At 40.4% G+C, this 72089-nt stretch overlaps 2 long non-coding RNA genes across 2 annotated transcripts; both read left to right on the top strand.

The window, feature by feature from the left end:
• The first annotated feature begins 1596 nt into the window (after nucleotides 1–1596).
• Nucleotides 1597–39565, top strand: LOC106893031. The gene is made up of 4 exons (XR_001412976.1): nucleotides 1597–1665; nucleotides 24097–24233; nucleotides 25268–25368; nucleotides 39467–39565. It is a non-coding gene; the product is annotated as an uncharacterized LOC106893031 (long non-coding RNA).
• Nucleotides 39566–45696: 6131 nt separating this feature from the next.
• LOC106893041 lies at nucleotides 45697–65884 on the top strand. The gene is made up of 3 exons (XR_001412980.1): nucleotides 45697–45774; nucleotides 62739–62804; nucleotides 65781–65884. It is a non-coding gene; the product is annotated as an uncharacterized LOC106893041 (long non-coding RNA).
• Nucleotides 65885–72089: the final 6205 nt, after the last annotated feature.

Consider the following 72089-nt stretch of genomic DNA (forward strand, 5'->3'; position numbering starts at 1 on the left):
AACCCAAGCTTTTGCCTCCTGAACATATTAATGGGGGCTTTCTTGCGTTTCATCTGCTGGGGAGTCTGTGTGTGGGAAGGGAACAAATAAAGATCAAGTTGGTCTCTTTTCACAGTTTGAACAGTTGCCTGAAGTGTATTTTTATCGCTTGTCTGTAAGTAGTAAATACTTTTTTTTTTTTTTTTTTTTACTCATGGAGCTCCAGTTTCAAAAAGACCTCTTAGGTTTTCAGGGGTAGTTTTGTGGTAGTGGTGGGGGGAACTGCCCGTTTGTGTGGAGGTAGGAAACCAGGATTTGGAAGAGGGAAAATCTGTTTGTGGATTACTGTTTCTTGTCAGATTACTGCAATTAAAACAAAGAGCACATAGTTACAGTTTTAGAACCAAATGAAGGACGAGGTTCCTCTCTACCTGGTTCCTGCCCTTGTCTGAGGGAAGAGTTTTTGCGTTTTGTGCATCCTCTTTTCCTTGTCTAGTAGGCTCAGAAGAGAAGTAAAATACTCTGCCCTCAGTGTAGTCACCAGCCTGGTTGTCACATTGCCACCCTGGAAGGCAGGGGGATGTGGGTGTGCACTCCTTCATGCAGAGGAGGTGAGTGCAGTGACTACTACTAGCCTGTTACTCAAAGTTTGCCATTTCATAAGACAATTTTCATCACCAGAGAGATGACAGTGAAATGCTTCTGCTTATGAAGGAACATCGGCTTTGATAGATGGCTAAATCAATAGTTAATTCACTACAATCAATTTTAGTGAAACATCTGAGTGTAGATTTGAGAAACATTTCTTGGGTTTTTCTTTGTTATTTCAGGATTTTTTTCTTATTATTTCTCGCACCCCCACCCCCCACCCCCGCAGCCAGGGTATGAAAAATGTCAATGCACCTGTGAGAGGGCAAATCTTTGTCACTTAAGCCTCGGGTTCTGTCAGGCACTATTGAGGTGGGGTTTTGTGTTTGACTTGGACTCATGAATGCCAGTCTGTGAGCTGAACGCCTGAAAACTAGATGGGGCAACGCCAAGAGTTGCCTCACTGCAAGAGTATGCCTCTCTTGACTACCATGGATTCAGGCCCTTGCCTTAATTTATATGCGTTGTGATTCAGGTGGTTTTGCACAACAAAAATCTCTTTGTCTGTGGAGAAAATGATAAAGTACTGAGGTTCGGACTATGATGTGTATTTTCTACGGACCTTTGTTTAAATTCTTTAGAAACGGTAGACAACGTGTCACTTAACAGAAGAAGGAAGCAATGTTGACACAAGACAGTGTTGGTTTGTGTGGGTTCAACATAATATCTTATGTACAGCCAGCAATTAATCTAACACATGACTAACCAGTTAAGAACGTGAGAACACACGGGCAGATTCATACTTGGATTTAACAGTACATTTACAGTGACTTCTCAGCAGTTGTGTTTACTCGGGGCAAAATTTGGATCACGTAAAGGAAGGACAGGTCCGCCAACCTATGTGTTTGGTTATTCATCTGCTGAATGCTTTTTCTGCTTTTCCTGGTGTACGTGCCAGGATGCTGCACAGTGTAACTCAGCTTTGTGTGATGCCAGCCTTGTACTGTTTGTGTTATTTCTTTTTCTTCCAACAGCCCCCTGTTGATTTGATCCTCGTCTGTCTTGAGGCTGAATTACCCTTGGCTGGTGCTGCAGGAGGTATGGAAGCTTATGGTAAAAGATATACTACGTACAAAATATTAATCATTGCAAGTGGAGAATTGCATGAGCTTAAAAGCAGTATTAGATTGTCTTGTTCCAGAAAGTTTTCTCGTGGTTGTTTAATTGCTCCTTTATTTAGCTTTCCACACTTCTGTTGCACTATCTTCAAGCCCTTTTGATGTTGGATCAAAAGTAAACTTCAGAACTATGTTGGTAGGGAATAGATGAGTAGCCATGGACTCACAACAGTCCCTCTTCATCTAAGCTAATCTATATGCCTGTTCTATATGTCAGTGTCCATTGCAGACTAAAGATGTGAAATCAGCTCTGGGAAACTTACTGAAATGTCTCAGAATGGTGCTGCTGGGAACCTCTTTGTGGGAAGAGTCAAACGGGATGTCACTAGGGAGCTGCTGCAAGATGGAGGTGAGGGAAATAGAAAAATAGGGTTGATTTAAATAAGAGTAGCCTGAAGCTTAGGAGCATAGCACAACAACAGAATCCCTCAGTTTGTGGCACAGTTCCATTTCTCTCATAAATTTTGTACTGTCCACATGGTTCTCAGCAGCATCATCTTGCCTCTGGAGAACATGAGCACCTGCCCCATCTGTCAGCCTCGTCCTCTCTGTGGCAGGAGATCCTGTGTCATTCAGTCTTAGCTCAGTGTGGGAGTGCATTCATCTGAATCCATAGAGTAATCGGCGTTTATTCCCCTCGTGGTTCTTGACAGGACTTAAAGGTTTGTTTCGCTGCACTGCTCAGGATCCTTCCAAAACATGAGATGAGAACAGGCATGGGTGGAATTATTGCTAGTGATTTAAAGTTTCTGTCTTTAGCCCTCTCTCTTACAAAAGGCTGTCAGTGCCATAAGGTATCGGTGTGTTTCTTAGCTCCAGGCACTGTTGCTGCCTCATACTTTGAGGGTGATGGCTGCGGGGTGGGTGCCAAGGCTGCCTTCCCTTCTCCTCACCACAGTGGGTGTCTGCAGGCCTTGCTGCAGGGTGAGAGCCACCAGCATTATGCATGTTTGCTCGTGTCCTTGGTAGCAAAGGATTACTTACAACGCAAGCAGGATTCTTCCCGCTGCGAGTGGTGGGACTATTAAGCAGAGCTTTGGTGTTCAGCCAGTGAAACGGATTTTGCAAATGGGAGGAGGAAGTAGTGGTGCTTTTTGCTTGTGGTTTGGGGTGTTTTTTTTGTAACAAAACAAAGTTTCTTTTTATATGTCAGTCATTTCATTTTTGCTTGTTATCACATCTGCCTCGCTTTGCTGCTTCTTAGATACATATTAGGTATTCACCAACTTTCAAAATAAATCACTGGCTTTCTTGAGATTTCATAACAACAAACTGTACTAGTGAGAGAGATGCAAAGTTGCTCAGGAATATTTTCAGTAATGCCAGGTGTTTCTGTGAGATGGTAACTATTTTCTTTGCAGACATCAGTCTCCTGCAAACAAGAAAGATGTGTTCAGTCTTCATCCCAAATAGCACTTGCTAGGGGCAAGTGAATGTACACATTAGCTTGTACCACTGCAGAAGCACTGCTACCAAAGCTATGGCTCGTATGAATTGGGATGAGAGGATGTTTTCTGAAGGGTCTGTTTCTTGGAATGACATGTAGAAATTTGGTGAGCCCTGCAAAAGTATTGAGCTTAGCCAGAGTTGGATGCTGAACAGTTGATAGTTTAAAATAAACCAAGAAAAACCATGTTGCAGACAGAATTCACTAAATAACATCAGATTTTCCTGTGTCTGGTACATGAGTACTTTAGTTCCTCAAGCCAGAGCTGAGATCACAGGTCAAAGCAGGACAAAGCACTAACCTGTTTTGTGTTCCTGCCATTAAACAACGTGTTCCAACCCAGACCTCAAAAACGAGAGCACATCAGGAGCTTATCCTGAACCTACATGTTGTACTTGCCTGGAATGCTTGCTGTTTTCCAAGAGTTAGAGAAGGTCCAATAGATACCTTGTTTGGTCAGGTAGTGCAGCTCTTCTAGAGCAGTCTAGTTTTAGTGACACAGTAATAAAAAATTTTTAAAAGCTCATGTTTTTTTGTGTGTGATGTTTTTGTGGGTGACTTTTGTCTGTACTCTAAGAAGCACTTTGATTCCTTGATTTCCCAGTAAAATTCTTTTTCCAAATGTGCAACAGACGATCAGCAACAGTCAACCAATTAACATAGTTGACTTCTTTGTACCCAAACTTTGGACAAGCCTTGCCTACCTGTGAGCCACCAGAGCTGTTGTACTGCCACAAGCTATCCCTCCAGTCCTCTGGCTGTTGGCTATGTCCTGCAGGTCCCGAGTCATACCCACCTACCTGCTATGGATGTCCCTGATATATTAATTCCATCACATATCACATGGCAGAAGACACCTTGCATTTCAGCAGGATTTATAGGTTGTGTAGGAAGACATCTTTGTGGTTTGCTGGTGCAGCCTGCAGGATTTTGGCTGTCCAGCTCTGTTCTGGACAGCAGAAGGGTCTGTCTGCTGAGTATGCTTACTTGTCAGTAAGTATGTACGACTTCAACTTCAGTTTGCTGGAGGTGTCTGAGGACCAGAAGCAGCCTCTTGAAGTATGTGTAGTGTGGAGAAGTGTGTTACGGCCGGCTATATTCTATCTTAATTCTCATTATCAGCTTAAGTTAGCCCTGAGTTTTATACCTAGAGTAGCAACGCAGGAACATATATTGAGCCAGGGACTCAAAGCCTTAGAAACACAGTGCTCACACCACTTCTTTGTGTTTTGAAGTAGTTTGTTAGCCTGTGTTATTGCTTGATACTAGCAAATTTTAAAATATTTATGAATTAAAGCTTACATGCTCGAACAGATGTATGAATTACCTGTCTATTAGCAGGGTCTGAATTACATATTGGCAAAGACAAGCATCCCAGCAGGTATCCATTGCCACAATGGAGCAGCCCCTCTTTTTTTCTTTTTATACTGATTGATCTTTGTATGGAACAACCACAAGTAGAAGGGGACTACCAGAGATGACAAAGAGAAGAGGAGAAATAGCAAATCAGTATTTGGTGGGGAAGATGAGGAAGATATGATGAAACAAGTCCTGTGGATCAGGTAGTGCCGTTATAGCAGGTTATCTGATAAATGACACTACTGGATTTTGGGATTTCTGATCATGTAGCAATGAAATGGCTCAGTTACCCAGGGACTGGAACTCCCTGTTCAGTACACAGGTGCCAAGAGAGTTTCTGTATTGGTGGAGCACTGAGGTAATTCCTTGGTTTAGCTGGTAGGAGAATTGATTCTGATATCACTTGTGGTTATTCTACCTGTATCTTAAATTCATTCATTTATTTTTATTCTCTGTTTATGTTTGTATGGGCTAGAAAAAATTGGACTTACAGCTTAATGCTGAAAGCAGCTTTCAGAAAAACTCCTGTTGTACTGACATGCTAGGGTAAATGAGATTTTTAGGTGTGGTATCTTGCTGTTATTGTGTTATAGTGCTCATTGATTTCAACAGCTGGCAGATGAGACTCTGCAGAGGAAGGCTGGTAAGGAGTTATTTTATCATTTTCAGTATAGAGTACTTACCTGTGCATCAAACGATAGCTGACCTTATTTAGCTAAACATTAGAGGCATGGTATTCATCAGTATTTATTTGCATAATGCCATATGCAAATGTGGTATGTTGGAAGACTTTTTTTGAACCCTTCTTTAGTCAGTGTTGTGGGATACTCTCAATATTTTCTTGTGGTTAATGCTTACCTCTAGTGTTTCCTCCAACAGAGCACAGTGGGAAGTCAGCACCTGACTTCCCTGTGTCTCAGCTCATGCCCTGCTGGTAGCTAAAACAGATTTGCCTTTACTTTGAGTATCGTCATGTCATTTGCATGACAGTGACATGCAGTAGGATGGCAGCTATAATCTTGTAGTGCCAGAGATTGCCATTGTACACAGTTGAAAAGACACCATTTATTCTGCTGGAAGTGTGACTGCACTTTTCTTTCAGAAAGCTAAGTCCTACGGCTTTTCTATTTCCTCCTTTTATGGTATCTCTGAGTATACATTGATATTTGGCATATTAGCTAGCTGAAATCACTTCTGTGTACATTAAGGGAGTTAAGATCTATCCTGGGTTGAAAGACACAGGACTAACTTTTCTTCTAACGCTGGGGAAAATTACACTTCTAGAAGACTCTAGTGTCTGAATTTCTGAAAATATTTACTTTATAGCTAGCCAGGCTCTGTGGGATTCAAGGTCTTAGTGTTTTTGAACCTTGCCAGGTGCAGGGACGAGGAGGAGCAAGGCCTGGGCATTTGACCCAAGCTGGCCAACAGGATTATTTTGTACCATGAACGTCACATTCAATATAAATTAGAAAAGTTTGCTGTGTAGCTCTCTCTCCCTTGATGGTGGTGGGTCCAGACAACTCCTTGCCCCGGTGCTGGGCCCCTGAGGCCTTCCCTTCCTCCTGAAGCCATTGCGCTCACAGTGTCCGACAACTGGAGTACTGTGCCCAGTTCTGGGCTCCCCAGTTCAAGAAGGACAGGGAACTGCTGGAGAGGGTACAGCAAAGGGACACAAAGATGATTAAGGGCCTGGAGCATCTGTCCTACAAGGAGAGGCTGAGGGACTTGGGTCTTTTCAGTCTTGAGAAGAGAAGGCTTAGGGGAGATCTAATTAATGCGTACAAATACTTAAAGGGAGGGTGTCAGGAGGATGAGGATGGTCTTTTCTCAGAGGTGCCCAGTGACAGGACAAGAAGAAATGGGCACAAATTTGAGTATAAGAAGTTCCACCTAAACACAAGGAGGAACTTCTTTACTGTGAGAGTGGTAGAGCACTGGAACAGACTGCCCAGAAAGGTGGTGGAGTCTCCTTCTCTGGAGACATTAAAAACCTGCCTGGACAAGTTCCGTGCAACATGCTCTAGGTTGACCTGCTCTGATGGAGGGGTTGGACTAGATGATCTCCAGAGGTCCCTTCCAACTCTGTATGATTCTGTGATTTGCTGTCCCCTGCTGGGAGTGCACATCTTCCTACTGGGAGAATTGGCTGAGTATAATTCTTGTATATTTTCTATCAGTATCGGGATTAATACTGGTTCTTTAGTATTGTTGTTAAGTATTTAGTCTTAGTCTATTACATCTATTTATATTTCAACCCTGGTGTTTCTTTGTGTTCCCTGATTCCCCTTTTCCGGGTGGGGGGTGTCATAATTGTCTAAAGACCAACAGGTTGTTATGGGTTCTCTCAAAGAATAAGGGTGTCCCAGGCTCCCAGGGGCTGGGGCAGTGCGTGGGGACAGGCTGGCAGCGTTTGTGAGGGTGCGGGGCTGGGGGTGCGGGGTGGGCAGGGTGGGTCAGCCCGGTCCCTGTGCGGCAGCCGGGCCAGCGCTGCCACCTGCCGGGGGTCGCCGGGGTGTGCGGCTGGAAGGAGCCCGGTGGGATGCTCTGCGGGGTCTGCCCTTTGAAGGTGCGCACGTAAGAGAGCGTACAAGCCAGCCCCGGGGAAAAATAAAAAAAAAAAAAAAAAAACCCTCCTGCAGGGGGTTCTTTCTAGTTGAGCTTAGAGAAATTTCTTCCAGAAACCGGGGACGCAAAAGAGCTCGTGGACTTAACCTGCCGGTGCCTTTCCCCAGGAAAAAACCTCACCTTCCAGCAGTTAGTACTGGTCTGTAACTCTTCTATAGGCTTCTCTGTAAAGTATTATGTATGAGGTGTTTTTGTTTGTATTCGCTTGCCCTGTACCCAGAACATCTCGGTTTCCAGTTTGCCCCACCAGTACTTGTTTCAGATGGAAGGGTTGGTATGTTTCTGCTCCTAAGAGCTCCCTAACCCCACGAGGAAAGGAAAGTTATGTTTCATCTTCTTTGTTGCCTTAACTAGCTTCTTTTAATAATATAATGCAGATAAATTTCTCAGGTACATATCAAAGACCAGTCTGTCTCTTCCCTTTTAAAGACACAGCAAAACAAGTATGTGAATGACATTTCAAAGGGCTTTTATAATTTAAACAGTTTCAGCTTGCTAAACAACTCGGTTCCTTCAGCTTTTCCTTTCATTTTCCATCTATCTGAGATACAAACATTCAAAAAAGATGAAAAATTCATGTATTTAACAAAAAATCTGCCAAACATATATTAGTTTGAGAGCACCCTTTTTTCTATCTAGTGCCACCTTAAAATGTGTAAGGATCTTCACAGGCAGAGAAACACTATTTGTGCATGCTACCCAGACTTGCTGAGTAGGGAACTGTCTGATTTTAGGGTCAAATAAAGTCTTGACCAGTAAAAAAAATAATGAAAAAGTGTTGAGGGGCATGAGGATGTTGGGCAGAGGGGGTAACATAACAGGAAGTGTGCAGCTGATATTTATTACTTTTAATAAGACTGTGGGAGGATCAACATGTTTTATATTACTGGAAACTAATACGTTTTTTTTCCAGTTAGGGAACTCTGTTGCAAAGCCACAAGAAACAAAATAGCCAGGGAGACAGAGAAAACCCATTAAGAGAGATAGTTTGAAAGCAGATGTCAAAAACCTGTCCTTGTTGAGTCATTATTAGTTAAGCAGAGCTGGTGTGGTCAGACAGGGTGCTTCCTTGGACAGAAGAGAGAAGTGACACTTGTGCTTATGACAATCTTGATCTGACTCGTATGGCTGGGCATTGCCTTGTGGAAGGATTGCCTAGAAGGGGAGTAGTAGAGCTGTATTGCTTAACAGCTCTGGAAGAGCAACAAAGAAATCAGATATTATTTGTTTTACCTTGTCTACTAATGCCTAAACGTTAGGCCTTAAAGATTCATTTGTATCACTCAGGATTTCCATCTGTACTTACAATATGACTTTGCGCTGAATGAAGAGAAAGGGCAAACCTCTTCCCTACCTCTGCTGCAACACGTGTATGAAATTCTTTGAATTAGGAGAGGAAATTTATTTTCAGAAAGGCTTTACTTATGTTTTCCTCTGAAAGCTTTTTTTTGGTGCAAGAGAGGAGTTTCTATCTCCAGTTCAGCTAAAGTGGACAAATCGGCACCGAGGGCCTGGATTATCAAGGTGTGACTTCAACATAGATGCAGACGTGTTTCAGCAGTTTATGTGTACTAATAAAGACTTAGAAGATTTAAAAGTAGAGAAAATGACTGTGTACAACACTAAGCACAATAAAAGCAAAATAAATCAGGCAAGATAGAAGAAAGGAAGTTTGTAACAGTAACTACAATAGTAAGCAACTATTTTTTCCAGTGATGGATGCAAAGATATGCAAGAGATTAAAACCACTTTTCTAGTCATGCAGTCACTGAAAATATAATCTACTAAGTAAGAAGTGTGATTTGTTTCCTTTTCTTGCTTTAATATGATATACAAAGAACTGCTGAAGTCATGTTTTAAATAAGTTGAGATCTTTTAGTAGCAGACAGAATTAAACTGCTGGGCCTAGAAACTGCAGACAACCCAGCAATCTCCAAGCAGTTTTTATAGCTTGCAATTCACCAAATGCCAATTGTGGAAATCTCCTTCCTGTCTGTCACTCAGGTTGCTGACACTGGCATCCTTTTATGGACTCTTACTCCTTTGCAGTTGCTCCTTTTTTTTCCTCTGAAGAGGAGAAAGCCCCCCAAAATTTTCATGGATGAAGCATGCCATATTTTCAGGAAGCACTGGGGAACAATCCTGCCTTGAGTGAAATAATACATTTAATTTTAAGGTCTGCCAGTCAAATTTTAAATCCCTGTGAACATCAATACCTAAATGTTAGGGGTTTGCATAGAACTTTTGGTGTGGTCTGTCAGCGTGGCTGTACAACAGCTTCGTTACACGGTGAGAATTCTCCCCCTCCTATGCATTAAGATTTTTGCTCCTGATGATATTATTTTGTTTAGCTATGAATTTCTGCAGGCTGTCTTGGACTGTGACTGCTTGGCTTGTGATTCTGTTTTTACAAAACCTTGTGCAACTGGCTCACAGGCAGGAATACGGTCAGAGCAGTGAGCTGGCTAATATTCTGTTCATTTAGCACTAGCCTGCAGGCAGAAACAGCTCTTGTCCTCCTCTCTCTCTCATGTGCTGCTGCTGCTTCTGTCAGATCGTGCCCTCTTTCCCCTCAGCAAAGCTTTCCCTGAGGTATCTTCATTTCTTCACACTAGTTATTCCTCCAGCAGGGTCTGTGAAGAGATGAACGCGTTGGCCTCTGGAATAGATGCCACAAATCAGTTTAGCACTTCTTTCTAATTTTAATGGAGATGAGCTACTAGCTGTAATTTCTTGAATCTCTCGGTTAGGATGTAGGGAGACCATAAATCTTAAAGCAACAAACATCCCCAAATCCTATGCTTTGAAGTGAATAGGAGCTCCTGGGTCATCAGCACTTTTGGGAAAGAGGCTGCTTAACCAGGTGTCTGAAACCATTACACCCATATTGTTTTTAATTTGATTTAAAAAAAAACAACAACAAAAAACCAACCCAAATTAAAATAAAAAAACCCCCAAACTTTGGTCACAACATTTAAGGAAAGCTGTAACAAAGACTTTGACCAGTGCGAGCAGTGGCTTTGCTGAACTGCCTCGCACAAAGCCTATGGATTCTATAATGTTCAAATGCAGCACTCCTGTACCCAGCCAAGCATTTGGTTTTCAGTCTTATTGTATTTATTATTGTTGGTAGTTTTGTTTTGATGGGAGTGATGCTGTGGTTTTCAGCATCATTATGGAAAAAAACAAACAAGAAAACCTAAACGAAATGTCAGGTTTATTTTTTTAAGCTGCTTCTGTCTGGGGTTTTCTTTCCATACCTTGTATCTTCCCCTTTCAAAATGTTCTCTCACTTGGGTATGGGATATGATATTCTAAACTATTGCTATAAATATCTGTTAAAACATGTTTCTTTACAGAGTGTAACATGACTACAAGTATATATTATTATGTTCTTATGCTACCTCATTTTTGTCTTAAAACTAAAAATTCAGTTCATCTCTGTAGTCTCCATAGATGAACAGGGAACCTTTGAGGGGTTCATGGGCACCCAAGCACTGCAAAGAAGTATGTGAGAGCTGAACTCCCCTGGCAGAGGAGGCACTGGGCACTCCTGTGCTGGGCACTACAGAGCTTAGCGATCGTCAATCTGCAGCATTATTTCTCTGTCCAGTTCTTGGCAGGTTGCAACAGAAAGATCTGCAATCTGAGTTCCCTCCTTGTAACCACACAATCCAGACCTTCACTAGGCAGTGGTGTTTTCTATGTTTTGTGGTGGTTCTCCTGTCCTGAGGCCCCCAGAGTTTTCCTTGGGTCGTAGAAAATGGTGCTGAGCTGGCTCCACTGGCAAAAGCCAACATAAGCCTCAGTAAAGCAGAGCCTTCAAGCACTTGTGGCCCGGTGGAGGCAGCAGGTGTACCTGCAAACGGGTATTGGCACATCTCAAAGGTGCCTTTACACCAATACAAAGCCTATGTGGTTTCTGATTCTGCTTTTATGCCTTTGTCAAAACTTTTGTTTAAGATGTTAAGAACTCCATTTCCGTATTCCGCTTCTACCGCAGATGCTGGATCACCACTGTGCAATAAGTATCTTCCTTGTTCCTTTTTCACCTGTCACTTACTTCGCAGGACTTTGTTGTTTACTGTCCTTCTGCCCTTGTTAACATGGTTTTGTGCAGGTGGCTCGTCTGCTGCTCACAGCTTCCCCGGGCTCCTCTTTGATTAACACTTTAGTGAAGCCATCCCGCCTCTCTGTTCGTGCTCCAGCAAAGCCCACCCATGGTGCCTACAGTATTTTTCTGGTACTACCAGTCTAGTCAAACCCCATATCAAAGAATTTGGAGGCTTGCTTCCAAAAACTGAAGCAGAGTTTAAGTGGGTTTTTCTCTCAATGCTACAAGCTGCTTGGGAACATCTCATGCTTATTCTGAAGGCAGTTTGGGTAGAGCCTGTGGGCTTCAGGTTTATTGCAGATTTTTTTTTTTTGGTCTTTTTCTGTGACATTCTAACAGTTCTTTGCAGCGTTGTATGTAACACATAGCATGGTGGAAAATGTGTGGTTTTGGTCTTGCCATATTCTTAGTGATGCAAGCAGTCTATATTTCTGATATAAAATCTATAATGTCAGGCATATAAACCTAGAAATGGAGGCTATTTGTACTGAAGCTGTGAAATTCTGTTTTCAGTGATGTGTTCTTAATAATGTCATGTCTTTCATTTCAAGACTATGAAGACCAGCAAGCTTCTCTCATCTTCCAAGAGAATCAGATGCCTGAAACTCAGGACCTTCGTACACATCTAGTGGGAGGTGTCCCTGCCTATGGCAGTGGGATTGGAAGTAGATGATCTTTAAGGTCCCTTCCAACCCTAACCATTCTATGATTCTATGAAAGCTGGACTTCCAGTGAGAGGAGGGTGAGAGACATCCCTCCAGCACAGTGTTCATGTGAGCAGGTGAGATTTAAAAAAAACCACTTTGTGCTGTGCTGGCTGCGGTCATGGACATCAGGAACATCACCTTCGGGGTAGTGCAGGCTGCTGCATTTCAGAATATGCTTCATTACTTTTAGGAGAGTCATTTGAAGTCAATTGCATGGACACAAGGGCATTCTGAATCATTTGCGACACATCCATAAAACAGCTTTGGGTGACAGTTTGATTCTGCTCTTTTCCTTCTCTTGAGAAGAAGGTTCAAGTGAACAGATGAAACACACCATGAGGGAAGGGGAATCCCATGTTAGCCGACATTCAAATTAATAAACTGTTTTGTAATTTCAGAACTATACTAATTTATTGGCTTTTGCATTAAAAAGAGAAAGGCTGCCAGACTTTCTTCAAGCTGACAAATACGAATAACTGATAACTGACAATTCTCCAGTTTTTTGTTGGCCACTGAAATCAAATGGAGCAAATATTGTCAGTACAGCCTTGAGCTGACAGCAATAAGTGGACCAAAGCTGAGAACCTTCCCAGGATAGGAGAATGTATTTGACAGTTTTACTAGTGTTCGGGCACATACATGCCAGCCAATTGACCAGGCTTGAAATATGAATATATATTAGGGGGGAGGGGGAGAACTGTAAAATGCTTGTCTCGTAGACTATTTTTTAAAACCAACAAAAATCCTTGTCATGATTTTTTTTTTTAAGTTGCATTAAAGCAACAGTTACTACAAGGGAGAATTTTGTGTGTCAACAGACTAAGAACAGTCAGTATTTTCAAATGAAAATCAGTTGTGGTTTGGTTTGGGTTTTTTTTTTTTAATTCCATTTTGTGTGTGATTTTTAAGCAAAAGACCTGTTTTTTAGTGACTGATGATGAAAAAAAGAGTTCTAATCTATTTTTATTGTTTGAGAAGTATGAAAAACAAAGTTGAAAAAGTGAAAAACAGTTGTTTTGGGGCAGGAGACTTATGGAAGACCGGTTTGAATGTGTGGTTAATTTAAGTAATTAAGAAGTTATTAGACGTAGTTTCTGTATTTTTTTTTTTTGTGTGACTCTAAGCTAGGGTATAAACATCATTGAGATTAGTTTACCTGCTCCTTTTTATTTCTCTTTGCATCACTTTTATAAATTTTGCAGGTGACATTAAAAAAAAAAAAACTAAAAAGTTCAACTTTGAAATATCTCTGAAGTTTGCAACTAATTAAGATCTCTCAAAGTTTTCCATGAGATGCAGCAAGTTATTTAAACACATGCTGCCAATTTCTGTGCTCTATGATTTTGATACCAGTATTGTTTTCAGGACCTAGTAATTTAAGCAACTTTACAACTGACTAGCCTTAATTTGCATATAGGATTACCAGTGAAGAGTAAAAGCTGCTCATAGTTACTCTGAAAGGTTTGGCTTCTGTCTTAATCTTTTGAAGGTTACTTTAACTGAGAAACACTCTAACAAAAACAATAGTCTAACTTTGCAAGACATTTTTGTCTGAACTCATAATTAGAAGTAAGTAGTCTGATTCCTTGTGTGAGAAGGAAATAAATCTGCTTAAGGCGGCTGGTATATCTGGTGCCATATATTGGGCTGTCTCTACAGCTCCCTGTTAAAGTGGAGTTGTAGGCTTATTAGCATCCTATTAATATGTGCATAAAATATAGTCTGTGTCTGAGCCCAAATACACAAGCTGGGAAATCAAAGAGAAATCCTTCACACCTTTTGCTGGCTTCATCCTGAACTTTTATTTATCTTAAAAGAACTTCCTTAAGAGAATTTCCTCTTCTAAAGGAAACGCTTTTCTCCATACTTAACAGGGGAATACTGCATTGAATTATTTTTGGAGCAACACAGTCACCGTTGAGAGAATTGCTTTAATCATGACATATGAATCTTAATTTTGAATTGTGTAAAATTTTTATCCCTTTAAAAGTATCAAACCATCTGTTGGGTTTTTTTTTTTTTAATTTATTTGATTTATACGTAAAGGTTAGGGAAATGTGGAGATGAGAGTATGTTCGCTTGTATTTTACCAAGTGATTAGAAAGAAAAGACTGCAAAGGCTGCACTGTTAAAAGTCTTATTTATATGAACAGTAGCAGTATACTTGCTTCTGAGTACTTTAGTGCTTTATATATGCTGCAGAATTACCCCTAAAACTTGTGTTGGCTTAATACTGACTTAGATAATTCAGTGAAAAAATCTTGAATCTAACACTCATTGCAATTTAAAATTCTGTTTAGCTTATATTAGTAAGCAGTTGATTTAGTGACATAAGTCACTATTAAATTGAAATAAGAGTTCCGTACAAGTATAAAATTCAGTGTTTAAGTGTTTAAGCACAGCTTGGTGCTCAGACAGACAGTTCTAGTTGTAAAGTGATGTAGACTGAAGCCTGATGCTACTGAAGCTCTGTCTTTTTCCGGGGTAGATAAACACCCTGTTAATTTTGTCAGGCAGAAAAGAAGAAAAAACAAAATGCTTCCCAAGTACAGTACCTATTCTTTTATATTCACGTTGCATTTTGCAAATGTGGTAAGCAGGCTTCTGTTAGCTTATATACCTCTCTCATAATATTTTCCCCTGTGCTAGTAGTCAGACTACCACTTGAGTCTTGCTCCTGTTTAACCCGTGATGCTATGGGAGTCCAGCAGCAACTGGCTGAGGAAAATGCACTTCTAACTGTTCTTGGTCTGAGCTTGTTTGAAAAGTTAAGCCTGAGAGCCTGGCCTGGGCTCCAAAATTGTTTAAATGAGTTGTATTTGGAATTGTGGCACTCCAGGATGCAGTGCACGAGGTGTAACTGCTGCCAGAAAGGGAATTGTATTCAGGGTGACATTTGTGTAAAGCAAGCTGAGAGTTGCAGGTGGAGGGACAGGATAGATCCTGGCAAACGCTGCTCTCGGTGGTTCATAGCAAAAACTCAAGTTTTGCCTCGTGCACCATGAGGAAATGTTGAAAAAAATCAGGGAATTCTGTTAAAGCTTGAGGGTTGAGAAAAACTTAATTTTGGTGCAAAAGCTCAAGTTTGCCTCGTGCACCATTAGGAACTGCTGAAAAAAATTAGGGAATTCTATTAAAGCTTGAGGGTTGAGAAAAACTTAATTTGTCAATGGAAGCTGAAGTGTGTGCTTTTAAAATCAAACTAGCTCTTTATGTCCTTTAAGTAGTCTAATTTAACATTTCAAAAATAGTTTCTAATAGCCTTATGTTTTTCAAACTGCCAAAAATCAATTTGGGGTATGTTGTTCTTCAAGATTTTTTCTCTTTTTTTTTGTTTTCAAAGGGGAGACATTTCCCCCCTTTATTTTCCTGACCTGTAGCCGCCAGTGAAAGTGTCCCCTGCATTGCCTGCAGCCCGATGGTGGCCGGTAACCGCTGGGCAGCAGCGCCAGCCTGAGCAGCCTCCAGGCAAGCTCTTCCCACACTCGTGTGCCAATGGGTCTGGAAGCCTGTGTGGAAAAGTCCCTGTATCCAATTACGAAGTTGTCAGTCAGATTTGTAAAAGTATGCTAATGCTGCTTTTTACGGGAGTTACTCACACATTATTGCTCAGGGCTCCCACCTCGCTGTTTCCCACTGTATGTTAATGTCAAGTAAATGCATCGGTGACCAGAAAATACAGGTTTTCTCTGCCTGGGCCTGCACACACAAAGTGGTTGAACTTTTGTAGCCTTGTCAACTGTGTCACAGGGGTCTCAAAATCTAAAAAGAAACACCAGCTCAAGTTTTCCCCTCTTCCAGTATCTTGTTTAAAGGGAATAATTTCCCCAGTGAGTTGTATACATGGATATAAAGCCAATCAGATTGATATGGAAATGATATTAAGATACCCCACAATTTTTTTTTTCTGCCTGAGATGTCTCTATGGAGCAGACCACATTTGTTGCAATGAATAGGTCAGCTCACAATTTTTTTTCTGCCCGAGATCTCTCTATGGAGTAGACCACATTTGTTGCAATGAATAGGTCAGCTCAGGTCTCTTGTTGTAAAGGCCTGTACATGTCTAATTGCCCTCATGTTCATTGGCAGCCATGTCTGCATGGACTTGGGGGTCCCAGAGTGTTTTGGCTATAGAGCAGGAAAACAGCAGTGGTGATAAAATAAGTGTGTTTAAATAAGTGACCATTGTTGCTGACAAACTTTAAATCATCTTTATCCCTATCAATTTTAGCTGGAAATACCTGAGATACTTTTGCTACATAAACATAAGTGTTTTAATGTATTTAGAGCTAATTAGTTCAGACCTGCAACGTACTTTGAAATATTTGAGATACTTTTGTAACATAAATACAAGTGTTTTAATGTATTTAGAGCTAATTAGTTCAGACCTGCAACGTACTTTGAAATATTTGAGATACTTTTGTAACATAAATACAAGTGTTTTAATGTATTTAGAGCTAATTAGTTCAGACCTGCAACGTACTTTGAAATATTTGAGATACTTTTGTAACATAAATACAAGTGTTTTAATGTATTTAGAGCTAATTAGTTCAGACCTGCAACGTACTTTGAAATATTTGAGATACTTTTGTAACATAAATACAAGTGTTTTAATGTATTTAGAGCTAATTAGTTCAGACCTGCAACGTACTTTGAAATATTTGAGATACTTTTGTAACATAAATACAAGTGTTTTAATGTATTTAGAGCTAATTAGTTCAGACCTGCAACGTACTTTGAAATATTTGAGATACTTTTGTAACATAAATACAAGTGTTTTAATGTATTTAGAGCTAATTAGTTCAGACCTGCAACGTACTTTGAAATATTTGAGATACTTTTGTAACATAAATACAAGTGTTTTAATGTATTTAGAGCTAATTAGTTCAGACTTGCAATGTACTTTGAAGTGAGCCTCTGGTTGTCGCTCCTTGGCACTGAGTGGAGTACCATGGAGTAGGGTTGAGGACAGGCAGACTGATGAACAGTATGCTTCACCTCGTTCATGCCAGCTGCTAGCGGGTGCTTCAGTCCATAGATACAGATTAGAGGTAGCCCCCCACCCCCAAAAAATCACAAACTGGCTGTTGGATCTTCAGTACTGACTTCCTTTGTGCAGGTTCAGCTTCTGCTGTGCTGTGCTAACATAGACATGGCCAGAGGTGCACACCCAGAATATGCTCGTTTCATTGCTTGTAAAGTGTCTGCAGCACATCCTAGGAGGTGTGAAATTCTTGATCCCTTCAAATCATTTGTACTGATAGAGTCTGTAAAACTGTATTAGGACTTAAAATCTTTGACCCAGGGGTGTAATGCATTGACACGCGAGCAAATAGTCACTCATTTTCAATCTTGACAGCTATTTATCAGCAGCAAATAAAATAACCTCCAGACAGCAGCCTTGGCTGTGCCAGTCTGTGTAAAGAAAAGTCTACTGCAGAAAAGGACAGGGTAATTTAGCGTTTTCTTCCTCAGGTTTATTCTTCAGAAAAATAAATTTTTCTGGGTCATGTTGAGGAGGAAGGGGGAAAAACTGACTGCAGGGGAAGGGAGAGCAAGTTTCTACTCTAGCAGAAGACCTGCCAGGACCTGTTTCTCTGTTGGATGCAGTGGGTATTATGAGAAAAAAATCCCACCAAGTCTGTTTGCTGTGAAGCAAGGCATTTAAATGTGTGCTTTAATGCTTCAAGTTCACTGCTCTTCTGAACCCAACTCTTGCAGTTGCTCTGCGTAGGAACGTATGTATGTTATAAGTTATGGAGAGTGGAAGCAGGTGGGCACGTACAGCGTAGATGCTGCCTTGCTCTGCTCGTTGCCTGCAGATGCCTGGGCTTTGACTGCCTGTGAGGCAGCATCATTGGAAACCGAGGCCGTAAAAATGTAGTGTGTGACCTGTTGATCTCCGTGGTGTCTCCCGGTGTTCCTGTTTTACGGTCCTTTTACATCTCTCTCACTTTCTCAGTGCTTGAGTTACTGGAATGCAGCACCAAGGTCTGGGATAAGGCAGGTGAAATGGTTGTAAACCAACAAGGAAATTAAGGCTCTTTGCTCCTCTCTCCTCAACCATTTTGAATTTCAGTTAGACTATTAGTGTGACAGGGTTATAGCCGTGTTTAAAAGGAACACAAAACATGAATTACTCGGTGTAAGCTGGTGTTTCAGCTGTGACCATGACAGTTACTTATTAAAAACTAAATATCAATATAGTGCTGGTAGATATCTCTGAATTTTTCAGCTGACCACAACAACACAGTGCAAGGCAAATCTCATGTCTACTTCTTACTTGCTTTGTGAGACCAGGCTCTGACTTCTAGAATTTATAGCCACTTTGAATCAGGTGCTCACTTAGTCACTTTTTTACGCTTTCTTCCTATTTTGCAAATAATTGACATGAGAAGGGAAAATCCTAAAGGGGGAAAACAATAGGAAATGAACAGAGAAAACAAGCAAATGCACTGTTTGCCTTTTTTCTCAACCTATTCTTGTGTTTAGTTTATTTGGGGCTTGTGAAGTAGCACATTGTCTTTCCCACGCAGGGAGAAACTGGGCACCCAGTGACTGAAGAATATGTATTTTACTGGCACAAACCTGAACTTTTTAATTTCTCTGACAGCTAGCCTTGCAAGAATGCCAGCTGTGAATCTCATCAAAGTATTAAATATCATTGCCTATTTAAAGTAAATATTAGTGGTTTGAAGCAATTTGTAAACCTCCAGTTGGTCTGAGCAGGTTTTTGTTATGAGGTTTTTGTTTGTGTGGACTTACCTACCTTTATAAGTAGTAAATGCTAGCTTATACTTAGCTAGTCTGGAGAAAAAGAAATAATCCTGTCTGTCTTAATAGTGCAAGAGGTACAATTGAGAGTTACTACTTACAAAAGCTGTTCTTACTCTTTGCATGAATATTATGCTAAATCTGAGCAGATACTTTGCACTGCTGAAGAACAACTGATGTGAAAAGCTATTGTCTCTAAATGACGCTGTGGTGTGGGATGAATGGGGGCGGTGAGCTAAACAAGTTCCTCCTCTGGGTTTGTGCCTCAAGACAGCTCATGAGAGCTTCATCTCTGGGGAGATGCCATGTTCCCACCTTTCCCCTTGGGACAGCACTAACAGATCTGTCCTTTCCTTGGTAATGTGTTCCTACAAAATGTGTAAGATGTTTTTGTTTAAATATATATATACCTGTCATATTGAAATGAAATTAGCTAACAGGTTTGCAACAAATAATTTCTTCACACCCAGAATGCGAACCTTGTTTGCGTGGGAAAACTGAACAAACAGAACAGTGTGAACCTTATTTTTTTAGGAAAATGTGCATAAAACCCCAAACCCTCTGATGATAGTAGAGTCAGTGATCCTACAGCTTGAATGACGGAGACTGTATGATGACTTTTTTTCATGGGGAATTTAAAGCTTCGCTTTCTTCGTGAGCCCAAATACAATGTGAATTTTTCACAAGTGTGTGAGTCTGTATAATCCTCCCTAATCTTGTAGTATTGGATTCCTCTTAACATTAGCTGCTGAAAGTTAAGTATCTCTCCTAAACCAGTCATCTAAGACAACTCCTCCCCCACATGGCCCATAGCAATGCCAGGGTGATTCACCTCACCTGTTTTACTCACCTATCCTAGAATGGGATAAATGGCAATCGGGAGGCACTTATCTCTTTTGCTTGACTACAGAAGGAGCCTAGATGACTGGCTTCGATGAGCCACCTGATTTGTAGGTGGTTATAGACCAAGGAGACTACAGCTTTTGATCTCAGTGTATAAGTTTTGTTTCCAAAGATGTTTTCTTAGTGCTGAAAGGATTGCTTATATGTATATATGCACATAGTTGTATAAATAATACCGCCTTTCTTATTAGTTGGTGTTTTGTGTTGGGATTTGTGTGCACCTAAGTGATTGGTACTTAAGTGTATAATATTGTGTCCCAGAAGTAACAAGGCAAAACTGAAATGTTTGTATGCAGGCACAGTAATTCCCTTCCCACAGAGGAACTGGGCAGCCCTCACTGTAATGAGGGAAACTCCCACTAGTTTGGTACCTGAGAAAAGCGAGTCTATGCTAATCTAAAATGGAATAAATAATCTTTGTTATGAAGATTCAGTAAATGTCCACCATATCTGTATCCTTTTAGCTATGGAGAAGGATGTCTGATCTCGCATGTATCCATGGAGCAGAATATCAGCAGAGCCCAGCTCAATTCAATTCTGTGACAGGTCTAGATCTGTGGCAATGGGCAAGTGCTTGTATCTGTGTTTCCCCATGTTTAGTGTTTTTCTGTATTGCTGAGGAACCCCAGTGCCCGGATATTTTCAATATACTAACCCCCAGTTATACAGAGCTCCTGCCCTCCAGCGTGCCAGGCAACAGTGATGGACACCCTCCAGCGCTTGGTGCCCCACTGAGCCAAGAGGAACAGGCCAGGTACTGAGTTCCTCTACCTTGGTGGCTATGTAGTCTCCTTGAAAGTGCTGAGCTGGAAAGTAGCAGTGGTGAGAGCTCAGCTGCAGTGCTGTCGCAGTACCTGGTCTTGCTAGCCACTTCCCGTGACATGAACATTGGCCAGGTGACTTGTGGACACACACAGGGGCTGTGGGGTCTTTCTGAATTATCCTTCTGAATTCTAGGCTGCTGATATCTGGGAACCATGAGGACAGGTCTATGCCACATCCCTGTACCGCAGTACTGAGACACGTGTCATGAGGTTTAAGGCATAGAGCTGGCTATTCTTTGCAATTCATCAGACAAGCGCCCTGGGAGCTCTGTTGCAGAGTTTTTCCTGCTGTCAATGATGATTTTTCGTGCAGGCTGCGGGGGCTGTTGCATGCTGAGGCTGCACGTGAATGGCCCTGGAAAACTGTTGGAGGAGCAGGAGTAGGGAGCTTTGGTAAGAGCTGGCGGCAGAGATGGTATAGGGAGCTAGAGGGTAGCTAGCTGGGCACACCTCACCAACAGCCAGCGGGGATTTAACTTCAAGTGCTCTTGGAAGCTAACTCACTAATCAGCTGATGTTTGTGTTGTTTTGGTTTTTTTTTTTTCTTCCAAATGGCAGAGACAGGGTGAAAAAAGCATGTCTTGAAGGCAAGAGTCTGACCTGACAAGGCGAGCTCTGAATTAGTGTGGTTATGGTCTGCTTTCCTTAATTTCTTGTAACGTTAAAAGCATTGAGAAATGATCAAACATCAGCTGATGATGTTTGGGTTGACTATCATCTAGCAGTGATGATGGAAGCGGAAGTGGCACAGAAGAGAACCTCAGCTGTTGGCAGTTGAAAAGACAAAGTTAATTTAGTGGAGCTGAGAGGATTTTTTCCACCCATATCATGTTATATTGTGACACAAGTGGAAAGAGCTCTTGATTCTCTGGGCTGGATTTTGGCTTCCCCCTGATTTTTGCAGTAATATAATACTGTGGGAGTACTACTTTGGGCAAAATTGCTTCTTTTTTTTTTTCTTTCACAATCTTAAGATGCAAAAATAAGAATCAAGTTTGTGAATACAGTTTAAACCTCTGTACTTTTACCCTAATAATGTGAGACACAATCTGTGATGGACTTTAAAAGGCTTGGATAATTTGCTGAGGTTCTTTGGATAACAGATAAAAAATATCTCATAGTCAATACAAGGATCTCAAAATTGCATATATTTTGTGGAATGTTTTTGGCTGAAGTTGATTATATTTTTATGTGGTTCCTTATTAATTATTTAATGACTTGGATTAATTTTAGAACCAATATCCTTTTTACTCTGTTCTGTCAAAAAGCCTGTGCTTTGAAAAAATAACGTCCTCGTTGCAAAATCTAAGAATTCACAAACATTTCCTCCGTGAGCCAATTTTCCTGACCTCAGCCATTGTGTTGTCCATTCTCCTCCAAAAGAGAAGTTGAAAAGGAGAGAGAGACAAAGAGGAAAAGGGATCACAGTATCTCAATTTTATTTTCTTTCCTGAAAAGTATTCTCTTTGGACAGACAGTAATTGTAGTTTCTAATGACACAAACTTGAAGGGAAACAGAAGAAGACTACAAACAGCTTTATGGGCCTATCAGCAGGAATATGTGGCTACAAATTGCTGAGTAAATGAAACAGCCTGTTGTTTCCTAAGCCCGAGTTTGAGAGTGTTATGCCAAAGTATTTGAGGAGGAGCTAGAGCACCAGGCGGTGTAAAGGATACCTGCTGGGTCCTAATTGGTGCCCACTGTTGTTAATGGCTTCCTGTGGCTGAATGTTTACTTGTCATTTGTTTTGTGCTTTGTTTCCCAGCTACTGGAAGTTAAAAAAAATACTGACCAAAACTTTATTTTGCTTTTAAGTGGACATCCCTGGACATCAAGTGCCGCGCTGCAAATTGTCTCATGACGCTAAGTACCTTGAGTCTACTCCTCAGACCGTAATTATCTGCTATGCCTCAAAAGTTACATTTCCTTTGGACTTTGTTTTTGAATTTGGAAAATTTTCTGATTTATTACAGTACATATTAATTATATAACTGATAAAATTATGCAATGTAGATAACTGGGGTTTTGTCTACTGCAAGGCTGCATGGTTAGACATTTAAAAATACCTCAGTCTATTTTTAAGCATTTGTTTTCCTAAAATATTCATTTCTCCCATAAATATCAATTTTTGTGGGATACCTGTGAGTGGTCTGTGAAAGATGAGGAAAAACAAAACCCTGCGTTCTCAGAACTTCCCTAAAAAAGAGACCCCACGTGTGGTACAGCCATCGTCTGCTTTAGTGTTGTTTTTTTTTTTTTCTGTTCTAATCCAAAGGGACTGAAAAAAAAAAAACCTGTCTCTGGGTCAATGTTTCAGACCCTTTGCTCACTCTGTCCTTGGTTTCCCTAACAAGATGGTTAGTTCCAGCTATGGTGTGAACACCTCCCTGCTGGGAAAAAGGAGTGAAACTGCTATTTTTAACTAGGCTACCGAATAGTTCATGGTGAATAACCGTGTACACACATTGCTGATCAAGAAAGAATTAGAACTAGTGAAAACTTCCTAATCCTATAATCTTGAGTCATCTGCTTCTCCTACATGGGGTTTGGGGAAGGGGGGAGGGAGGGGTGGTGAGTGATATTGAGGCAGATTTAGTTTCAGTAGCCCTTGAAAACAATGCAGACCTGTGAGGAAAAAATATCTATATCTCAGTTTCACGACTAAATCTTAGTCTGCATATCTCTAGTTGAAGAAGAACTTTTAGGTATTTGCCTTCTGTTCATAGAGGTATATGGATTGATATAAAGAAACGTAATATAGCTGCAAAGAACTGTACTTATTAGTGATAAGGCTATATTTGAAATCCACTTTGCAGCAGTAACGTGTTAGATTTGAGTCGGTGTATGAGATGTCCTTGGAGGCAAACCAGACAATGCTGGAGAAGGTTTCAATGAAGTACAGAGCGTTTTGTCTGGGGACATAAATCTAATTCCTTGATTACATTGACTGTCATTACAGCTCTGTTTCACATACCTGTCACTTCCATATGTATTTGGCTCGTACACCTTGCAGATGCAGTGTCCACCGTGTATTATCTCACGCTATTTTGTGTTACCACTCCAGATAACAGCATCTGGAGCTCTCCTTTATCAAGCACTGAGTCCAGAAGCTACTAAGAGCTGAAGGAAATTTCACCCAATGTAGAAGACTGGGATTTAGATATCGAGTTCCAGATATTTAATATGTGCTTAACTGTGTGGTAGAAAGTGGGAAGAAAGATGAGTATAAAACGGTTCCTTATTGGGCAGCCAAGGAGATTTCCACTTTGCAGGCTGATCTGAGAGAAAGCACATCCAACTAACTTGGGAGCCCTTTTCTGTAATTCCTGAAGGGTCATGATCTGTAAGAAAAAAAGAGGCATTTAAGTTGCTTCCCTCTGAGTAGGAAGATGGTGATCAAAACAATGGAGGGAGGAGTAAACAGATTTGCCCCATCTTTGAAGAGAAGCTTAGCATGTTTTAGGGTATTCTCATTCCTAAGTGTGAGTCTAACAAATCTTCTGGCATTTAACCAAGGTATTTGCTCTTTTTAAAATTTTTGTTGTTGTTATTATTGAGTCTTAAATAATCTAGTATTTTTATGTTCTCTCTCAGGTTAGAGGATTACAGAATAAAAGATTGAAGTGTGGATTCCTAAAGAAGGAAGAGGACTGAAGAAGTTCAGATGCAGATTCCACAGGGCTGTCGCAGTTCATAGCTCAAAGAAAAACCTGAGGCTATAAAATCAAACAGTTGAGTTTCTTACATACTTGGTCAAACCTGAATATTTAAACAGTTTAGATTACACAAAAATAAAAAAAAAGCCCCAAACCTAAACTGATTGCAAAAAATGGCAGCAAAAAAAGAAGGCAGCCATACCTTTAAGTGCTCACTAAAATCAATGCAACTGTGCCCATTTCTGTCACCTGAGAATCAAGCCCAGCAATGTAGTGTTATCCCTTTAGATTAATTCGTGTTTATCATGTTTTTTTAAAGCTTGTTGCAAAATGTCCCAGGCTCTAGAAAAAGAAAAACTTAAGTACATTTCAAATAGAGATACAAAACACCAAAACCCAAAGTAATATTCTTTCAATTATTTTAACAAAAAAGAAGCTAGAGTATGTAGAAAGTCTGATTAGTTTGCCCAATGTGTTTTTGTTTTTTTTTTTTTTAACAAGTGGTTTTCATGATTAACTGTAATAGTGTATTAAACTGATTCTTCACAGACAGTAATCTTTGGGTTAGGTTGTGATAATTTATATATCACTTGCTCATTTTGATCCTTTTAAAAGTCATTGTGATATGCACATTGATTTCTCGGTTTTGTTACATTGCTTGTTTCTTAACTTTACCTTATTATTTTATGCCTTTATGCTGGTTTATACCCTAATTTTTGCAATAACCCTGCAAATATGTGTTTGGTTCACTGCAGCTATTCCATTAATCTAAACTTGCCTGTTGAATCAAGACAACCAAATCTACGAATTAAGGGAAAAGAGTAGTGCTTGACTAAAACTGTTTCCTTGATTTATATAGAGACGTCTCAGTCTCCATCAGTAGATCTGGAGCATAGTTTACTCTGCACTTACACTCTGCTTATAGTGTAAAATATCTTGTCTTACACAAATCTGAGTACTATGACATCAAGAAACTAAACAATAAGAGGTAAATGCCAGTCTAGAAACTGAGTACTGGAGTGTTTGAAAGCTGTTAGGACTGAATCATTTTTATTCCTTTCACAAGCCAGCAGTAGAATTTTGATTATGGTTTTGCTTTGACTTTACAGTGATTGCTGCCAAAATTTTGCCTTCCTGCACCTTTGTAAGAACCAGAATGGAGCAGCCAGCTGTTGTTCCTCTAAGCCAAAGATGTGGGCAGCCGAAAAAAGTAAGCAATTTATGTTATACTTAAACAAAAACACTTGTCCCTTCAAACAGTGTTACTCAGACTCTTGAATTATGTCATCCAAGTAATTTCTCCCTGTGTCTAAGCTGTGCTCAGTACAGGAGAACAGCAGAAGCAGCTGCTGTGAATCAGTCTGCTCTGGCAGGAGAACCACTGCCTTGGTCCTTGTCAAGGACCTGCCTCTGTGCTTCAAATGCTTATACAGGCAAAATAATTCTTTTGCTGATAGATGTTCCCTGAAATGAATAAATTCTTCCTGCGGAACAGCATTTTTAGCTGTTAGGCTATGTCTTCACAGGGGTTTTGCTAGAGTAGTTGTGTCCCATGGTGTGGGATTGCTCCCTGACTTCCCTGCAGTATTCTTAAGTCATACCATATGGCTGCCTGGCAAGGTTTAAAATGTGGACTTAGCTTTAGGAACATGCTCATCAGGATTCTCAGTTCTTCATAACTTCCTAGTTATGAAGAATGAGAATTAACACCTTTGTCTCGGAGAGCTTGGGATGATCCTTTTCATTTTACTGTAAATTCAAGAGTGAACTCATGTCCACCTGCATACTACTGGAATAACATTGTACTGTGTGGTGGGAACTTCAAGGAGAAAAATATTAATTATTCAGACAATGTTTTCAGACTAGGGAAGCTCTGTGTTGGATTCAGGAATCTGCTGCTGCTGTTAGAGGGACACAAAAGAGCTGAAGAAAAGAGCCTTGGTGAAGGTATCAGAGTTTCAGTGCTCCACACAGAAACTAAATGGCAATGAAGCAGGGAGAGTGAGGGTAGACAAATGGAAGAGGAGTGACACTGAGATAGGGAGGGTGCAAATATTTAGGAGAAGCTTGATTGGTGTTTGCCCTCCTTTTCTTGGTAGACCATCTTCCCTTCCAGCTCATTACTGCCAGGTGTCCTATGTGAAGGGGCTGCAGACTGAAAATGCAAAATGGTATGTTTAAAGCATGGTGATGAGGAATGCTTGGAGAGACTCAACAGCACTCCCAGTTCCAATTTCATTAATTGGGGAGATTGATTCTGCTGTCTGAAAACAGTTTGGGTAGAAAACACTTTTCAAATAAGCTGGCAATGAAAACTGCTTGCTGAAACAGCAGCAGGATATGAAGGAAAGCAAAAAATATCTCCCATTTTTACTTCAGGCCTCTTCTCACCTCCTCCCCTCAACCTGGCTTGTTTCCCCTCTTTGTGTACAGTTCACCAGCTGTGCCCTGCGAGAGGAGCTGGGGTGGGCCGCGTTCCTCACACCTCTGTGCAATGCACACATCACTCTCCCAGTAATGCCAGACTTAGCAGTATTTCTTGGGCCAGACTGTCAGGTTGCTGTGGATAACTGAGGGTTTAATTTGCAGTTTGCATTCTTTTCCTAAGTACTGAATGCTCTGGGGAGAAGTCAAAAGCAGTCGTACGATTATGAACTCAATGGTTCCATCCATCTATCTTTTAATTTAGTGAAGTCAGTTCTGTCTGAAAGGTATTTCACATGTTGGGCACAGTAAACTCATTCATATTGCAAAGGACAAAAATAACTTCCCGTATCTAGAGGAACGAAAAATTTGGTGAGCCTTAGTCTCTTCTTGCCAAATTAAATATCCTAATCTTAAATCCAGATTTTTTTTTGGTGCATATAGGTATACAGGTGGTCATTTTGTGCCTAAATTTATTTGGGGCATATAATTTGCAGTATAAATTCCTGTGTTTACAGTATAAATTAAGTACACGGTCCCATACTAGAACGTTCTGTTTAATGTGTTTTATAAATTTAGAGCCTATTTATCAAATGATAACCTAGACAATGAAACAGTTTGAAAGATGAGAGACTATGTAGATTTTTGTTTGAGAATTCTAGAATAGAAAATTAGGAGTTTTGTCCTGTATATTTTTATTATATGGTTTAAACTTCTAACCTTTGAACAGCTTGGAAGGAATCACCACTGGTGAATTCTGGCAACATCGCTACAAAGTAAAGAAATAGTTGTATAAATGAGAAAACTGAGGGGTGGTGTATCTGGTCTGCTAAGGCTATTTTGCAGTATGAAAAGATGAGATTTTTGTCTTATTTCTCTCCTCTTATGCCCTCCTCCCCCCTTTTCTTTTTTTTCCTTGATTCCTGTGGTGGAACTGGAAGCAGAAGTGAGTTTTCTTTGAAACTAGGTTATTTGGCTTGAAAGAAAACAAACAAACAAAAAGCAAAACCAAAAAAATGCTAGGAAGTGTTTTGAGATGGAACGTTAACCATCTTTTGGTTTAATTTTAAAATACTTTTCTGGGTCTCCTTAACATGAAACAGTGATGCTTCATTTGATGTTATCATACGAAACAGCTTTTTTCTCTTCTCAGAACAGCTGAAACCAAACATCATAGTAACTGATCATCAAACAACTTTCTCTCTGTCTCCAGACTTCCAGTGTATCCATCGCTGTTATCTAGGTGATGGTTACATCAGCAGTGTTTGGAGAGAGGACTCTTCTTCAGGCTACCACTCACCCAAGCAGTGTTGGTTGCTTTCTGTTGTGACTGAAAAGAGAAGCTACAAAGTAATGCCCCCATCCCAGAGCAGCAGCAGAGCCCTGACGCTGGTCCAATGTCTTTATCTCCAGTGGTGAGGAATGGGCCTGCCAATGCCCCACTACTTGCTTGCACAACTTCAGCTGGGTCTCTTGCAGCTGCTGTCAATGTCAAGGCAGCACATTCTTCCTGTGGGAAAGATGCAGTGACAAACTATATTACAGTTAAGGGATTTAAACTATAAGACTGAGGCTTTGACAGTGGCCTCTACCGTGACAGGAAGAGCTGAGTTGTCTGATGCAAAGAACACTTTTTTTTTTATCAAAAGAGATCTTCAGCCTCTTGTCTAGGTTAAGACCCAGCCTCACTCCTCCCAGCTAGATTTTTCCCAGAGAAAAATGTGCTGTGAAGTCTTGAGGGCCATGAAGTTGTGCAGGTCTTCCTCAGTTAAATTGAAGATGGAAGAAGATATCACTGTCAGGTGTGGATTTACCTGGGTTCAGAGAGAAAGCACAGAAAGGGTGATGAAAAGAGATTTGAATTCTCCTGTTCATACTTGCCATCTGCTGTTTCTGAGATGACAACTTGCCTCTATACTAGCTCCAGTGTGGTGCTAGGGCTTCTCTTTAGCACTTCTAGGGCTGGAAAGAAATGGCAACACTGCACAACAGCGGTGTGCTGTTTACACCCCTTTCCCAACTGCAGCCCCTCATGGCAGGATCTCTTCTACAGCATCATCCGGTATGGAGGATGCCCCAGCCATCCTGCTGCCACCCTGTCTACCTGCACAGCCACCACCACAGCAATAATGGGGCACTTCAGAGCAAAGCACTGCCTCAGTTGTTGGACAGTAGATACCTGTAGATGAGGGAAAGGGCAATGACCCAGTTGCCTCTTCAGACCGTCCACGCTCTCGAGTATCATCTCAGCCTTTCCTGGGTAGCACTGTACTACAAGTGGTTACCTCAGGCATTGCCCCACGTTGGTAACAACGTGACCTAGACAATAATAAATGAACAGTTACGTGAGCTGTGGGTAGGATTTAGCATTGGAGCACGGGGCTTTTGGCAGCTTCGCTTTGACTCTAATGTGGACTTCTTGCCTTTGGCTCGCTGTAGGCTGGAAGATACCAAATGGTATCTTTTGGCTGTAGGCTGTAAGCAAATCTTACTCTTTCTCTTTTTTTCATCTGGCAATCACAGTCTTTGAGCCAAACCCAGGAGCAGTTTGCAGTGTACTGCTGTGATGAGTGGACATCCCATGCAGAACAGTGGGGCTAGGGCAGGCTTCATGGGTTTGTGCAGGCTGGCAGGAAGGCTGACTTGGACAGCCGTATAAGACTAACACCAATTTATTCCATTGCCATTAAAAGTAGCTTTGAGGCCATGTTTGTTTACATCTTTGCTGTTTGGGTAGATGTTGCTTCTATAAACTGTAGTTTTGTCTATTTTTAAAATTACTTTTCCATAGGATTTAGCCACCAGCTGAGGCCTTTAGGAGGATTTTGATTAATTTGTATGCAGCATGTGGATCTGGCAAAAAACAGCATGAAGGAAAGGTGAATTTTATCCCTATAAACAGAGCAAAAGTGAAACCACACAAGTATAACTTGTATTGTTCTTTATTTAACGGAAAAAGCCACGCATGAACTTCTGTCTAGTCTGGATCAGCTGTGGGAAGGCCAAATGGTGCACTCGGAGCAAGTCCTAAATGATTTCCCTCTGTGAAAGCACCCTGGGGTCCCACCAGTGTAAGTGACAGCAGAAAATGGGTCGCAAATGCTGGAGGTGAAAAAGCACCCTCTCTTAGCTTTTGGAAAGAGGTTTATTTGTAGACACTTTCAGGTGACTTTCTGTAATTGTTCCCAAACGAAGGGAGGATTAGCTCAGATATCACCAAACCGTGAGGAGGCCTTTCATCCTGCCCCCGGCCAAGGGTGGGCCACACGGGCCCTGTTTGCCTGACCCAAGGCAAATATGGCTTGGCTCAGTCCTTGTTTCTATATGCTTGGCTGAAGCAGGAGTGATTGCTCACAAATAGGTGAGAGAAAAATAAAGCGGAGAAATGAAGGGGCAGCCTTTTATGCGTGAAAAGGGGAAAAGGCCACTTGAAAATGACTCGAAGCCCAAAGTTTTCAGGCTATTACACTGGCAGAATGGTAAGAAGAGAAAACGAAGTGTAGCTGAGGTATTTTTTGAAGAATTATACTCCATGGAAAACAGCAAGTTGAGGCCAGGAGTTTGGAGGGGCTGGTTGAAATGACTTGGCACCAACCAACTTGGGGCAGCTTAATGCTGTCCCCAGTGTGGGGGCAAGAGAAGCAAGAGGGGGAAAATGGCACGTGTGCAGGTTGGCTTCTGGATGTTTGCTTTCGTTCCCCCTAGTATTTTGCATTTTAGGAATATATTTCTAGTCACACAAGGAGATGCAAGTAGGTACAATAACTGAGCAGTTCTGTAGTGATAAGAGTATAGCTGTGCAATGCAAGTATATAGGTGGCCACCTGGGTGCAAGTCTGTGGAGAATCAGGCCCAGAGAACTTTTAGTTTTTCTCCATGAAAAGCAAATGGCTTTCAATCAAAGGCTGTGTCTGCTCACAAACTGGTCCTAATTTAAATGTATTTGCATTTTGTAACTGATATGGGCAATTGATGGGGGTTTTACATAGACATTGCCTAGAGCATTTGCTGGTTTTGTATTCCTGCCCACCGGGGTTTGAGATATATATTCAATCCCTATATTAAGATTTGTTGATATGTTTAGGTGCTTATGTTCACAGTGCAAACACTTACAAATGTTAGTGCCGTTGCACTTTCCTTAAATTCCCTGCTCTCTTCCTAAAAAGAAAGGCAAGTCGTCTTTCAGTTTTAATTTGATTCAACTGTGCACTTCAGCTGTGAGTTAAATGAAGATCCTGAACTTAAAAAAAAATAGTAAGTCTTTACAGTAATTTTCCTCTTCAGCTCTCGTTCTCCAGCTCTGACTTTAGTTTACAGCAAGGCCAACTTCTTGTTGCTCTGAGGAAGGAGCGTTTTTATTGGCCTGCTGCAGGGAGCAACCCTGGAACAAAGGACCAGATCCAGAATCCTTACTGCATCGTGTAATTTCTTTTCAAAATTTAGTTTGACATTTTAATACTTCTTCTGAGTGTTAAAATAGAAGACAAAAGAGAATAGAGTAGTTCAGTTGAAAGGGACCTACAGTGATCATGTGGTCCAACTGCTTATCAGTATGCAAAAAGAAACAGCAGTATGCAAAAATATTTTACAAATAAACTGTAGTTCTTGAACATTTGTCCCAGATTGTATCTATTAAAATAACTAGAATGTAGGCAATGAGATGTTGGGGTGTTTGGTTCTTTGGATGCTGTTGCTGCTATGTATGATAAACTCTGGAAGTAAAAGACATCTAACTGAATAGCAAGAAAATAGATCCCATTTTCAGATGTTACTTGCACTTGAAATGTTTGTGTCTATGCAGAGCATGTATTTAACTGTTGAAAGCCGGAGTTTCAACAAGATCCATCTCACGCATAGAACTCCAGTCTGTAATCTCTATGAGGGTAAAGACACCTACATTAAGCGTACGTTTGTGGAGACTGGAAGGTGCTGGGCAGTCCTGCTGCGGAGAGCGATGGCTGTGGTGCTCCAGGAAGGGCTGCCTGTGGGCAGCTTGTGCACAGCCACGGTGGCTTGAATGCAAAGAAAGTTTCCTGGCATAAGCACCGGATGCTTCATGCAGATTCCCTCAGCACGCTTGATTTACTAGTGTTGGGAGAGCATCAGCAGCCCCTAAGAAATGGTCTGTAGTCCCATGTGTGAAGAAAGCAGTGAAAACACTGAGGACTAACACATGGGCCTGGGCTTTCTGAAATGGCAGAGTGTCCTGAATTGGTAACATTCATTTAACTTCTCCCTTTGTTTCATGCCTCTTGAAAGATGGTTAGATCTGAAATACAAAGATGATAGTTTAAATGTAATAACTGTTGCCTTTTTCACTGGATTATTTTAACTGAAAATAAACAGGAGGAACTAAATGTGTAAGTAAATAGTGCCAAATGTGTAAGTAAAGAATCTCTTCACTCTTGCTCTTATTCTAAGGAAATGAGGTTCATTTGCAATTCTGCTGTCTGCCCGCCCCTTTTGAACACACAGTTTCATCTCAGGGTTCTGAGAAGGTTTGTGAAAACTGATATCTGGGAACAGGAGCGTGAATCAAGCACAAATCTGAAGGAGAAATTTCAACACAAGTTCGAGTTGCCTTTTTTCAGTATCACTTTGAGGGCATGTTCAGCATGGGCACTGTGAGGTCCAGTGACCTTTTACCCAGCTCTTCCATAGAATTTAGGGATAATGGGAAGGAATTGGAAATTCAACAGTAAGGGAAGTCACAGGATATGGAGAAACTATTTTTGTCATTGCTGCTGCATTTTATTTTTAATGGAATTAAAGTTGCTGTGGACTTAGTATATCCAGGCGCACCAGGTCCTGGGAGTGCGATACATATATATCATGTGTCTTGACACAGGTCCAGAAAGACAGGAACAGTGAAGAACTGAAGAGGGAAATATCTCTAAGCAGGTCAAGATGACCAAGATGTGGACAAGCATGTTGTCTGGATTTATTTGTTTTATTATGAAGGAGGACCTAAAAGGCAGGAACTATTCCAGCATTGGTAGGTAGACATACTAAAAATTTAAGTTTTAGAAATGGGAAGGGTGTTGCTGCTAACAGCAATGGAGGAAAGGAAATAACATAAAAGGAAAAATACAAGCTGTTTAGTAATAACTGCAGAGTTTAGTACTTGACAAATAGTCGTCCTCCCAGGGCAGCAGATCAGAAGTGTTATTATATGTGTAGGGCTAAACTGAGGGAGGTCGGTTTGGTATTGAGATGTAGATTTGTGAGCCATTTACCTAAAGGTAATAGTTGTATCAGTGTGAAGAGAAGAGGCTCCCTGAGGATAAGATACAGAAGATGAGACCCAGGATAGAGCTTTGAAGAGCTCTTGCAGACAAGGGACAAGAGACAGAGGAGAATGAGGAGCCATTAGAGGGTGATGACAAATCCATATATGTGCCGGGCTGCAGTGTAACACAGAGACAGCTTTATTACAACTGGGGGGCATCAGAAGAGCCCATGGCTTGCTTCTTGCAGCCTCAGTCAGACTAAGGAGTGTTTGAGCTTGCCTTTTATATCTCCACTTTACAGGTTAGACATAACTTCAAAATTTGGGGCCAAAGCCAAGGTGAGATTTAAAGGAGAAAAAGGGTGACAAGGAGGGGCAGGAGCAAAGAAGGAGAAATACAGTGCAGGCTGTCACAGGGCTGAGGAAACGACAAAACTGAGTTGCAGGTGGTGTTCAGCACAGAGATGAAAAGTAAGAAGCCAGGATGGGTCATGGAAGAGATGTTGATTGAAACGGAATATTAAGCTTCAGAGGGATGTGGCAGAATTTTCAATACCAAGGAGCATTGTGTGTCTGTCAGGTGGCTACTATGGTGGGCTTGAATGTTTGCAGGTGAAGACTATGGCTCCCCTCTCTTCCCTTCCATACCTGTTTCTAATCACAACAAAATAAATCACTAAACTTCTCCACTTACTGCTTCAGGAAGCCTTCCTTTCCCAGGGTAGTACCACTTTATATGCATCCATTGTTTCTTGGCTTGAAAAAACCCCTGGCTTTTCCTCCTCTCAGGCATCACTGAAACGCATGTGCCCTAGGACGAGAAGGCAGTCTGTGGATGGTGGCCCCTCGGTGCAGGGATAAGGGGAGAGGTTGCCCCTCTTGATGTGGAATAACTTTTGAGGAATTGCATTTTCTGAGAACCAGCCTTGCCATCCCCACTGAAACACTTTCACATTTTGGTATAGAATTTTCCAAAGAGCAGCTGCTGATAGCCAAGAAATTGTCATCAGTTGTATAAATGATCTTCCTTCGGTTTCCAGTCCACCTTTCACTCGCACCCATAACTCCCAAACCAGCAGAGTCTCCTGACCGCCAACTGCTCCTGTTTCAACTTCAGACACAGCACCTGAGATTAACGTGAAATCCTGTTATTTGAAGACGTATGTATTGATACTCACTTTGCTCTAAAGTTACTGTTAACCTTAGGAGCAAATGGAGTTAGAAGTGGACCAGCAGATGCTAGAGAATTTGGATAAAAACTGGGTATTGTGCATAATTTCTGGGGAACAGAAGTGTGTGTGTAGGATAGACCTATAAAAACGGAGTTTGGGAATGAAAAATCATTGTATACTCAGAATACTTAAGACAGTTCATTCCAAAGTGGAATGGTGTTTCAGGGAAGATTCTCTCCCCTCTCCCTGCCCCTGGTATCAGAGACAGGGCATGGATTTGGCCTTGGTTTGAAATTAATTTTTATTTTTAACTAAAAGCTTAATGTGCTCTTGGTAAAGGTACTCAAGGGGGACTCCACTGTATTACCTTGCTGGCTACGAAGCAGGTGGATTATGGATGGAAAGCAATGCACATGGAAATTGGTTCAAAGTAGCTGGTATATTGTGAATAGGCAGGTGATTCTTCTGGCAGCAGGCTTCCTTTTACACATTTGATAATATTAAGAAATAAGCTTATTTACACGGGACTAATACTGGGAGATAATCTGAATAGCTATTCTGTAAGACAGCTCTTAGAAAGTTACTTCAAATGAAGTATTTCCAGTTATTTCTGGAGTGAGAATGGATAATCAGATTTAAAAAAAAAAAGTCTTGAGTTGTCAACCAGAAATGTTTCCAAGACTGGAGGAGTCTCAGATGTAATATTGATGGTCTCTTGACCTCCTAGCAAGGGGTGACTGATGTGGAGAATGGGAGACCCATGGCATCAGTTCATTTTTAGCAGCATAGATAAGGAAGGCTGGGAGAGCACCACAGATCTTCATGTTTTTCAGCAACCTCACAGTGAAAAAGCAAACTACAGTATCACTTCTTTCTTAGGAAATCTGGGGTTATTCAGCCATGTAGTTTACAAATAGTAATGGCTGAGGTCTCACGCTAGTGTGGTCGGGGAGTTTCATATTTAATCTGGTAGTTGTCTGTGGTGTGCTCTTGAAGCTGCATTACCGGGACAGGTACTCACCTTTAGGAATTGGAAGTGCTCTCCAGGAACTGAGATGCCTGGTGCTGCCTTGATCAGTGTGAACTCTGTGTTTTCTTTGTCAAGGTTGTTGAGGGAGCATGTCCTGCTTCTGCTTCTGCTGTGCCAAAGGACAAACCCTAATTTATGCTAAAATATGCTTCGAATGTAACATGTGAACAGGGATGTTTTGCTGTTTGTGTATATATTGGCCATTATCAAATCTCTTATAAGTACAGTGCATAAAATGTCATTTAAGTTGTATGTAGTTCCATATAGCTTATTAATATTATTGTAATATACAGAGTTAGATATAGAGCAGTATATAGTTTTCTCTGTAAAAGGGTTGCAGGTGTGTTTGGCTGAGGCTATACACTGCAGACCTGTTTTCTATCACCTTGCTCTTGTTGTTGACATTTATATCAGTGCAAGTAGGTGTAAACTGCTGCTAATTCAGAGAGGTGGCAATGACTGCCTAAGGTGCAGAGACAAGAGAATCAGTCTTTATATCTGTAATACGTCGTATTGCACTGCAAAATATGTTTCCTGTTAATTTCTCTTCCAGAGCACTTTTCAAACAAATAGCTACATCTTGTGGTGGGATTTTTTTGTTTGGTTTTTTTTTTTTTTTAAAAGAAGAGCGTACAGAGTCGCTTTATCAAAGCTGGGTTTTGATAATCTAGGTGTGTTTGGCTGAGGCTATACACTGCAGACCTGTTTTCTATCACCTTGCTCTTGTTGTTGACATTTATATCAGTGCAAGTAGGTGTAAACTGCTGCTAATTCAGAGAGGTGGCAATGACTGCCTAAGGTGCAGAGACAAGAGAATCAGACTTTATATCTGTAATACGTCGTATTGCACTGCAAAATATGTTTCCTGTTAATTTCTCTTCCAGAGCACTTTTCAAACAAATAGCTACATCTTGTGGTGGGATTTTTTTGTTTGGTTTTTTTTTTTTTTTAACAGAAGAGCGTACAGAGTCGCTTTATCAAAGCTGGGTTTTGATAATCTCAGTAACAGAGCTGAAATCAAATGCAAAAGGAGCACTTAAAGCAACAGTTATTAAAACTTATTTGTTGGTAAGTTGTTTTGTTTTGTTGTTTTTTTTTAATTTCTCCTTAAGAGCATCCTCAGTTTTGTCTGACATATGGACCTAAGACCCACACATTCTGTTGTGAAAGTATCCCTAATGATGTGCTAGTTCTCAAGGACGTATCAGAGTGCTACAGCTGACACCCGGGAACACTGCTCACTCCAGTGCTGGCACACTTTGCCTGCTGGGTGCAAAATCTCTGCTGAAACAGATCTAAAGCAAGAAGCAGGGATCTGCATTGACTTTCAGGACCATGCAGCAAGCAGCATAAAAATCAATTCTCACTCATACTCCTCTTTGTCAGGAGGCTAGATAGAATGCCTGAGCCTTTCCCTCTTTGGATGTCTTTTTCCCCTTATTTCCTGCATGCAGGAAATGCAAGTGTTACTTGTCTTACAAGCAATTAGCAATGTTCTTTTTTTAGAGCGTGATAGTTATGCATTGTGGCGAGATTTTGCTTTTTATTTTTTCACAGGACTGAAACTAAAGCAGAGCTCCTGGGTTTAATATATTAACCAAGACCAGGGGAATTATAATGATTATCTTTACCCTGAGACTAACCCTTCCTTAACTTTTGTTTTGTCAAAATCCAGTTAAAGCAATTAATGTCTCAGAGTTAAGGCCAAGTGTGCAGCTGACAAAGAATTCTGGGATGCGTGCACTTGTGGAGGTTGCTGGAAATCATTCCCTTTTCTTGCTTTAACTCTTGTTTGCAGGCTGCGTGGGGTTTCTGCAGGAAGGGAGCTACAGTGACTGTGTTGTTTACAAAGTACCATATACAGCTAACTTCTGGCATCGGGTCCAGGAGGCTGGTCTGCTGCCTTCCCTCTTTGCTCAGCTGGCTCCTAATCTGCCTGCTGGAACTGGGATGTTTGCAGTTACTTTCCCTCTCAGTAGCAGTTTGTGTCGTATTGTATGGTCAGAAAGACACAGACAAGATTGCTTTGTAGGTTTCTTTAATTAGACCAGCTGGAAAAATGAGATGGTCCTTGAGGCCCACAAACTCCCCTCCAGGCTAAGACTAATGATCTTGTTGTTTGGAGCACGCTAACCAGACTTCAAAGGGTGTTTTCTCCCTGACACCTCTTCATCTAATCCTCTCTTTATTCATTATGTTTAAGGCTAGGAGGGCCTAGCTGACTATTGACCCTGTCTCCTGTTCAAGAATCCATTATATTTCACCCAGCTGTCACATAGGCCAGTGACTTGTGTTTGGCTAAAGCAGGTAGTCCAGAGAGGCATTCTGTTTCGATAATGACCTCAACTGTTGCTATATGTAAGTGCTCTTGGTGAAGCACTCAAAGGAAGTAGGGGGCCCCGTTAAAGTGAGTGGATCAAATCTACTGCTGTGTTCACTTGAAAGTACTGAAAATATGTTGGTTGCAAGGGACCTCATCCAACTTCTGCTCCAACTTCAAATCTAGATCGGGTTGCTCAGGGTCCTTTCTGGTTGAACTCGGCCTGTCTTGACATACTCGTTCTGAATTTGCCTGCTGCCAAGTGCAGAATTTGATTTTTCTATTTCAATCAGTTTCCCAGGGAAATTTTAAATTGGTTTAATTATAAAATCAAAGTGTATTGCATCCACGCAGTTCTCCTTACCAACCTAGCTTGTCAAACAATGAAAAATTGCTGACTGCATTTAATATGGTTTTATTCAGTAAATCATTGTAATAAACTCTTTCATCAAAGGGTTTGTAAATTGTTTGAGGAATTGACATGAATTCTTGCATGAAGCTTGCCATCGACTGATCCAAATCAAACCTACCTTGTGGCTGAGGTTTGCTTTGCTGCCTCAGTTGTGAACCCTTGCACCTCTGGCTTGTGCCTGGAAGAGAAAATGTGCAAATACCTTGCTCTTCTCCTGCTTCAGGCAAAGCCAGAACCCGGCATTTCCAAAAGGCCAGCGCAGGGCTGCTCATATGCTGCTCTTGAGAGCTGCAGGTAGCAGCAGCCACTTGATCAACAGTAATATGAGGCAGATGGAGGAAGCTACAGGAACAAACAGTGAACCAATGCAATTGCACTACTGTAGGTCTCACAGAAGTGTAATAACCACTTGGAGTAAAATAAATGTGTTTAAGGTTTCATGACGATAGCCTTTGCACAAAGATTAATAGGATCTTCTCCATCCCTCCCTATTTCTATTGAAAGAGGGGTAAGGTGGCCTGGCCAAGGCTTTAAGTCTTTGTTTCCAAGCCCTAGTATTTCAGTTCTTGGTCTCTGAGCCAGATCTTGTATCTTCATGTATACCTCCCTTTTATGAAAGATCTCAGAAAGAACCTAGCTGTAATTTCCTAGCTGGTAAGGGGGGGGAAAAATATCATTTCAAGAGTTTTGAGGTTTTGCTGTTGTTAACAATGAACTTACCACAGATGCTGTAAGTGATGGTTTGGTGCTACAGCTGAGCTGATATAATAGATATTGCTGCCAAGTCCTGCTCCCCTCCCCTTCCTGTCCTTGGTCTCCTGCTAGAGCTTGTCTGACACCAAAGTGAGCCAGTTCACAGAGCTCAAACAAAAAGAAAAACATATAATTTTTTTTTGGGGGGGTGTTTCTTTGCTTTTTTCTGCTACTTTTCCCCCCTTAATTGTGAACTAGGCCCGGATGGTAGTTTCACAATAATTTTGGATTGACGTAAGTGTGCTGTGTAAAGTGGTCACTCCCAGCTCTTCCCCATTTGTGCTCCCACTGGAACTCACACCACCCGTGTTGGGAGGCAGATCTTAGTGCTGACTTGAAGGAAAATCATCTCCTCACTCTGGTCCCCAATTTTTCTTCAGGTTAGTTTTGAGCTGTTTTCTGGATATGGCTTACTACTTAGCTGTAAAATACTAGGAGGGGACAGGACTTCCTTTAGCTGGTAACTTCTACTTGTTTTGGCTGAGAGAGAGCATGAAAGGACTACTTCAGCTGTCTCCATGTAGAACTGGACCTGTTTAGCTGACACTAGAACATTTACTCTCTGCTTCCACTGAAGATAAATGACAGCAGAATACAGCCCAGTAGAAAGAAAATAGGTAGGATAATAAGAGCAAAGTATGGAAAACCAGAATCTGGTCCTGTTCAGAAGTCTTTTTTTTTTCTTTCAAAGAAATGGAGATTGGCTTGAATAAGGAAAATAGAATCTCTTAAACAGTCTTTATTATTATTTTTATTTTTTTTTATTATTATTTTCAAAGAAATGGAGATTGGCTTGAATAAGGAAAACAGAATCTCTTAAACAGTTCTGCTTGTTATCCTAGTTACTTTTTTCCAAGTGAAGATCCACTTTAGGATGGCACATCAAGGGGCAAATGCACCATCCTGAGTGGGATATCTCATTTAGAAAACACATCCTTCTGACTCTGTTTTCTCTCTTCTGCCCACAGCTCCCAGCAAGAGCACGGGGATCGGCATGCTGCCAACGTCTGCCTCGTCATTGTAAACATACAAAGCCCCAAAAAGAAACTGAGCAAATATTTCCTAAGGTAAGTGTGAAAATTCCAGCCCTCGCTGGGTCCTTTCAGCTGAATTTTGCTCTAAAATTACTAAGCTGAGAGTATGAAGTAAAGGCCATGTTTGTCGGCTGTTTTTTCCAGTGCCTCTACCAGAGTTGCACTTGGTAGCCATTTCTACAGAGATACTCAGAAGTCAGTGGGTGGTTTTGTTACACTTAGCTTCGAGGCACTCGAGCTGATTTCATTCCTGTAAAAAGTTATCTGAACTAAAATGGAAAATATTTGTAACTTGTCAATCCCCACCTGTTGGAGGGGCAATTATATTATAACCATCTTCTCTTCTAATTCTAATTTTAATACCTCTCCGATGTGTCTTTTTAAAATAATAATAATGAAAAAATATCAAGTCATTCAAGGCATATTTTTTGGCTTTTATCATACTTTATTCATATGTCCATAAGGTGCAAGAGGAGTAGTCCACCCTTGCACAATATGAGGCTAATGTGGCAATTGAGTTGTGAAGGTATTGCCTCTGCTTTGCACACAGGGAGGGATTTCAAGCAATGACTATACTGGTCCCCTTCCTCTAGGCTTTCCAATGAAATTCCCCTTTCTAATGCTCTCAATAAAAATATATTATATATGACTAGCTCTAAATGTTATGCATATACTGGTTTTTAACAAGCATGGTTGTCCGTCTTCTTCCTTGTCGCTGAGGATGAAAAAAAATACATTTTTAAATTCTCTTTTTCTCTCCAGTTTGTAGACACAGTAGTTCTAGGGAGGTTGTAACTAGATGATCTTTAAGGTCCTTTCCAACCTAAACCACTCTATGATTCTATGCTGGGGAACTTTGTCTGAATCTCATCTCTTTGTTGCACCAGACCCTGGTGCCACCCTACTATATGTAGGGTTCAGGCCCTACATATAGTCCCACCTTGATAATACAATGATGTTTAGCCCTCCCTGTCCTCCAGGACAGATGCTTTCATTCTTCAGAGCATAAGAGCTAAAATAATTTGTTGGCCTATTGCTTGAGTTGTGTCACTCACATGGGAGGATCTCTTGCTTGATCTCCATCTTTTCTTCAAAGCTCCATAAAGCTTTTCTTCTCCATTGCGTACCTCACATTGTCTTGCTTTCTTCATATCCCCAGCTGTTTTCTTCTTCCCCACAGCTGCCTGTATGTGGCTGCCTAAGCATTGCACAAGTTTTCAGAGCTTATCCAGAGTGCCCAGACCACTCTCCTCCTAATAGCCCACTCCACTGCCCTGATTGGAGCGGGTCTCAAAGCCCTGTATAAGTTTTCTTTCCCTTCACTATTTTTTTTTTTAAATGTCTGTCCATCTCTTGACCAGCTTGAGAGGTACAGCTCCTTCTCGAACATTTAAAACAATAGAAATAGAAACTACTGTACACAAATCACAAAACAATAGAAACTACTATACACAAATCATAGATGCTACTCATAGAAACAGGTGGCTAACTTCAGTCAGGAGCAGAGAAGAAAATAGAATCTTAAGAAAGTGTTTGAAATATTTAAATTCCAGCTCTAGCTGGAAGTCTTCCAAAATGCCTTCGAATTCTTTACTAAAAATCACTGCTTGCCCCTTTCCCCACCATGATCTTATTCTAGCTCCTGAAATATTGTATGTGCTCAGAAATTGTGTCTTGACTCTATTCAGCACCAGAAAAAAATTATATGAATGTGAACTATGGGGCTGCACTGATGTGTGCCAGCTTGATAAAACGATCAGTATCAGGCCTTCAGAATTAAGGAGCAGACTGTTCTGCTGGGGTTTTTTCCAGTTTTTTTTCTTGGGAGGGTTTGTTTTTTAATTTATGTGGTTTCCCTCCCATTGCTTTGATATCTGCCTATACCATACCTGAAGGATATTTATCCTCCAATTTACAGTAGAAAATGTGTCAAAAAATGAACTATGGGGCTGCACTGATGTGTGCCAGCTTGATAAAACGATCAGTATCAGGCCTTCAGAATTAAGGAGCAGACTGTTCTGCTGGGGTTTTTTCCAGTTTTTTTTCTTGGGAGGGTTTGTTTTTTAATTTATGTCGTTTCCCTCCCATTGCTTTGATATCTGTCTATACCATACCTGAAGGATCTTTATCTTCCAATTTACAGTAGAAAATGTGTCAAAAAAAAAAGTCTAGAGAAAGGTAGAACCTGAAAATTAGTCTGAGATAAATCTATTGTCTCTGTTATTTTTATATTTCAGTACTTCACAGCCCTTGAAACTGTTTGTTTCCTTGTTTTGTTGCAACCTCTCATTGTGAGATGAGGGTTGTGCTGCTGTCGCCATCAGAGAAAGGAGTTGTGGTGCAAAAAGACTGTATAGCATGCGTGTGGCCATTGAAGAGTCCTGTGGCAGACCAGATAATTTACCATAGCTACCCAACATTCCTAGTCTCCCTCAGCTTTTCAGTTTCTAACATGCTTTTTTAAGAATTTATTTTCTTGTGAGAGCACAGAAGACTGGCTCATCACCCTCCAGTAGGGTAGTTTTCATGAACTATGTAACATATGGTTGGGAAAACATTTGGGGGCATCACAAACATAATGAGAAAAGTGAGTTCACGTAATTTAGGTGGCATGTGGGCACGGTACAAAGGCTATTGAGATTTGTTGACTTTAAAAAAAGATTTTTTTTCTTGTGCTTGGCTGTCAAAATATATCTGCTGACACAGATGGGGAGGTTATTACAGACTGCTACAGGATGGATAGCTAATGATTAGTCTGGCGGTCAAGGGAACCAGCAAAAGCAATTATTCATGTCCTTGCCATATCATCATTGATTTATCAAGTTTTAATGTTCTTTAGTATTTCTTCCATTAGAATTGACTGAAAAAGGGAGAAATTAAGAAATAGGAAATATATGTATGTTTGAACTCCACTGGTTTTCACAATGTCTTTTATTTTGTCACAATATGTCACTTTCAGCATTTTGATAATTTTGAAATTGTTACAGTTTGAAAACAGTATTTCAATTTAAAAATAAAAGCACATTAACTTGGCTATAGCTTATACTTGTTTCATTTGTTATAAACTGGCCAATCAGAATTCAAGAGAAATTGCAAACCCAAAATATTTTTAATTGAAAAAGTTTGCAAACAAGTCTGGGGAAATCAAGGTGTATTAGAAACTACTTGTTCTCTGAGCAAGATAACAGGGCTATGGGAAGCGGGATAGCCCTGCTAGACTGGTGCTCCAGCCAGGTTCAAATAGGAGATTTAACCTTGCACCACGTTGTGCTGTCCTGCTGTGGTAGATGTCACTTGTGGCATATGAGTCTTCTCAGTGTAGCATGAGGCTGGGAGCTGCAGTTGCCACTGCCCCAGCCGTGCTGAGGCTGGCAGAGAAAATCCCATAGTGCAGTCCCAGTAGGATGCTCAGCAGCTGAACCCAGACAGAGTTCTTAATTTCCCTAGAAGATCAGGTGAGCACGCCTGGAGGTGAGGTGCTTACCTCCTTAAGGCTTCTAGCTGGCTTTACCAAGCTGTGATTTGCGGCATTTCAAAGGGGACCTGTAATGCAGCAAAAATCAGGATGTTGCTCGTGGCACTCCCTGGCAATATCCATCAAAAAGAAGATTGGGAATCTCAGAGTAAAGAATCTTACAAAAGTCTAGAGAAAGGTAGAACCTGAAAATTAGTCTGAGATAAATCTATTGTCTCTGTTATTTTTATATTTCAGTACTTCACAGCCCTTGAAACTGTTTGTTTCCTTGTTTTGTTGCAACCTCTCATTGTGAGATGAGGGTTGTGCTGCTGTCGCCATCAGAGAAAGGAGTTGTGGTGCAAAAAGACTGTATAGCATGCGTGTGGCCATTGAAGAGTCCTGTGGCAGACCAGATAATTTACCATAGCTACCCAACATTCCTAGTCTCCCTCAGCTTTTCAGTTTCTAACATGCTTTTTTAAGAATTTATTTTCTTGTGAGAGCACAGAAGACTGGCTCATCACCCTCCAGTAGGGTAGTTTTCATGAACTATGTAACATATGGTTGGGAAAACATTTGGGGGCATCACAAACATAATGAGAAAAGTGAGTTCACGTAATTTAGGTGGCATGTGGGCACGGTACAAAGGCTATTGAGATTTGTTGACTTTAAAAAAAGATTTTTTTTCTTGTGCTTGGCTGTCAAAATATATCTGCTGACACAGATGGGGAGGTTATTACAGACTGCTACAGGATGGATAGCTAATGATTAGTCTGGCGGTCAAGGGAACCAGCAAAAGCAATTATTCATGAGCTCACTTTACTCTTCCTTCTGACAGCTGGGAAATAAGTTTCTAGCAAAAAATATAGAGGGTTGTTACCTTCTCTATATCTCTTTCTCTATATCCCTGCTGTACCTGGATACTGTGACAGTTCTGTTCCTGAGTTAGATTTTTGAGCTTTGGTTGTTTTTTTTTGGATACAGACCATTTCTGTGGTGTCCTGGGATGAGCAGTTTAGACCTAGGATGAAAGAACTGGGATGAGAGTTCCGGGATGAGTTTGCGTTATATTTCAATGTTGAAGGTACTGGCACAGTTTCCACAGAAGTTACTGGAAGAGAGAAGAGAGAACATCTTATGGGTACCTAGTTCCCTTGAAATACTGTTCTCAGAACTGGACTTAGGAGCAGCATGAAACACATGCACATCATTCCCCAAGGGCACCTGATCCATATGCTTGTCAGCAAAGCCACACCATGCCAGTTCTGAGCAAGTTGTAACTGGAGGCGTGGAGAAAACCACACTGCATTCTTCACTGTTGCAGACAATAAGATATATTCTGGTTCCTACTGACCTTTCTTGAAGAGATGTCCTGCTAGCTGACAACTTCAGATGCTGCTCAGTAACACAACTAAATGCTGAAGCAGTAGAAGGAGCATAATGCTCCTGGTTCCAGCTCATTTATGGTGGGCACTGCTTTTCTTCAGATTTGTGATTGCTTCCAGTCCTGGTTTGCGTTTCTAGGAGTTACTGCATCAGAAATGGTTGTTCAGGGAAAGAAAGGTCAGAAGCCTGAAATTAATCTACCACTGCTGGGCAGAGGTGGCATATCCATCATGTAGGTCTAGATGGGTATGCAATTCCAGAGATGAACTTGCATCTTTGAGCTTTGGGCAGTGCCCAGCAGCTCTGTATCTTTAGGAGTGGTAAGGGGGGGGAAAAATATCATTTCAAGAGTTTTGAGGTTTTGCTGTTGTTAACAATGAACTTACCACAGATGCTGTAAGTGATGGTTTGGTGCTACAGCTGAGCTGATATAATAGATATTGCTGCCAAGTCCTGCTCCCCTCCCCTTCCTGTCCTTGGTCTCCTGCTAGAGCTTGTCTGACACCAAAGTGAGCCAGTTCACAGAGCTCAAACAAAAAGAAAAACATATAATTTTTTTTTGGGGGGGTGTTTCTTTGCTTTTTTCTGCTACTTTTCCCCCCTTAATTGTGAACTAGGCCCGGATGGTAGTTTCACAATAATTTTGGATTGACGTAAGTGTGCTGTGTAAAGTGGTCACTCCCAGCTCTTCCCCATTTGTGCTCCCACTGGAACTCACACCACCCGTGTTGGGAGGCAGATCTTAGTGCTGACTTGAAGGAAAATCATCTCCTCACTCTGGTCCCCAATTTTTCTTCAGGTTAGTTTTGAGCTGTTTTCTGGATATGGCTTACTACCCAGCTGTAAAAATACTAGGAGGGGACAGGACTTCCTTTAGCTGGTAACTTCTACTTGTTTTGGCTGAGAGAGAGCATGAAAGGACTACTTCAGCTGTCTCCATGTAGAACTGGACCTGTTTAGCTGACACTAGAACATTTACTCTCTGCTTCCACTGAAGATAAATGACAGCAGAATACAGCCCAGTAGAAAGAAAATAGGTAGGATAATAAGAGCAAAGTATGGAAAACCAGAATCTGGTCCTGTTCAGAAGTCTTTTTTTTTTCTTTCAAAGAAATGGAGATTGGCTTGAATAAGGAAAATAGAATCTCTTAAACAGTTCTGCTTGTTATGTTAGTTACTTTTTTCCAAGTGAAGATGCACTTTAGGGTGGCACATGAAGGGGCAAATGCACCATCCTGAGTGGGATATCTCATTTAGAACACACATCCTTCTGACTTTGTTTTCTCTCTTCTGCCCACAGCTCCCAGCAAGAGCACGGGGATCGGCATGCTGCCAACGTCTGCCTCGTCATTGTAAACATACAAAGCCCCAAAAAGAAACTGAGCAAATATTTCCTAAGGTAAGTGTGAAAATTCCAGCCCTCGCTGGGTCCTTTCAGCTGAATTTTGCTCTAAAATTACTAAGCTGAGAGTATGAAGTAAAGGCCACGTTTGTCGGCTGTTTTTTCCAGTGCCTTTACCAGAGTTGCACTTGGTAGCCATTTCTACAGAGATACTCAGAAGTCAGTGGGTGGTTTGGTTACACTTAGCCTCAATGTACTCAAGAGCTGATTTCATTCCTGTAAAAAATTATCTGGACTAAAATGGAAAATATTTGTAACTTGTCAATCCACACCTGTTGGAGGGGCAATTATATTATAACCATCCTCTCTTTTAATTCTAATTTTAATACCTCTCCGATGTGTCTTTTTAAAATAATACTAATACTAATGAAAAAATATCATCAAGTCATTCAAGGCATATTTTTTGGCTTTAATCTTACTTTATTCATATGTCCATAAGGTGCAAGAGGAGTAGTCCACCCTTGCACAATATGAGGCTAATGTGGCAATTGAGTTGTGAAGGTATTGCCTCTGCTTTGCACACAGGGAGAGATTTCAAGCAATGACTATACTGGCCCCTTCCTCTAGGCTTTCCAATGAAATTCCCTTTTCTAATGCTTTCAATAAAAATATATTATATATGACTGGTTCTAAACATTATGCATAGACTGGTTTTTAACAAGCATGGTTGTCCTCCTTCCTTGCTGCTGAGGATGAAAAAGCACATTTTTAAATTCTCTTTTTCTCTCCAGTTTGTAGACACAGTAGTCCCAGGGAGGTTGTAACTAGATGATTTTTAAGGTCCTTTCCAACCTAAACCATTCTATGATTCTATACTGGGGAACTTTGTCTGAATCTCATCTCTTTGTTGCACCAGACCATGGTTCAGGCCCTGCATACAGTCCCACCTTGATAATACAATGATGTTTAGCCCTCCCTGTCCTCCAGGACCAGATGCTTTCATTCTTCAGAGCATAAGAGCTAAAATAATTTGTTGGCCTATTGCTTGAGTTGTGTCACTCACATGGGAGGATCTCTTGCTTGATCTCCATCTTTTCTTCAAAGCTCCATAAAGCTTTTCTTCTCCATTGCGTACCTCACATTGCCTTGCTTTCCTCAAGCTGTTTTCTTCTTCCCCACTGCTGCCTGTATGTGGCTGCCTAAGCATTGCACAAGTTTTCAGAGCTTATCCAGAGTGCCCAGACCACAGTCCTCCTAATAGCCCACTCCACTGCCCTGATTGGAGCGGGTCTCAAAGCCCTGTATAAGTTTTCTTTCCCTTCACTATTTTTTTTTTTAAATGTCTGTCCATCTCTTGACCAGCTTGAGAGGTACAGCTCCTTCTCGAACATTTAAAACAATTATTCCTTCATAGAAACTACTATACACAAATCATAGATGCTACTCATAGAAACAGGTGGCTAACTTCAGTCAGGAGCAGAAAAGAAAATAGAATCTTAAGAAAGTGTTTGAAATATTTAAATTCCAGCTCTAACTGGAAGTTTTCCAAAATGCCTTCGAATTCTTTACTAAAAATCACTGCTTGCCCCTTTCCCCACCATGATCTTATTCTAGCTCCTGAAATATTGTATGTGCTCAGAAATTGTGTCTTGACTCCATTCAGCACCAGAAAAAAATTATATGAATGTGAACTATGGGGCTGCACTGATGTGTGCCAGCTTGATAAAACGATCAGTATCAGGCCTTCAGAATTAAGGAGCAGACTGTTCTGCTGGGGTTTTTTCCAGTTTTTTTTCTTGGGAGGGTTTGTTTTTTAATTTATGTGGTTTCCCTCCCATTGCTTTGATATCTGCCTATACCATACCTGAAGGATATTTATCCTCCAATTTACAGTAGAAAATGTGTCAAAAAAGCCCTGACTATTGAATTAGAGAAAAGTTAATTTTTTTATCTAAGAAAAAAATGAATAGCATTAATTATTGCTTTAAAACACAATCATCTTGAGTCTGAAAGCTGTTTATTTGATGTTTAGAGACTGTTGTTGACAACGGCAATAAAAAGAAAAACTCAGCTAGTTAATTTGTTTCTTACTAAGGTGGTGCTGTACTATTTGCTTTTCAAGATTCTCAGATGAAACATTTTTCAAACATCGGCTCGTTAAGCCTTTGCACATCCCGTTGGGTGGATAGTCCCTGAAACATGGTCATATCTGTTGTTGTATTTGCACCTAGTGACTAGTGAAATCTAGAGCTTGGGAAGTTATTTGAGATAACAAGGTGAATTTAAGGAAGCTAATGAAATTATCTGAATTGGGTTAATATAACAGCTAAAAATCACCTCTTCTGAACAGTGTTGGGGGAACTGTAGTGCAAAGAGGACCCTGCCTTTTACAGATTTTCTTCATTCATCTCTCCAGGATGGCAATGCTTTTTCTCACTGTGCCTGGGAGTCCTTGTTCCCTTTGATCACCATCTCACGGTCTTGCAGTTTCGCTTCTCACTCCGGCTGTTCCCTCAGAATTCCTCCCGCCTTCCTCTCAGTTGCCACATCAGACAAGGTTTAGCCCTTGCCATATTATCATGGATTTATCAAGTTTTAATGTTCTTCAGCATTTCTTCCTTTAGAATTGACTGAAAAAGGGAGAAATTAAGAAATAGGAAATATATGTATGTTTGAACTCCACTGGTTTTCACAATGTCTTTTATTTTGTCACAATATGTCACTTTCAGCATTTTGATAATTTTGAAATTGTTACAGTTTGAAAACAGTATTTCAATTTAAAAATAAAAGCACATTAACTTGGCTATAGCTTATACTTGTTTCAGTTGTTATAAACTGGCCAATCAGAATTCAAGAGAAATTGCAAACCCAAAATATTTTTAATTGAAAAAGTTTGCAAACAAGTCTGGGGAAATCAAGGTGTATTAGAAACTTCTTATTCTCTGAGTAAGATAACAGGGCTATGGGAAGCGGGATAGCCCTGCTAGACTGGTGCTCCAGCCAGGTTCAAATAGGAGATTTAACCTTGCACCATGTTGTGCTGTGCCTGCTTCAGCCTTAGGGTTAAAGCCTTTGATTTCAAACTAAGAAGCAGCATGTCATAATGGTGTAACATTAAATGCTGGACAAAGAAGCTGGTAGAAATCAGAGTTTCATATCACAAAGGTACTTGTTTAAATCAAAGTGTATCCCATGGCTACACCGATACAGAGCAGAGATAGCAACAGTGGTCTGCAAAAACTAATTTGTCAGTGTGCAATGTTGATTACCATTATGAGTTTTAAGTAACCTATAGGATTTAGTAAAGCAGGGGATGTCCTGCTGTGGTAGATGTCACTTGTGGCATATGAGTCTTCTCAGTGTAGCATGAGGCTGGGAGCTGCAGTTGCCACTGCCCCAGCCGTGCTGAGGCTGGCAGAGAAAATCCCATAGTGCAGTCCCAGTAGGATGCTCAGCAGCTGAACCCAGACAGCACCTGGAGGTGAGATGCTTACCTCCTTAAGGCTTCTAGCTGGCTTTACCAAGCTGTGATTTGCAGCATTTCAAAGGGGACCTGTAATGCAGCAAAAATCAGGATGTTGCTCCTGGCACTCGTTGGCAATATCCATCAAAAAGAAGATTGGGAATCTCAGAGTAAAGAATCTTACGAAAGTCTAGAGAAAGACAGAACCTGAAAATTAGTCTGAGAGAATTAGTCAGTCAGTTATTTTTATATTTCAGTACTTCACAGGCCTTGAAACTGTTTGTTTCCTTGTTTCATTGCAACCTCTCATTGTGAGATGAGGGTTGTGCTGCTGTCGCCATCAGAGAAAGGAGTTGTGGTGCAAAAAGACTGTATAGCATGCGTGTGGCCATTGAAGAGTCCTGTGGCAGACCAGATAATTTACCATAGCTACCCAACATTCCTAGTCTCCCTCAGCTTTTCAGTTTCTAACACTTTTTTTTAAAAATTTATTTTCTTGTGAGAGCACAGAAGACTGGCTCATCACCCTCCAGTAGGGTAGTTTTCATGAACTATGTAACATATGGTTGGGAAAACATTTGGGGGCATCACAAACATAATGAGAAAAGTGAGTTCACGTAATTTAGGTGGCATGTGGGCACGGTACAAAGGCTATTGAGATTTGTTGACTTTAAAAAAAGATTTTTTTTCTTGTGCTTGGCTGTCAAAATATATCTGCTGACACAGATGGGGAGGTTATTACAGACTGCTACAGGATGGATAGCTAATGATTAGTCTGGCGGTCAAGGGAACCAGCAAAAGCAATTATTCATGAGCTCACTTTACTCTTCCTTCTGACAGCTGGGAAATAAGTTTCTAGCAAAAAATATAGAGGGTTGTTACCTTCTCTATATCTCTTTCTCTATATCCCTGCTGTACCTGGATACTGTGACAGTTCTGTTCCTGAGTTAGATTTTTGAGCTTTGACCAGGACACACCTCCAGGGTACATAGATAGAATTTTTTTTTTATACTTGTATATAGTGTTAACTTTTGGTCAATATTCACGCTAGCACCAGGAGGTTGCTTTTGATTTGCTTTACTGTAGAAAAAAGCTGAATTGTAGGGGTCCTGTACAGGAATTGCAGTCACTGCATCTTCCCTGTGTCCTCAAGAAGCCAAAAGTTTGTTTTGGACTGGTATGTTCCTCGTACTTTGAATGCACATTAAAGTACGTTCAGGGAGAAAATACAAACTGCAGTTTTCGAAGTTACTGGAAGAGAGAAGAGAGAACATCTTATGGGTACCAAGTTCCCTTGAAATACTGTTCTCAGAACAGGACTTAGGAGCAGCATGAAACACATGCACATCATTCCCCAAGGGCACCTGATCCATTTGCTTGTCAGCAAAGCCACGCCATGCCAGTTCTGAGCAAGTTGTAACTGGAGGCGTGGAGAAAACCACACTGCATTCTTCACTGTTGCAGACAATAAGATATATTCTGGTTCCTACTGACCTTTCTTGAAGAGATGTCCTGCTAGCTGACAACTTCAGATGCTGCTCAGTAACACAACTAAATGCTGAAGCAGTAGAAGGAGCATAATGCTCCTGGTTCCAGCTCATTTATGGTGGGCACTGCTTTTCTTCAGATTTGTGATTGCTTCCAGTCCTGGTTTGCGTTTCTAGGAGTTACTGCATCAGAAATGGTTGTTCAGGGAAAGAAAGGTCAGAAGCCTGAAATTAATCTACCACTGCTGGGCAGAGGTGGCATATCCATCATGTAGGTCTAGATGGGTATGCAATTCCAGAGATGAACTTGCATCTTTGAGCTTTGGGCAGTGCCCAGCAGCTCTGTATCTTTAGGAGTTGTCTGCAACTCTCTTACAGAATTATGTGTAAACAAATCCCTACTTTGCCAAACTTTTGATATAAGTAAATGATGTATGGACGAACAGCAGAGATGACAATGCAACCACCACTTTTCTGCCTCAGTAGCTCCTCTTAAACCTCCCATCCCCTCACAATATGTTCTCTGCTTGCTGCTTCTCTCAGTCCATATCTGCTTGCTCTTTGTTAGCACCGAAATACTGCCCAGCTTTAAAACACTGATACAAAGGGCCAAAAATATAAATGCCTAAAGACTGTGGTGCTAGGGGATCTAGGACCTAGAGGCTGCAGAAGTGCTAATGTCCCACACCTAACTAGGGGCTCAGGGACGGATTGAAAACCCAAATCAACTGTTTAGGCTCTCTCTCCTAGTGAAAGATAGGGATACTAGTTGAAGTTGTGCACTAAGTATTTTGTAAAATCTGGGCCATGCCTCACTGTTTCGATGATCTGAAAATTTAAATCTCATTGATTCTGAGTGGTGGAGAATATCGTGTGTCACTTGTGTGTTGTGGGAAATGGGTCCTGTTAAGGTATCTGTTTCAGGAACCCTTTTCTGAAAATCTTGAGCTGGAGTTCTTTAAAATTGTTCTTTGGGCACAGCTCAGATCACAGCTCGAGCAATGTTTAACACAAAGCAGATCTTTAAGTGATTTTTATAAGCTAGGAGTTTTAGATATCAGCTGTTATGTTGTTCAGTTATTTCAAGAAGAACAGCAAATTGTTGTGCTTTTCTTTTTTTTTCCCCAGCAGTTTGTTGCCTCTGCCTTCATTGCCCAAATATAACTGGGAGCAGAAATTCCTAGATTAGGCTTCTGACATATACGAACCCCTTATGTTTTGATTTGTGTTTTCCCCTGTTAAGCCCACATAACGGGAATTGGCTGCTTATCGTTGAGTAAGATCATTGAATGATTTAATGGGGAGTTAAATGAAAAGTAAGAGTTTTCATACTGGTGTGATGCAAATCCTGTGTCCAATTAAAGCCTCAAAGCATTTTTTAAAAGCTGTATAAAAGGTGAATCATTTCTGTAAACAGCCCTTAAAGTGAAAACCCAACACCTTTGCTGTGGGAGAAGTAATATGACCTCAAATACCTTTGCAAACAAAGAGTCCCTTGCCTTCTGCGAGCTGCTCTTTTTCAGCAGCTCAGCATGGGGTGCCAGAAAAATCATTAACGGGCCCATCTTGCACTTCTGGCTTTTCCACACCTGCGTATCACGATCCCTGCTGTAACTTTATGGACCGTGAGGAGGCAGGTTTGACGCCGTGAGACACAGGCTCAGCTAACAGCTGCAGGATGGGCAGAAAGCCAGACAGTAAAATGTAAAGAGGAGGAAGGAGAGGGATCACCTTTGAAGTTTACAAAAAAAAGCATGACTTTGACCACTTCCTTTTTTAATTAGCTGTCTCAGGTACATTGAGCCACCAGTTTGAATGGAAACTTGTGGGGGTTTGTTGGAAATGCTGAAGGTAATACTTTAAGTGTTTCATCTGTATGTGACTATTATTCTTTTAACCTTTTTTGTTGTTGTTTGGTTGTTGATTTTTTTTTTGTGGTTTTTTGTTTGTTTGTGGCTTTTTTTGTTGTTTTGTTTTGTTTTTTAACATCCTAGCATGATGTCAGGGAGAAGAGCTTATTCTGTTTGGAAACACCTGAACTACAGCTAAAAATCTGTATCTTGCAAGTGTGAAAAGCAACATTAATGCAGTGTTGAAAGTTAGGATTTTGATCCCACTCTAGCCAGGAAATTCATGATTACCATTCCCATAGCAACCAGGACACACCTCCAGGGTACATAGATAGAATTTTTTTTTTATACATGTATATAGTGTTAACTTTTGGTCAATATTCACGCTAGCACCAGGAGGTTGCTTTTGATTTGCTTTACTGTAGAAAAAAGCTGAATTGTAGGGGTCCTGTACAGGAATTGCAGTCACTGCATCTTCCCTGTGTCCTCAAGAAGCCAAAAGTTTGTTTTGGACTGGTATGTTCCTCGCGGTGCTCAGTAACACAACTAAATCCTGAAGCAGTAGAAGCAGCATAATGCTCCTGGTTCCAGCTCATTTATGGTGGGCGTGGATTTAATTTAAAAGACTGTAAATTACAAGTAAGTACATTGATCTTAATGGTCTATGTTAGGGTCAGATCCTTATACATGGGAGTGTTTTTTCCGAGATGTACTTTTGTTGACTGAAAACGTTTAAAAGACTTACACATGCTTTAAGGACAAGGAAGTCTATTTGTGCCCACAGAGGGATGTATAATTGTTGATATTAAAGTAAGTATTTCTTGTAGGGGGAATTCAAATTGTTTGCATATTCTTGCCTATGTAATGGTAGCGATACTTCACGGTAGGTGTTAAGAGACCTAAACACTCAACCCGCTAGCTGCTTCTCTCAGTCCATATCTGCTCGCTCTTTGTTAGCACCAAAATACTGCCCAGCTTTAAAACACTGATACAAAGGGCCAAAAATATAAATGCATAAAGACTGTGGTGCTAGGGGATCTAGGACCTAGAGGCTGCAGAAGCGCTAATGTCCCACACCTAACTAGGGGCTCAGGGACGGATTGAAGACCCAAATCAACTGTTTAGGCTCTCTCTCCTAGTGAAAGATAGGGATACTAGTTGAAGTTGTGCACTAAGTATTTTGTAAAATCTGGGCCATGCCTCACTGTTTCGATGATCTGAAAATTTAAATCTCATTGATTCTGAGTGGTGGAGAATATCGTGTGTCACTTGTGTGTTGTGGGAAATGGGTCCTGTTAAGGTATCTGTTTCAGGAACCCTTTTCTGAAAATCTTGAGCTGGAGTTCTTTAAAATTGTTCTTTGGGCACAGCTCAGATCACAGCTCGAGCAATGTTTAACACAAAGTAGATCTTTAAGTGATTTTTATAAGCTAGGAGTTTTAGATATCAGCTGTTATGTTGTTCAGTTATTTCAAGAAGAACAGCAAATTGTTGTGCTTTTCTTTTTTTTTCCCCAGCAGTTTGTTGCCTCTGCCTTCATTGCCCAAATATAACTGGGAGCAGAAATTCCTAGATTAGGCTTCTGACATATACGAACCCCTTATGTTTTGATTTGTGTTTTCCCCTGTTAAGCCCACATAACGGGAATTGGCTGCTTATCGTTGAGTAAGATCATTGAATGATTTAATGGGGAGTTAAATGAAAAGTAAGAGTTTTCATACTGGTGTGATGCAAATCCTGTGTCCAATTAAAGCCTCAAAGCATTTTTTAAAAGCTGTATAAAAGGTGAATCATTTCTGTAAACAGCCCTTAAAGTGAAAACCCAACACCTTTGCTGTGGGAGAAGTAATATGACCTCAAATACCTTTGCAAACAAAGAGTCCCTTGCCTTCTGCGAGCTGCTCTTTTTCAGCAGCTCAGCATGGGGTGCCAGAAAAATCATTAACGGGCCCATCTTGCACTTCTGGCTTTTCCACACCTGCGTATCACGATCCCTGCTGTAACTTTATGGACCGTGAGGAGGCAGGTTTGACGCCGTGAGACACAGGCTCAGCTAACAGCTGCAGGATGGGCAGAAAGCCAGACAGTAAAATGTAAAGAGGAGGAAGGAGAGGGATCACCTTTGAAGTTTACAAAAAAAAGCATGACTTTGACCACTTCCTTTTTTAATTAGCTGTCTCAGGTACATTGAGCCACCAGTTTGAATGGAAACTTGTGGGGGTTTGTTGGAAATGCTGAAGGTAATACTTTAAGTGTTTCATCTGTATGTGACTATTATTCTTTTAACCTTTTTTGTTGTTGTTTGGTTGTTGATTTTTTTTTTGTGGTTTTTTGTTTGTTTGTGGCTTTTTTTGTTGTTTTGTTTTGTTTTTTAACATCCTAGCATGATGTCAGGGAGAAGAGCTTATTCTGTTTGGAAACACCTGAACTACAGCTAAAAATCTGTATCTTGCAAGTGTGAAAAGCAACATTAATGCAGTGTTGAAAGTTAGGATTTTGATCCCACTCTAGCCAGGAAATTCATGATTACCATTCCCATAGCAACCAGGACACACCTCCAGGGTACATAGATAGAATTTTTTTTTTATACATGTATATAGTGTTAACTTTTGGTCAATATTCACGCTAGCACCAGGAGGTTGCTTTTGATTTGCTTTACTGTAGAAAAAAGCTGAATTGTAGGGGTCCTGTACAGGAATTGCAGTCACTGCATCTTCCCTGTGTCCTCAAGAAGCCAAAAGTTTGTTTTGGACTGGTATGTTCCTCGTACTTTGAATGCACATTAAAGTACGTTCAGGGAGAAAATACAAACTGCAGTTTTCATCCATGTAGGAACTACGTGGATTTAATTTAAAAGACTGTAAATTACAAGTAAGTACATTGATCTTAATGGTCTATGTTAGGGTCAGATCCTTATACATGGGAGTGTTTTTTCCGAGATGTACTTTTGTTGACTGAAAACGTTTAAAAGACTTACACATGCTTTAAGGACAAGGAAGTCTATTTGTGCCCACAGAGGGATGTATAATTGTTGATATTAAAGCAAGTATTTCTTGTAGGGGGAATTCAAATTGTTTGCATATTCTTGCCTATGTAATGGTAGCGATACTTCACGGTAGGTGTTAAGAGACCTAAACACTAAAGCATTTTTCCATTTCTTCTGCTGCAAGTTTGGCAAAGGGCATTCTCCAAATGCAAGAGCGCAACTGGAAAAAAAAAGGAAACCACACATATTTTGAAGTGCTAAAGATGCTCTAAGAAAGCAGTTATAAAATATGCCCTAACTTATAATTTTATTAAAAAATATAATATACTAATAATTCAGAACTTAATGAGCTATCTACCAGGCTGACAATTTCTGAGGTGATTAAAGGATAATAAAGTCAAATCCTGAGTACATTCACTGGGTGTTGCTCAAGCCTGGGAAAATTAATTTGGGAATTTATTGGAGATGCAAAAATTCTTTCAGACTGGGCAGAGGGGTAGGAGAAGAATCAACAAAGAGATCTACTGTCCTGCTGCAAAGTGCAGTGTGATCTCACAGTAAAGGGCAAGGGTGCAATATCAACGACATAAAACTTCATTGTGATTCGTAACTCCAATAGACCCGAGTCTGTTCTCTGCTTGGAAGATAAAAAAGAAAGAAAAAGTAACATTGGATATTAGTTATTTGAATCCGTGCAGAAATGTTTCAGCTTTATACAGGAGTTGAATCTGGTCCAGTGCATTTTAAGTTTTTTTCCCCAGCAGTTTGTTGCCTCTGCCTTCATTGCCCAAATATAACTGGGAGCAGAAATTCCTAGATTAGGCTTCTGACATATACGAACCCCTTATGTTTTGATTTGTGTTTTCCCCTGTTAAGCCCACATAACGGGAATTGGCTGCTTATCGTTGAGTAAGATCATTGAATGATTTAATGGGGAGTTAAATGAAAAGTAAGAGTTTTCATACTGGTGTGATGCAAATCCTGTGTCCAATTAAAGCCTCAAAGCATTTTTTAAAAGCTGTATAAAAGGTGAATCATTTCTGTAAACAGCCCTTAAAGTGAAAACCCAACACCTTTGCTGTGGGAGAAGTAATATGACCTCAAATACCTTTGCAAACAAAGAGTCCCTTGCCTTCTGCGAGCTGCTCTTTTTCAGCAGCTCAGCATGGGGTGCCAGAAAAATCATTAACGGGCCCATCTTGCACTTCTGGCTTTTCCACACCTGCGTATCACGATCCCTGCTGTAACTTTATGGACCGTGAGGAGGCAGGTTTGACGCCGTGAGACACAGGCTCAGCTAACAGCTGCAGGATGGGCAGAAAGCCAGACAGTAAAATGTAAAGAGGAGGAAGGAGAGGGATCACCTTTGAAGTTTACAAAAAAAAGCATGACTTTGACCACTTCCTTTTTTAATTAGCTGTCTCAGGTACATTGAGCCACCAGTTTGAATGGAAACTTGTGGGGGTTTGTTGGAAATGCTGAAGGTAATACTTTAAGTGTTTCATCTGTATGTGACTATTATTCTTTTAACCTTTTTTGTTGTTGTTTGGTTGTTGATTTTTTTTTTGTGGTTTTTTGTTTGTTTGTGGCTTTTTTTGTTGTTTTGTTTTGTTTTTTAACATCCTAGCACGATGTCAGGGAGAAGAGCTTATTCTGTTTGGAAACACCTGAACTACAGCTAAAAATCTGTATCTTGCAAGTGTGAAAAGCAACATTAATGCAGTGTTGAAAGTTAGGATTTTGATCCCACTCTAGCCAGGAAATTCATGATTACCATTCCCATAGCAACCAGGACACACCTCCAGGGTACATAGATAGAATTTTTTTTTTATACATGTATATAGTGTTAACTTTTGGTCAATATTCACGCTAGCACCAGGAGGTTGCTTTTGATTTGCTTTACTGTAGAAAAAAGCTGAATTGTAGGGGTCCTGTACAGGAATTGCAGTCACTGCATCTTCCCTGTGTCCTCAAGAAGCCAAAAGTTTGTTTTGGACTGGTATGTTCCTCGTACTTTGAATGCACATTAAAGTACGTTCAGGGAGAAAATACAAACTGCAGTTTTCATCCATGTAGGAACTACGTGGATTTAATTTAAAAGACTGTAAATTACAAGTAAGTACATTGATCTTAATGGTCTATGTTAGGGTCAGATCCTTATACATGGGAGTGTTTTTTCCGAGATGTACTTTTGTTGACTGAAAACGTTTAAAAGACTTACACATGCTTTAAGGACAAGGAAGTCTATTTGTGCCCACAGAGGGATGTATAATTGTTGATATTAAAGTAAGTATTTCTTGTAGGGGGAATTCAAATTGTTTGCATATTCTTGCCTATGTAATGGTAGCGATACTTCACGGTAGGTGTTAAGAGACCTAAACACTCAAAGCATTTTCCATTTCTTTTGCTGCAAGTTTGGCAAAGGGCATTCTCCAAATGCAAGAGCGCAACTGGAAAAAAAAAGGAAACCACACATATTTTGAAGTGCTAAAGATGCTCTAAGAAAGCAGTTATAAAATATGCCCTAACTTATAATTTTATTAAAAAATATAATATACTAATAATTCAGAACTTAATGAGCTATCTACCAGGCTGACAATTTCTGAGGTGATTAAAGGATAATACAGTCAATTCCTGAGTACATTCACTGGGTGTTGCTCAAGCCTGGGAAAATTAATTTGGGAATTTATTGGAGATGCAAAAATTCTTTCAGACTGGGCAGAGGGGTAGGAGAAGAATCAACAAAGAGATCTACTGTCCTGCTGCAAAGTGCAGTGTGATCTCACAGTAAAGGGCAAGGGTGCAATATCAATGACATAAAACTTCATTGTGATTCGTAACTCCAATAGACCCGAGTCTGTTCTCTGCTTGGAAGATAAAAAAGAAAGAAAAAGTAACATTGGATATTAGTTATTTGAATCTGTGTAGAAATGTTTCAGCTTTATACAGGAGTTGAATCTGGTCCAGTGCATTTTAAGAGATGCAAAAGGGGGCACCATACCATGTTTTGTGTTGTACACAGCTAGTTTCTATAATTTCAAAAATATTTCAGAGTCATTTTTTTCTTGTGATGTTTTTCATACAATGTTTTGAAAGAGAAAATTAAAAAGAATGTTTTAATTCATGTTTATAAATTGTAGTTGAAATACATAATTTAATACAACATAGGTAAACAAAAACACTTATGTAAATTAGATTCAGCTATTATTTTATTTATTTTGACAGAAGCTATTTTTAATACGGCTTTTTTTGTTGTTTTGTTTTGTTTTTTAACATCCTAGCATGATGTCAGGGAGAAGAGCTTATTCTGTTTGGAAACACCTGAACTACAGCTAAAAATCTGTATCTTGCAAGTGTGAAAAGCAACATTAATGCAGTGTTGAAAGTTAGGATTTTGATCCCACTCTAGCCAGGAAATTCATGATTACCATTCCCATAGCAACCAGGACACACCTCCAGGGTACATAGATAGAATTTTTTTTTTATACATGTATATAGTGTTAACTTTTGGTCAATATTCACGCTAGCACCAGGAGGTTGCTTTTGATTTGCTTTACTGTAGAAAAAAGCTGAATTGTAGGGGTCCTGTACAGGAATTGCAGTCACTGCATCTTCCCTGTGTCCTCAAGAAGCCAAAAGTTTGTTTTGGACTGGTATGTTCCTCGTACTTTGAATGCACATTAAAGTACGTTCAGGGAGAAAATACAAACTGCAGTTTTCATCCATGTAGGAACTACGTGGATTTAATTTAAAAGACTGTAAATTACAAGTAAGTACATTGATCTTAATGGTCTATGTTAGGGTCAGATCCTTATACATGGGAGTGTTTTTTCCGAGATGTACTTTTGTTGACTGAAAACGTTTAAAAGACTTACACATGCTTTAAGGACAAGGAAGTCTATTTGTGCCCACAGAGGGATGTATAATTGTTGATATTAAAGTAAGTATTTCTTGTAGGGGGAATTCAAATTGTTTGCATATTCTTGCCTATGTAATGGTAGCGATACTTCACGGTAGGTGTTAAGAGACCTAAACACTCAAAGCATTTTCCATTTCTTTTGCTGCAAGTTTGGCAAAGGGCATTCTCCAAATGCAAGAGCGCAACTGGAAAAAAAAAGGAAACCACACATATTTTGAAGTGCTAAAGATGCTCTAAGAAAGCAGTTATAAAATATGCCCTAACTTATAATTTTATTAAAAAATATAATATACTAATAATTCAGAACTTAATGAGCTATCTACCAGGCTGACAATTTCTGAGGTGATTAAAGGATAATAAAGTCAAATCCTGAGTACATTCACTGGGTGTTGCTCAAGCCTGGGAAAATTAATTTGGGAATTTATTGGAGATGCAAAAATTCTTTCAGACTGGGCAGAGGGGTAGGAGAAGAATCAACAAAGAGATCTACTGTCCTGCTGCAAAGTGCAGTGTGATCTCACAGTAAAGGGCAAGGGTGCAATATCAATGACATAAAACTTCATTGTGATTCGTAACTCCAATAGACCCGAGTCTGTTCTCTGCTTGGAAGATAAAAAAGAAAGAAAAAGTAACATTGGATATTAGTTATTTGAATCTGTGTAGAAATGTTTCAGCTTTATACAGGAGTTGAATCTGGTCCAGTGCATTTTAAGAGATGCAAAAGGGGGCACCATACCATGTTTTGTGTTGTACACAGCTAGTTTCTATAATTTCAAAAATATTTCAGAGTCATTTTTTTCTTGTGATGTTTTTCATACAATGTTTTGAAAGAGAAAATTAAAAAGAATGTTTTAATTCATGTTTATAAATTGTAGTTGAAATACATAATTTAATACAACATAGGTAAACAAAAACACTTATGTAAATTAGATTCAGCTATTATTTTATTTATTTTGACAGAAGCTATTTTTAATACTCTAGTACATACTGTAGAATAATAAAGCTGCCTTGTCACTCCATGGTGTTTGCTTTTCTGTCTCTGGACATAAATAACAGAAAAGCATATAAGAGAGCATGCAGACAGCTGGTTCCCTCTGTGTGATACTTCTCCTGATATAGGTGTGTTTGTTTTATTTTTTAAGATCAGGTACTGTAGATATAATTGATGGTGCTTTCAGAAGTAATTTCTATAGACTTAAAACTTAGTACCTGTTCGCTTTACTTAGTTAAGCATAAGACAAAAGTTGTTTCCTGATATCATATTACAATAAAATATTATGAATGCATACAGCTTTTTGTAGAGGGTGGTAGAATACAGGTGAATCGATAGCTTAGCTTATTGGTTTTTTGTTTTATTTTTATGAAAACCTGTGCATTTTTTGAAGGGATTAGGATCTTGGAAAATTGTATTAGCTGCAATTTTTTTAGGCTTACTAGGTTATTGGAACAGTAGAAATGGAAAGTTCTTTTCTTCTTAAGAAAAAATAATGTAGTCCTCTCCCCTGCCCATCACAGCCTCAGATAATATCCCCTCATCATTGACAGGTATTTAGCTAACTTTTTCTCAGGGACATGCTCTCCCTGTCCAACTTGGTCCAGAGCCCCCCTCTCCTTACCATGTGTTTCTCAACCTGGAACACATGAACCCTTGTTGCATTTTTTTTCTCCATGGAATAACTAATATTCTTCCTGCAACTTAAGACTGTTCCTTTCTTGCATTTTTTTTCTCCATGGAATAACTAATAAATTGAAAAAACTATAATTTCCTTTCCATGGGTTTGCAGACCATAGTGTCTTCAGTCTTTTTAAGCTAACACCATTTTAATTAATGGCATTTCCTAGTCCTTTTGTCATCTTCATTGTTCTTCAGTTGTGTCCTTCTTGAAGCACCTCATGCACAATTGCATGCAGTACTTCCCTTGAAGCTGTAATGCAGCATATAATTGAATTATTATGTTTTCTGATTTCCATGCTGGACTTACACTCATAGTTCTTCTTGCTGTATTTGGGTTTGCTGAGCTTGCAATCCTTGGTAGTCCCTCAGCGTTCATCTCTGCAGACCTTGCTCTCTAACCAGCTCTTTTGCAGCCTATCTTCAAGTAGTGGATGATTCTTGCCTGTGTGCACTGTCTTGCATTTGTCCGTGCTGGAGAGCCTGCCACTGCTTCACACCACAGTTCTGATTTGTCAAAATCACTTTGCATTCTCAGCCCAGCTTCCTGGTAGTCTCTTTGCGCTTCGTGTCATCCACAGGCTTAATAAATGCATCCGCTGCTCTCATCCAGGTCACTGCATGTTGTTCCATGGTCTCTAAGATTAATACAGGAGGAATATAAATATAGTTTTCAAAAGGATTCAAGCCGTGTCTAGTGGTTCCAATAGCTGTCCTCAGAATATTAAATCAGGAGCCGCAATGGTGAGGTGTATGGACGTACAAGGACTTATGGCCTAGAAAAAATGGAGTTAGGAAATAATAGGATAAATTGCAACAAGATCTATCTTCCTAATAGAAATACAGCCCCACTTCCTAATAATGTAGCAGCATGTCTAGTGACAGAATGAGGCATTGAATTGGAGATAGCAGAAATAATCCTTCTGCTGGGGCTAGGCTCACTTTTTCCCCGTGTGCAGTTGTTCGAACTGGTTTATGATTGTCACCCTGCCACAGTTCTCCTTTTTACACTGCATTAGAGATTGGACGAAGGCCATGTTGCCCTCACCAGCTGACTGCCTTTTTTGTACTGAGACGAAGGAGAATCTCTGTAAGCCACTCCCAGGTGAACCATAACTGAAGTTGTGGCTCATCTTCTGCTCTCAGAACAGAGTTCTGTAATGTCTGGATCAGAGAGATTACTTTTCATAAGGAGTCCCAGAAATACATTTATTATTCTTTTGGTACCTTGCAACCCTAGCAACATAGGGGTCACTAAATTCTGCAAGTTAAGGAGAGCAGGTTGTATGGGGTTTGAGGACTGTCCAGGAATTTCAGCAAGTGGTGGAAATACTGGGGGAAGGGGGAAGGCATTTTCCTTCACATCATCAATTAATGAGTGCTGTATCAGACTGTAAGCCACCCTGCTGTTTCGTGGTGTTGATGCTTTGAATGAGCCTTCACACGGGTTTTTCTTCTTTTTTAAAATTTGAACTGTTGTAAAACTCTTTCTTAAGGTAAGAATGGTGAGGACTCATTGGAAGAAGGTGGAGTATTGCACACTGAAACACAGTTGCCAGTCTGCCATCCCCATTGATCCTGTTGAGCTCGCTTTTTGCTATTTCTGTTTTATACTAAACCTGAATGTTGGATTATGTCCCACAGTTGCATCTTTCTGGGTCCTCTGAATTGCAGAAAAGACCTGAAGAGCTGCTCCAAACTGGGCAGGAGGTGAGTTCTCCCAGCCAATCTCCACCGCATCTCCCTGCTACCCATGCTTTTTCCTCATTCCCTCCCCCCGCCCTCCCCCGGGTCTGGACAAAAACAAGGTTTTTTTTGAACTCTTGTAATTGTATCTGTCTGGGAGAACAACCGAGGTGTCAAAGTATCAAAGTGAAATTCAGAAAAGTCAAGAGCAAGTAAAGATTTGAAGGGGCAAAAGGGAAGTAGGAAAAAAAAAAAAAAGCTGGTCTTTATCATGGTAATAGTAATGAAGCCAAGCTGGAAAAGCCCAGACAATGGGCTGAGTTACTGTACTATAAACTGCTTCCTGCCACTGGGCTTCACAAGGCAACTTGACCCAGCTGATTAGGGAACCACGGGGCCAAGCTCCGGTGGTTTCTGACCCTTGGGGAAGCTTGCCAAGCCTTGGGACTTCTCTCATTTGGGCAGTTCTGGTTCTCACTCCTGACATGTGAAGGAGCAAGAAAGACCAGAGGAGCAAACAGATTACTGTAGATAGGTGGGGGAGCATTTGAGTGGGAAAAATAACATTTCTTCTGCCAGAGAGCCTTGCTGTGAGTTTGTCCTCACTCACAAACTGACTGGTGTCTGTGCCAGCTGGACCCATCAGCAACCTGTAGGAGGTAGCACTTGGATTTCTCTTGCTGGCCTCCTCTGTCCAACTCTAGGAGCTGATTTTTATGCTTGGGAGTGGGCTGGAGATGGGTGTGAGCAGAAGCTGTCAGCAGAAAGGGATATCTCAGCTCAGGCTCCAGCAGCACAGGTGCTTGGGAGTGGGCTGGAGACGGGTGTGAGCACTGACCCAGAAGCTGTCAGCAGAAAAGGATATCTCAGCTCAGGCTCCAGCAGCACAGGAGACTCCTTTTCTGTGAAGCTGCCCTGGAAGCTCCCTGCCTCTGTGCATGCATATTCCCTCTGGGCATCTAGCCCTTCAGGGATGCAATCAGGCTTCTAATCAATTAGGCAAATTGACTGCAGGAGTAAGCTATTTCCTATTCATGGCAACAAGCCTGGGTTATATTAACTCCATGTTTTCCAAGAGCTCTGACCCTCCCCACTATGGTGTTTTTTCCAATGCTGGAAGGACAAAATTATGAAAAAGCAAAGGAGCTTCTAGTAACAGTGGACATGGTCTCTTTCTGCCAAAAGCAAAATAATTTGGCTGAATGTCGGAGGATTTTGGTGGCTCTTAAAAAAAAAAAAAAAGCAAAAACAAAAACAAAGCCCCCCCCCCAAAAGTGTTAATTTGGGTTCAAAGGTAAAGGGACATATATTCCAGTAAGTAGATATGAGAGTATTTGCTCTTTAAATCCCAGTGATCCAAAGACACAGTGCACATGAGGAGCGGAGGATTTTGGTGGCTCTTAAAAAAAAAAAAAAAGCAAAAACAAAACCGGGAGGATTTTGGTGGCTCTTTAAAAAAACAACAAAATAAAAGTGTTAATTTGGATTCAAACGTAAAGGGGCATATATTCCAGTAAGTAGATATGAAAGCATTTGCTCTTTAAATCCTAGTGATCCAAAGACACAGTGCACATGAGGAGTCTCAAAATTACTCACAGAACTAGTGCTGTATGTATTTAAATGTGTAGGTACTATGAGAAGTTACAAAATGCCACTTAAAATACAACTTTAAATGTCCTGAGGAAAGAAGTTCCAAATGAAAGTTAAGCTGCACTTTCCCTCTTTGTTGTTCTTCATAGCAGGGGTTTATTTTTACCAAGCTCTTCAAGGTGTTCGGCGTAAACAAGTTACTGAAGTCCCAAAGACTCCACATAGATGCAGGCATATAGGAGGATGAGGGACATAGGATGTCACATCTCTTTGTCTTAAACATTATTTTAGATATGCCAGGCTATTGGTTTCACAGATTGTTTCCAAAGATGACAGCAAGCTACTCTATTGCCTCTCACATCTTTTGGTGTTTCAAAAGTTTTATTCAGTATAACTTCTGGCCTAACATTATGTACGGGACAGAAAAGCCAGCCCAGACAGTACTGTAATCAGTTGCTCTCAGTGTGTAGCTGAGCAGCCCACCAACCATATGGTCCTGCTCTTATTTCTATACAGTCCCACCAATTGCATTAGTCTCACTCTAGTGGAAGACAGAATGCTGAAGGTGTTGTATAATGAGTGACCCACCCCAGTAATTTGTATATTAAAAGTTGATCCTGCATTAAGAATGCTTACTGAAGTCTTCTGAAACCCAGCCCCAGGGTCATAGCTTACAGTTGGTCCTCAAGTCACTCAAGAATTTTAGAGGTCTGATAAGTCTCATTAGAAATAAAATACCTTGTTAATTTTTTTTTACCAGATTTGCTTCTTTTCAGGATGGATGCAAGAAGGCTGCTGAATTCATGCAGAAAATAAAAATTAAGAACTCTGTGAATTTGCCAGCACACATATAAAAATTAAATATTGCTGTCTCTCACTAGAAGTCACTACTCAAAGTCATTAATGGCAGTTTATCTATTCATTGCAAATTACAAACTGAGCATTACATGTGTAAGAGTAACACAGTCGCACAGCGAAATCATGAAAGGCAGAGAGTGTTAGAGACAAGTCATGTTTGCTTGCTGGACCAGTCAGCAGAATAGGGGAAGTTAAACACTATATGTTTTCATATACATAGTATAAAAATCATAAAGAATATTAAATCTCTCTCCACAACTATTCCAACATGGCAGAAAATTAATTTAACCATAGAGGGTGTTTATGTTGAATTTATATTTTTTTTTACTTATTGATTTCTGAGTGTAATTCAAGGCTTTATCAAATGAATTAAGTGAATAGGAATTTCAGGAGGTCATTAAAGTGTTATACAGGATTATAAAGACAATGTTTATCCCCTAGTTGGTCCAATATGAAAATTCCTTTAAGTAAGCTCACAGTTTATAATAATGTTTATAAAAATGACAGTTTATAATAATCACGGTTTCTACTATTTATTTTTTTTACCTACAGTACAGAACCTCTGAAAGGAGCAAGAAATATTTCCAACATGAAAGGCGCCTTTTTTACTTGCATCATATGTATCATCTTGCCTTTCTTGATATGGCATCATCCAGAAGGTCAGTTACTGTCATTATATATGCAGATATTTAATGTTATCTTATACGAACACATTCTCAGGTCTTCTGAGTTTTATCAAAGATATGCTTCCGTGTTAACCATGCGCTCAGAATACAAAAGAGACCACCCAGTAGGTACCTGAAAAGCTGATTAAAGCTTCAGAATTATTTCCCCATGTATAACACCAAATTTTAGCAAAGCAAGGTTATAAATTTGCTCTGTTTCACGCTCTGTGTTGTATGAATGAATACATTTCTCTTGGACCAAAAAGTCTTAGAGACAGAGGACCAGATCAATACTTAGAGAAAATCCCAGTTGCTTAAGACCAGATCAGTATATTCTCATTTCAAAGTGATTTTTCAACTATCAGAGATAAAATAAAAATGTAATGCATCTTGATTTAGGACTGTGAACTGGAGGATCAAAGTGGCAGCTTGCATTTATTGTTGTTAAAAAGAGGTCCTCTCCTCATGGAACCTCAATTTTGTTTAGGAAGCTGATGGACCTACTTGCAAACATCTTGCTCGGGCTTCTCAGAAACACTGAGGAATAAAAATAGCTCTCCTCACTGTAATATTATTGCCTTAAGATGGTCAGCAGCCTTAGTGTTTTAATGGTCCCTTGTGCTTGTTCATGTTTTCCTCAAGGACAAGGTCACAGTGGGGCTCCATCTTGGATAGGAAGCCAAGTTATTTAAAATTTACACTTCATCAACATGTTCTTCCCTGTGCAAGAGAACTGTTTCCGTACTTGAGCTCTGATGAAGCGCTTGCTTTTCTGACAAAAGACGCTCAGTTGTCCACAAAAGCAGCAGATTGTTTGTGATACTGAGGGAGAACCATTACAGACAAGGGGTGCAGTTTTTCAGGGTAGCTCCACAGTTAGGTCCCAGGCAGGCTGGGTTGCATATGGAATGGTGATTCAGCAGTAACCATAATATCTGCTATATATTCAGAGACTGATTAAATTTATTGCTTTCTTCCAAATGTGTTTCTCTATTTGGTGCTAATTGGAGCAGGAGGCTGGAGCAGAACAACCAGTTTGCAGCTGTTGAAAAAGCATACAGCGTCCACGATCTGGTTAGTAATCAAATGGGGGGGGTGTCTAAACTAAAATTAGTTGCTCTGTAGTGAAAGTTTGTAGCAGAAATGTGGATGGAGGTACAGGAGTCAGGAGTTGGCACATGGAAAGCTTTGAAACCACTTTGCAGTTTGATGTAACTGGTGTAAGGTTGAGTTCGGGAATGAGGTAGCAGAAATTTGGTAATATGGAATGGAAGGTTGTGGGCAGACAAGGACTGCAGGCTGAATGCCCTCCAGCACTTGTAAATTCTTGTTCTTGTGAGAGCTAAAACTTACCAAAATTTTTATTTTAAAGAGTTTTTTTTGAAAAGTTGTGCTTCTGGTAGAGTCAGTGGTAAATCTGTCCAGAACACTTAGAGGGGCAGGAGTTCACATCTTCTGTTTTCAACCTCTCCCTGTTCTGCATGAATTTTAATTAGAATTGAGTTAACCATGAATCTCACCCACTATGCTAACTGGCAGAAATACACTTCCTTATTCAGTCCAAAATTCGTTCTAAAATTATTATTGAGACTCAATACAACATAGGTAAACAAAAACACTTATGTAAATTAGATTCAGCTATTATTTTATTTATTTTGACAGAAGCTATTTTTAATACTCTAGTACATACTGTAGAATAATAAAGCTGCCTTGTCACTCCATGGTGTTTGCTTTTCTGTCTCTGGACATAAATAACAGAAAAGCATATAAGAGAGCATGCAGACAGCTGGTTCCCTCTGTGTGATACTTCTCCTGATATAGGTGTGTTTGTTTTATTTTTTAAGATCAGGTACTGTAGATATAATTGATGGTGCTTTCAGAAGTAATTTCTATAGACTTAAAACTTAGTACCTGTTCGCTTTACTTAGTTAAGCATAAGACAAAAGTTGTTTCCTGATATCATATTACAATAAAATATTATGAATGCATACAGCTTTTTGTAGAGGGTGGTAGAATACAGGTGAATCGATAGCTTAGCTTATTGGTTTTTTGTTTTATTTTTATGAAAACCTGTGCATTTTTTGAAGGGATTAGGATCTTGGAAAATTGTATTAGCTGCAATTTTTTTAGGCTTACTAGGTTATTGGAACAGTAGAAATGGAAAGTTCTTTTCTTCTTAAGAAAAAATAATGTAGTCCTCTCCCCTGCCCATCACAGCCTCAGATAATATCCCCTCATCATTGACAGGTATTTAGCTAACTTTTTCTCAGGGACATGCTCTCCCTGTCCAACTTGGTCCAGAGCCCCCCTAACCTTACCATGTGTTTCTCAACCTGGAACACATGAACCCTTGTTGCATTTTTTTTCTCCATGGAATAACTAATAAATTGAAAAAACTATAATTTCCTTTCCATGGGTTTACAGTCCATAGTGTCTTCAGTCTTTTTCAGCTAACACCATTTTAATTAATGGCATTTCCTAGTCCTTTTGTCATCTTCATTGTTCTTCAGTTGTGTCCTTCTTGAAGCACCTCATGCACAATTGCATGCAGTACTTCCCTTGAAGCTGTAATGCAGCATATAATTGAATTATTATGTTTTCTGATTTCCATGCTGGACTTACACTCATAGTTCTTCTTGCTGTATTTGGGTTTGCTGAGCTTGCAATCCTTGGTAGTCCCTCAGCGTTCATCTCTGCAGACCTTGCTCTCTAACCAGCTCTTTTGCAGCCTATCTTCAAGTAGTGGATGATTCTTGCCTGTGTGCACTGTCTTGCATTTGTCCGTGCTGGAGAGCCTGCCGCTGCTTCACACCGCAGTTCTGATTTGTCAAAATCACTTTGCATTCTCAGCCCAGCTTCCTGGTAGTCTCTTTGCACTTCGTGTCATCCACAGGCTTAATAAATGCATCCGCTGCTCTCATCCAGGTCACTGCATGTTGTTCCATGGTCTCTAAGATTAATACAGGAGGAATATAAATATAGTTTTCAAAAGGATTCAAGCCGTGTCTAGTGGTTCCAATAGCTGTCCTCAGAATATTAAATCAGGAGCCGCAATGGTGAGGTGTATGGACGTACAAGGACTTATGGCCTAGAAAAAATGGAGTTAGGAAATAATAGGATAAATTGCAACAAGATCTATCTTCCTAATAGAAATACAGCCCCACTTCCTAATAATGTAGCAGCATGTCTAGTGACAGAATGAGGCATTGAATTGGAGATAGCAGAAATAATCCTTCTGCTGGGGCTAGGCTCACTTTTTCCCCGTGTGCAGTTGTTCGAACTGGTTTATGAATGTCACCCTGCCACAGTTCTCCTTTTTACACTGCATTAGAGACTGAATGAAGGCCATGTTGCCCTCACCAGCTGACTGCCTTTTTTGTACTGAGACGAAGGAGAATCTCTGTAAGCCACTCCCAGGTGAACCATAACTGAAGTTGTGGCTCATCTTCTGCTCTCAGAACAGAGTTCTGTAATGTCTGGATCAGAGAGATTACTTTTCATAAGGAGTCCCAGAAATACATTTATTATTCTTTTGGTACCTTGCAACCCTAGCAACATAGGGGTCACTAAATTCTGCAAGTTAAGGAGAGCAGGTTGTATGGGGTTTGAGGACTGTCCAGGAATTTCAGCAAGTGGTGAAAATACTGGGGGAAGGGGGAAGGCATTTTCCTTCACATCATCAATTAATGAGTGCTGTATCAGACTGTAAGCCACCCTGCTGTTTCGTGGTGTTGATGCTTTGAATGAGCCTTCACACGGGTTTTTCTTCTTTTTTAAAATTTGAACTGTTGTAAAACTCTTTCTTAAGGTAAGAATGGTGAGGACTCACTGGAAGAAGGTGGAGTATTGCACACTGAAACACAGTTGCCAGTCTGCCATCCCCATTGATCCTGTTGAGCTCGCTTTTTGCTATTTCTGTTTTATACTAAACCTGAATGTTGGATTATGTCCCACAGTTGCATCTTTCTGGGTCCTCTGAATTGCAGAAAAGACCTGAAGAGCTGCTCCAAACTGGGCAGGAGGTGAGTTCTCCCAGCCAATCTCCACCGCATCTCCCTGCTACCCATGCTTTTTCCTCATTCCCTCCCCCCACCCTCCCCCGGGTCTGGACAAAAACAAGGTTTTTTTTGAACTCTTGTAATTGTATCTGTCTGGGAGAACAACCGAGGTGTCAAAGTATCAAAGTGAAATTCAGAAAAGTCAAGAGCAAGTAGAGATTTGAAGGGGCAAAAGGGAAGTAGGAAAAAAAAAAAAAAGCTGGTCTTTATCATGGTAATAGTAATGAAGCCAAGCTGGAAAAGCCCAGACAATGGGCTGAGTTACTGTACTATAAACTGCTTCCTGCCACTGGGCTTCACAAGGCAACTTGACCCAGCTGATTAGGGAACCACGGGGCCAAGCTCCGGTGGTTTCTGACCCTTGGGGAAGCTTGCCAAGCCTTGGGACTTCTCTCATTTGGGCAGTTCTGGTTCTCACTCCTGACATGTGAAGGAGCAAGAAAGACCAGAGGAGCAAACAGATTACTGTAGATAGGTGGGGGAGCATTTGAGTGGGAAAAATAACATTTCTTCTGCCAGAGAGCCTTGCTGTGAGTTTGTCCTCACTCACAAACTGACTGGTGTCTGTGCCAGCTGGACCCATCAGCAACCTGTAGGAGGTAGCACTTGGATTTCTCTTGCTGGCCTCCTCTGTCCAACTCTAGGAGCTGATTTTTATGCTTGGGAGTGGGCTGGAGATGGGTGTGAGCAGAAGCTGTCAGCAGAAAGGGATATCTCAGCTCAGGCTCCAGCAGCACAGGAGACTCCTTTTCTGTGAAGCTGCCCTGGAAGCTCCCTGCCTCTGTGCATGCATATTCCCTCAGGGCATCTAGCCCTTCAGGGATGCAATCAGGCTTCTAATCAATTAGGCAAATTGACTGCAGGAGTAAGCTATTTCCTATTCATGGCAACAAGCCTGGGTTATATTAACTCCATGTTTTCCAAGAGCTCTGACCCTCCCCACTATGGTGTTTTTTCCAATGCTGGAAGGACAAAATTATGAAAAAGCAAAGGAGCTTCTAGTAACAGTGGACATGGTCTCTTTCTGCCAAAAGCAAAATAATTTGGCTGAATGTGGGAGGATTTTGGTGGCTCTTTAAAAAAACAACAAAATAAAAGTGTTAATTTGGATTCAAACGTAAAGGGGCATATATTCCAGTAAGTAGATATGAAAGCATTTGCTCTTTAAATCCTAGTGATCCAAAGACACAGTGCACATGAGGAGTCTCAAAATTACTCACAGAACTAGTGCTGTATGTATTTAAATGTGTAGGTACTATGAGAAGTTACAAAATGCCACTTAAAATACAACTTTAAATGTCCTGAGGAAAGAAGTTCCAAATGAAAGTTAAGCTGCACTTTCCCTCTTTGTTGTTCTTCATAGCAGGGGTTTATTTTTACCAGGCTCTTCAAGGTGTTCGGTGTAAACAAGTTACTGAAGTCCCAAAGACTCCACATAGATGCAGGCATATAGGAGGATGAGGGACATAGGATGTCACATCTCTTTGTCTTAAACATTATTTTAGATATGCCAGGCTATTGGTTTCACAGATTGTTTCCAAAGATGACAGCAAGCTACTCTATTGCCTCTCACATCTTTTGGTGTTTCAAAAGTTTTATTCAGTATAACTTCTGGCCTAACATTATGTACGGGACAGAAAAGCCAGCCCAGACAGTACTGTAATCAGTTGCTCTCAGTGTGTAGCTGAGCAGCCCACCAACCATATGGTCCTGCTCTTATTTCTATACAGTCCCACCAATTGCATTAGTCTCACTCTAGTGGAAGACAGAATGCTGAAGGTGTTGTATAATGAGTGACCCACCCCAGTAATTTGTATCTTAAAAGTTGATCCTGCATTAAGAATGCTTACTGAAGTCTTCTGAAACCCAGCCCCAGGGTCATAGCTTACAGTTGGTCCTCAAGTCACTCAAGAATTTTAGAGGTCTGATAACTCTCATTAGAAATAAAATACCTTGTTAATTTTTTTTTACCAGATTTGCTTCTTTTCAGGATGGATGCAAGAAGGCTGCTGAATTCATGCAGAAAATAAAAATTAAGAACTCTGTGAATTTGCCAGCACACATATAAAAATTAAATATTGCTGTCTCTCACTAGAAGTCACTACTCAAAGTCATTAATGGCAGTTTATCTATTCATT

Source organism: Calidris pugnax, unplaced genomic scaffold, assembly GCF_001431845.1.
Source record: "Calidris pugnax isolate Ruff unplaced genomic scaffold, ASM143184v1 scaffold24, whole genome shotgun sequence".
In the NCBI taxonomy this organism is placed as follows: Eukaryota; Metazoa; Chordata; class Aves; order Charadriiformes; family Scolopacidae; genus Calidris; species Calidris pugnax.